At 47.5% G+C, this 72,089-nt stretch overlaps 1 protein-coding gene and 1 non-coding gene across 2 annotated transcripts; one reads left to right on the forward strand and one right to left on the reverse strand.

Moving 5' to 3' along the window:
• Positions 1-26,771: 26,771 nt before the first annotated feature.
• On the forward strand, positions 26,772-32,342 carry LOC120846136. Its single transcript, XR_006076865.1, has 4 exons — positions 26,772-27,518; positions 28,913-29,069; positions 31,564-32,052; positions 32,325-32,342. It is a non-coding gene; the product is annotated as an uncharacterized LOC120846136 (transcript).
• A 2,071-nt stretch (positions 32,343-34,413) lies between these two features.
• Positions 34,414-35,098, reverse strand: LOC121833811 (protein ALP1-like). Its single transcript, XM_042287461.1, has one exon. It carries the CDS (start codon positions 35,032-35,034, stop codon positions 34,414-34,416), a length of 621 nt encoding a protein of 206 aa, XP_042143395.1. The 5' UTR covers positions 35,035-35,098.
• Between the last annotated feature and the right edge of the window lie 36,991 nt (positions 35,099-72,089).

The following is a 72,089-nucleotide window of genomic DNA, read 5'->3' on the forward strand; positions in this document are numbered from 1 at the left end:
AGTTTAAAATATGGCTGTAAGGTTTGTTCTAAGAAATCACTATTGACGACTCAGTATGACGGAGTGGAAACACAAGCTAAAATGGCCACTATTAGGTGATCATAGAAAGCTCCCCCGTCTCAAATTTTTTTCACTATTTTTAACGCAAAACGTGGCGCAGAAGGGGATAAATATATGAAAGTCCCTTTATACATATTCCGTTGAAATGACCATGCCTTTCCTATTTAAGAATGACGTGACGCGATGACTTTTTTTTTTTTTTTGTAGATACCATGCGTGATTGAAATTCCCTTTCATCACGCACGATCACTATAACTTCTAGTTACGCCTATTTTCGGGCGCTAAATATGCAACCTTTTTTGATTATGTGTTTCTTTTGTTTGTATTTTGTGATGCCAGGTGGCGAAGTAGGTACCCGAATAAAGATAAAGAAGATACAATACTGACGGGGTTGGGTACATTTCTGTACCAGCTGTGGCAATTCCCTTCGACCCCGTTTTGACTGTACCACACAGAAAGAGGCTTTATACGTGGGGCGATCGATAGAGCTCTATCAATCCCGTTTACCAATTGAGACTGGCTTACACCCTTGTGGAAATGGGTCCCGTTACCTTTGCTCGCAGTGATGCAGAACGAAATGTGTGACGTTGTACTCAACTATAAAGTTTTGGTTTTTATCCAGTGTGTCTCCCCTTTTACTTTCCGAGGTACTTTAGGTCTCCTAATATGGGTCTTTCGTCTCCCCACACTACTCAGCACTCCCTGAACGGTGAATAAATATTATTACTATTATTGACTCTGCCGATTTTGCGTCGAAATATTTGACATTGCATCTGCTTTTGTGCTCATATGTTTGAATTCTGAACATTTGAAATAAATCTATCCGCTTGACTTTAGAATGCCAAAAGTTGAATAATAAACGCGGTTCAATGCACTATTAGATTTCTACAACTTGCAAAACTATGTAAGGAATTGCTTTCTAAAAAATCTGCGCAATTTGGCACCTTCGTTTCACCGCCCGCTTCGAATTTTCGGCGGTCCGAAGCCAAAACTAGTAGGGCTTCATGAGCGAAACGAATGGCTAGACTCTTTACAAAACCAAAGTAGCTAAGTCTAAACATCTCCCCACTCTACAACCCATTACACCTCTACCACATTCTTTCGCTGGAGGATCTGAATCACGAGCGAGTTTTCAGGATAAGCTTTAAATAATATTTTCTATCTGTCTATCTTTCCAGATGCTTCGCCGTTGCTGTTTCAGTTATTTTCTAGTTCGGCCCTGTACACACAAATTGACGCTCATCGAGCTGAAGTTATTATAAAGCATCTTTCAAAAGTTGTGAAGTGTACTTTCTCAAAAAATCGAAGAAGGAACTGAAAACTCAAACTCGACAGGCGCCGATAGCGATGCAAGCCGTGCCAGCGGCGACGACATTTCCGACATGGCGGTCGTGCCGATGACGATAGCGACGATTGGGTGTTTGAGAGTCGATTTACACCAAGAAGCGAGTATATCGTAGCCATAAACAACAAACTTACGACCCCGGGTGTTTTGCGATGGAAATCGGGTGTATTTCAGTCCCTAAATGACCCAAATACTGCATTTTTGCTAACAGTGTTCCTTTTTGTTTCTTCTGTCTCTGTTTCACTTGAAGTCCAACCGCTGTCGAGGCTACTACCAACACCTGGACAGAAGGCCCCGCACGCGTCATCACAATCAGATCGATCGAGGCGTGAGATTGGGGACGAGTGCTGTGTCTCGGCTGGGGCTGCTGTCCATTCAGGGCGTCGAAGGTCGGACTCGGGCCCAATAGCCGAGTTAGCGCCATCCGACTCCGATGACGTTTCATAGAGGGGAAGGAGACCATGCGGAGGCTTTCTGTCTAGGTAGTTTTGCCACGATCCGCGCCACTCAGTCAAGCAGTGCCCAAAGTATCACTGGGCTCGTTGTTTTTTCCTTTTTTTTTGCCAGAGGTAAAACCCTCTACTCCGAGAAAAAAAAGTTGGGGCTCAAATCCCCGCTGTGAAGGGGGTTGGACAGCGAAGCTGTGCCATCACCTGCCACGATTGCCCACCGCACAATTCACCCTTTTCATGGCAAACGCCACCAGGTGGTGCTCCAGTCTTTTACGTGCCAGAGAACTTCGGGTTTAGAAAAAAAATTGAACAAAGGCACATTAACACCGCTGCTTAAAATGTAGATGAAACGTTTAACCACCAAATCTCCAAATGAACGCCAAAAGAACGAAGGAGTGCGAGATCTGGTAAAATGTTTCGAGTATTCTTAACCAACTTGCGTCCTCCGAGATGTTATATTGTACAGCCTCAGGCCCTCATTAAATCTCCATTTTTGTTGTCCGTGTTGCATCAATGCTGTCTAGCACTGGTGACATAAGAAGGCTCAACAGGCTTGCAAAGACGGTGCGACCGGAAGTTGCTTGGGACGCAAGTGGCAGTTCATGACGTAAACTACAAAAGGGTCTACGCCAAATGATTGACGAAAGAAAAGTAAATTCACTGTAACAAAAGTTTTGATATATAAAAGGCTAGTCACGTCACTCTCCCCTACGCATGCTGTTGTCGCCGCGGTATCTTGCGCAACAGTAATCTTTACCGTGAGACGTATGCGGGGAGCGCTATGTGCTTCGCATTGTTATCAGTAGCGCCTTATCATCAATTATCTGGTTCAAATGCTTGTTTTGTGCTTTTTATTTATTGAAACGAATGCTGCGGTGTATGCTGTATGCGTGACACGCACTTTTCGCTTCAATCGCTGAAAGTTTTTTTTTTTTTTTTTTCGTGAGGACGACGACATGAGGCGATTCCGAAAATCCGTCATGTCGGTCATATATAGCTTCGCTGTAAAAGTGCAGAATCGCGGCGCATTCGCGATTGGTTTAGTCGGTCATTGCAAACGAACAAAGGCAATGAGCGCCGGGATGATACACTTATAGCGCAGTGTCAGTGTAGGGCTGATACAGTAACGTTACTCTCCACTATAGCCAAGCTGGTTGACTCTGATCGGTGACTCGAGAGCATCGCAGTATCAGACAGACTTTTCTGATAACGTAGATTGCACTAACCGATTCGCCGACTGCTTTGCGGGAAAGCAGACGCGGGGATGTCTTTGTAGAGTGCAGTCCACGCTCATCGATGTTGCTTTTTATCTGGCGCAGATGTCTTCGAGCGTCCTCCAGCTTAGAGCCACTTTAGAGTAACGGCCCTTCAGCTATTTTGGTGCTTAAAAGCATGGTGGTCAGTTATCTGAAGCTTATTTGAAATCGCACGAAACGCTTTTCCGTCTTCCAGATGTGTTAAAATAGTTCGCGACAGAGCAAAACAATATCACCTGCGCTTCCGAACACCGCATCTCAAGGTGAAGAAGACGCATTTTTCAATTGTGGCGATACACATTTGCGTCTGCTCTGCATCAAGCACCAAGATGGCGGCGCCCACTAGCAGATCGGGGATGGAGTGTCGATACTCCAAGCGTAACTCATTTAGTGGCTCTGCTCTCGCTCAAGCACGGTGGAAGAAATACATTTGTATTTCTTCCACCGTGGCTCGAGTTAATCGGCGGGCATTTGATACAGTTCAGAATGTGGGCAACTGGAAACATCGCAAGTAGAAAAAGAAAATGCCGAAAGAAATAGGCACCTTAAAAACGTCTGTGAGTTCAATTTTCTGCTGAACACGGAGGCAGGCAGCCACGGCTAAAACAAATATAAAGATTACAGCGAATTCTCTGTGATCCTTCTACTGTTCGCTGTGATTCGTTGTCTCGCGTTCTGCAGGTATGTGAACTCGCATACCCTTTCCTAAACTCTTAAAAAAGAAAAAAAAATCTGGTCGTAAAATAATTCTTACGGGTTCTTCTGGTTCTTCATATTTTGTAACATAAAAATATTTTAGGCACCCCTATAATGTTGAAAAACCTGAAAAACCTATAAGGGGTATTTTTAAGCTCTCTTTTTGGGGATGCTCAAAAGTCCTCCATCGGCCACGTGCTAGGGGGTGATCGTACTTGAGGCGTAACTGTTCTCCACTAGCTGAAAGGGTTCTTCGGGCGTCGAAGAACTTTTTAAAAACAGATTTTGTTTTTTTAGAGTAGAGTGATTGTGCGTCACGCTCTGCAGCAGCTTGGTTCGCTGAGCGCACAGTCAGTAACAGCTGAAGAACCGTGGGGCGTGGCGAGTACGAGCATCTTAATACTGCAGCTAATGATATTGGAGCATCAGCCGAACGCTCAAGGACCAAACACGAAACGTAAACATATGGCCCTGCCTTTCTTAAAGGGACAATGAAACCCCCTAAACATTTTTAAATTTTTTGCCAGGCGATTCAATATGGTGGTAGGGGACTACCCAATCAATACTTTGCTACAGAGGAACGTATATTTTTAATAAAGCCAAAATACTCAACTGCTCGAAACCGAAACATGAGCACGGAAGCTCATGGCCGCGACATATGGACGATGTGTACCGAGGAGGAGGGAGAAATGTGGAGGAGGAGAGAGTGGCCGGAAGTCACGTGCCTACACCCGACCGCGTTTTTTTTCCCTCCGCTTCTCCGGCGTGTGAAGCAGACGACGACGACGAAGTTGCGTGCACCGTTTGACGTGCGTTTGTTTGGCTCTTATTTCCCTTTCGCTGGATGTTCTACACTTGAAGATCGATCGGCCGGTACCACGAACGACAGTTCCGAAGTAGCGGACCCACGTCCTTCACAACGTTGGTCCGTCGCCTGCCGCCATCACATAGTCCAGCCCGCTGTACGTCGCCATATTGAGTATGACGTAGTAGATGTACTTCCTGTGATCTTTGCAACATTTTTTGTTTCGACCAACGTATTTGCTGCTTGGAGGCCACAAATATGAGGTTCATATTATTTTATATTTTTAATATTGAATGTGTGCCTAATAGGCTAATACCCGTGCCACACGGACAACTCGAATGCTATTTACAGCGAATGACATTTGTGTGATCGGCGAATCAGCTCGCAATCTGTCGCGCGTGGAATGCGCTACGCCCGGAGTGTCGCGCGCTGATTGGCCGTCCGCTCAAATGTCATTCGTTGTAAATGGCATTCGAGTTGCCCGTGTGGCACGGGTATTAGATGGCCCAGTACAATGAATACATTTGGTATGCTAGTTTGAAAGCCACGTGACCACGGAAAATAGATAAGATGAATGCTTGGGCACGGCCGGACTGAAAGCGCGCGCTCTCTTTCTCTTCTTGCGGCCTTTGCAATTGGGGCAATCGCCACCTCCCGCCGCAATTCGCGGGGGGCGCTGTCACCTCACCCCTGGGCTACCCTTTGCCGTTTGCACAAAGCGCGTCTGACAGTGTATCTCAGCGCTGTCGCAACTTGCGGCCGTGATTTTTGTAGTCTTTGACACCTGATCCTTACGTTTAGAACCCCAGCCACTATCTAATGCGCTTCTGATGAGCCCAAAACGGTAAATATTTGACGCACATCACCTTGATATTCGGGAGTAAAATGTAGTAAGTAGAGACAGCGAATGCCATTGCGGAAAAACCGCACTCGTCTTTACCTCCATGGCTTCTGTTGCAACTCAAGAACAGGACGAGACGGGCCCCTTCTACGTGGAGGAACTTTAAATGATAAATAATTCGTACACTTTCGTGAAATTTAGGCAGGCCAGATCTATCTATTGCCGCGGTCTGCATCATCATTTCATACGCCGCACATAAAGTAGGTCAGCTGCTCTAGACGAGGGCGTAGTAGTCTACAATCTTCGCACAGTGCATATTACAGCCTAAAGTGCTTCCTCGAGGGCTTGTGCACATATCCAGCTGATTTTTCGTCTCTGCCCGTGACCGTCTTTGCATGGTTAATCAGAAGTATTCTGAGGAACCGTTGCCAAAACAACAACCCACGAAGCTCGAACACCAGCGCAAAGCGGCTCGAAGGGACTCTCCGAGTGCGGTGAAGTGGGGTGAGGTGGTTGCGCCCCTGGCGGCAAGCAAGTGAACCACATACGGAGAAAAAATGCCAATGACTCCCGGGCAATTGCAGAGGCCGTAAGAAGAGAAAGAGAGCGCGCGCTTCCAGTCCGGCCGTGGCTTGGGCGAGTTGGTGAATCATAATCTATAGACCAGTGTCCAGAATCCTAGCACCCAGCGATAAGAATGGGAAATAATAATCTCAAACACAGGCTCTTGTGAAGAGAGGGGCTGCGCATAAAACACTCTTTTTGCTTTTTACAACGCTCTTGGCATCGGTGTTGTTCTTGGAGCTTCGTGACTGTGCATTTCTGACGTTTTCTAACTAGAATATCTGCGAAGTTTTTTAGAAAAACGGAGTCTTGCAAAAAGCGCAGCCCCCCTACTTTGTCATGACGTCAGCGTCGCCCATGAAACGGAGCGAACACTGGTCTATAGTGACAGCGCAGAGAAACAATCACACACCCGATACCCAGAAAGACAAGCACACGTGCTGAACTTACAACCCGTCGTCGCAGTCGAATACACAGGAGTTGCAAGTTCAGCGCGTGTGCTTGTCTTTCTGAGTATCTGGAGCCCTAAACTCGTCGAACACAAAGTTAGAGCCGAAAGTTCGCGGAGCGCGCCGATTGGACGTCGGCGAAAAAACGCGAAGTCATCGTCGTGATAGGCCAATCGGTGCGCTCCGTCAACTTGGGCCCAAACTTTGTGTCTGACGAGTTTAGGGCTTCTGGTGTGTGGTTGTTTCTTTGCGCAGTCACCGTAGAATATAGAAAAGAGAAGGAGCGCGACTGGAACCGGCCAATTCTCTACCGGCTGTTTTAGGGCGGAAAGAAAAGGACTTTCGAACCGCTAATTGTGTTCTATATAAGTAGTTGGACTCTGATAGGTCACGTTCAAATAAAAATCTCGGCGAATATAAATACCCTGCCAGTGTCCCTTTAAAAGAAAGATAAAGAGGTTCTTGAAAAAAAAGACGAGTTAGACATTAAATCCTGCGTATTTATGTCCTGTTAATTTGTACATCACAAGAATTTGACCAGAACGTATCTATAGACGCGAGACAAACCGAAAAAAAACAACCACTGTTTGTGACGTCATACACAGAGGTTTCAACTGCCTTGCGCGCGCCGTTCGTCAGTGTACTCGTATAGGGTAATGTTTGCGGAAAGCGCGGAAATGTTGACATCTTGGTATAATTACGTCACAATTCCCTCCTACCACCGAAGGCACCGGGAAGAAAGGGCTTAAGCGCTATTTTCAAAAGAGCTAATTGTGGCTTATAGGCTTATCAATATCTGAAATATAGTTTTGATATTCATAATCCTGGAATCCAAATAAAGACGATTTAAGTGTTTTTTTCTCAAATAAAGAACTCCTTCCGTTTCCCCTTAAGTTGGCAGTGGCTAGAATCAGATCCGCGTACAATTTCGAGAAGGCCCCTGCTGAACCCCAGCGCGCTGCCTCCCAAACTCCATTTTATTTTATGACTCGCATGCAATGGGGTGTTTCATTGTTCTTTGTCGCTCACCACATGTTCGGATTTTGAGCAGGTGGCCCCGGCGTGGCGGGCGGACCCGGCGCTTGCGCCACACTCGATCATCCGTCGGAAAACGCTGGGCGGGCCCCGAAGGCAACAATTCCGCCGCGCAGCTACGAAACGCTGGCGGGCTGCGCGCTCGCGTGCCGTCATTGCCACTTGTCAAAAAGCGGTAGAAATCACAAACAAACAAAAAATCCCGGAAATACAAAAAAAAAAAAGACACAAGCGGAAGTTTAAAAAAAAAAAAAAATCAGATTTCGGTTTGACTGTTTGCAGTTAAATTCGCTTCATGGTCTTACTTAAACAGTTTGCGCAATTTTTTAAAATTTTTATAATCCCAGTTTGACATCGTAGTTTTCGCTCGGAGCATTCGTTTAGCCTATACGTTCTAAAGAAACGTGGGTGAATTGAGTTCTTTGCAAAACGAGGAGACAATTCAGAAAAAAAGCTCAGAATGCCATTCAATCTTATGGTGAATTCCTGTCGTAGATCCGGAGCGCTTTCCGAAATTCGCGAGGGAGGCGAAATTCCGCTCTGTGGGACCCACTCCGAATCGACGAGGGGAAGATAAACTTGCATTTTTGGAGCGACCTCCCACACACCGCTTCCCCCTCCGCCGTTCAAAATAGCCGCTGCTCGAACTTGACAAGCCCACCAACGCCTCAGCCCACTGATCTGTTCGACGACCAGTGACGACTGTCACTGCTTAGCTTCAGAAATAACACGCGACACAGGCCGTGCGAAATTATACGTACCACGGCGCCCATGTCACAAATAACGAAGACGCCCCCCGTTCGGCACCGTCATATACCTTTCGGCCGCCTCGAAGCGGTGGGGCACGGACAGCGATTGCCAGCGGTGGAGTTCAGATTTCTGGTACGATTTTAATAAACACAGAGGTAACAAACCATCACTTGCACGGTCGTTGCCTAATCTCGTCTTGCTTTATTGCACGGGAAAACGCCGGCGGAATGCCGTGCAAAAAGGTAAACAATCATTGGCTGCAGAATGAACAGGCCTAAACTTGCGTCTGCCTCCGGCATTTCTGTCGTTCTTTTTCTCGTTCTTCCTCTCACGATCACAGGTGTCAGCGCTTACGATTTTCCACGCTTCAGTCCAGGCTTTGTATCCCTGATCTACGCGAGGTAGAAGCGTTCGAGCCGTCACAATCCCGCGTAAACAACCGACGCACCCGAACAGATGCAGCTCGACGACCCGACCGTGGCCCGACGGCCCGACCGGCCCGCCGACCTCTCCAACCTCACCGCGCATGCGCACTGCCGATTTAGAAGGAAATCACGTGGGCCGCTCTGTCAACTTCCGGAAAGATATGTGAAATCCAGCAGAGCAAGTTCGGCGGGGTTTGAGGCACTCCGTGGAGCGGGCGTTGCCAGAGATCTACGAGCGGAAGATGACCAGCTCGAGCCACATCTGCGAGCAGAACATGCGCGCTCCAAATGGAGCGCTTTTGGAGCGCTCGAGATCTGCGAGTGGAATTCACCATTAACTGCGATGCGTACAGGGACAACGACCGCGTGAAACGTCATGCTCACTATCCATGCGCACTTTTTTGTCACATTCCGAGCAGCTTAATCATTCGCTGGGCCCATTTCGTTATTCGCAGGCTTTCTCGGTGTTGTGCACGATAGTGAACTCGCAGCCGTTGCCAATTTGGGAAAGACAGGGCATGGAGAGTGCATCTCAATGGGCGACGTGCGCGACCGAAAGCGTCGCTGTGGTCGGCCTTCCACGATTGGCCGAACGCTGACTATGACGTAAGAACAGGATTTATCATCGACGGAAATAAGAGGGATGAAAGAACTTTAATTTTGACGGTGTTGGCAGTGTTCCTTTAAAAGCGCAATGATTTCAAGCTTCCACCATGCTATTTACAAACACCATCGAACTTGTTGTTTGCAAGGCAATGACGTCACAAGGGGGAACCGTAGGAGGGTGCCACCAAAACATCTCGCCGCTAATAGCGAGTCGTTTTTGGAGCACATAGTTCCGAAACGATGAACGGTGCAGCTTGTCCGTTCCGTGAAACCATAAGTGAAATTTAACATATTTTAGCGAATCCTAAAACTTGCGCAAACGCGTAAACGATGATGATGATTGCGTTTCACTGCAGTGCCATCTTTTAATAAACACGAAAAACATTCTGCGGCGTGCAAATCCGTGGTGGCTCGCATTTCCGGCGCACGACGGATGTAAACAAGACGGCTGCCCTAACATTTACCGGTCGGAATTTCAAGACCGGTAAAGCTAGATATAGTAAAAAAAAAAAAAAAAGAAAAAAATGTTTGAACGATCGCGAAGGTAGGTGATCTGTCTCTGCACCTTGAACTTGAACGATCGTTCACGGTGTGTGTCGTCAAACCAAATCATTTTGTCTGCTCGCGGTCGCCACGGCAGCTATAGTCAGCCCGTAGATCGTAAACAAATTAGTAGCATTCGTAGTTTCCAGCATTCACGATCGCTTACCGTTGTGAGCAGTCCTCGAAATGATTTGGTTCAACCTCTCAAATGAAGTGGATGCAAAATCGCTTCCCACTGTCACAGCACGGCACGTGAAACGTCGCGCTGAAGCGCCGCAGCGCAGGTTTAGTCACTACACGAGTTCGAGAATAGCGTATACGGGAAAAGCTTTCCGTACGCAAAGAAATCGCGTGCGTCGTCTCCGTTGGGCATACGCCCAAACCGCGTTTTAAATTGGCGTGACGACGCTATTTCTTTGCAAAGCTTTTGCGTACGCTTTGATAATCCTCGCTACCGGGAGCTGGAGAAACTTAGGGCGTTCTCGTTCCGTTCTTCGGTTCTCTACCGATGCTGCGCACTTACTGGCTGCGGAGTGAAAACGCCTTCGCGTGATTTTGCCCTCGAGATCCTGTTATACACTTGTTCGTCGATCCGGAATCACTGAACGCGTACGTGCTCCACGGAAAGGCACACGCGCACAAGCCATATTTACTCGAAAAGAAAAGTGCAAATCATTAGAATCCACGAAATGAAATATCAAACCGAAAATACAATAGTGTGTGTGCATTTGCGCGCGTGTGCCGCTTTTTCTGGCTTTTACACCCCTTCGGACTTCGAGCTTTCGAACGCGAACAGAGCGCTAAGTACTCGAGTAAATCCGGTACCTCCCTCATTATCCCCCAGCACTTACTTTAGTGGCGCTTGCTCCGACAGCAGCGCCCAATTGTTTTCTTCTTGTCGGTTTATTGTCCTCGAGCACACACGTACGCGCGGCCGTGTGTCGGTGGAGACGGCGAAATTTCGGAATCCCTCGGGGCGGTCCGCGTTCCGCGGAGGGGCTTTGGCGGCAGCGAGAACGCGGTGCGGATGCGTGTCAAGGCCTCGGCGCCAGGCGGGCGGCCGTTCTTCGGCGAACAATCAAAACAGACTGGAGGCCCGTCGTGTAATTTGCATGGCCTTCCCTCCCGCGTCCCCTGTCACATCCGCAACGTCGTCCCTCCCGAGCGTCGCCCGGTGCCTCGCCGTTCGTTCGGTGCCGGAGCTGAAGAGCGCCGAACCCCCTCGGCCATTCCGGGTGCGGCGGAGACAACCCTGGGCACCGCCATCTTCCTTTGAACGAAGGAGCGCATTGGTACAATGGACTCAACGTTGAGTGCACTAGAATGCGGGGTAGTGTTGGGACCTAAGCGGCTCGCATGGCGTGCGTGGTGTAGATTGCGACAGGTGCCGACACCGGCGCATCGCGAGGATGGCAATTGTGCGCGTGTGCCGCGAGATTATAGTACACTAGAGGATAGGCGCGTCGGCGCGTTGCGAACACTTGATTCAATATTCGCCAAACTTGGCGGGCTGCAGAGACTTTCTACTATCTTGACGACATCAGCGCCACGATTTTCTACAAGCGCAGCCTCACGAGTTCCCATTGCTGAGCTGCACCGGACCAAACACTACCCCGTATTCTAGTACACTGTAGCCTTCGCCCGAACCCGACTTTTAAATGCGCATTTCTTTTAGCAGCACCCCCGAAAAATTCTGCTCTGCTACACGAAACGAATGCGCGGGAGATTGATGCGCATAAATTGAGAAGACAGAAGAAAACCCCCAAGGCCCCCGAGGGGGAATCGATCCCGGGACCTCAAGATTGTTAGCCCGACGCTCAACCACTGCCCCAACGGAAAAGTTTTTTTTTTTTTCCAGACCTTTATTTACAGCATGTTTAAAACTATAATTTACATTATACTATACAAGTAATGCGTTGCACTATATAGATGTAGAGCTATACATTTCCGTTTGATTATAGACAAGAAATACGTTACATGATATACATGCAATGCGTTACCTTTTCGTTACATGCAAGCAGTGCGTTTCATTCTTGTTACATTATACGATAAAAATTTGCAAAACCACAACGCTCATCTCAGAAAGTAAGGTGTCAATGATACTTTCTAGGTCGACTGGTGCTGACGTCGATTATATCATATCAGGGGAACGACTGAGATTTTTTACGACGTCTTTCCATTCATCATTTTCATCACAGCGTGCCAATATGCCCTCACCTGCTTGTATGGCAATATTTTAGAAATTTACCCAGGATCACTTTGCGACACCTGCTTCATTATCCACTTTACGCGTTTTCCACAAACTATAAAGACCTAGAACTACTAAAATGTCTTGAATGGTATCGAGGTGTTCGGCGAAATGCAAGTAACGAAGGTTTGTCTCTTCCACTTCAAAGTCTTTTTTCAATGTCCGTTTGAAAACACCCAGAAGAATACAGCGTCTAAACAAATAATAAAAGCATGGGTGAACGTTTCGGTAACTTTACAAAGTCTACAATCAGTGCTTCGAGCCACTCTTTTACAGTTGTGGTACGAGAGTGAAATCGGTAAAAAAAGTTTTACACTTCGGGTGGTATCGGCATTAGTTTAACCCTTTTTAAAACATCCGGGTTGCAATTTAGTGGAGGCCCATAGGGGAAAACACGAAATACAGGATCTGGGAACAACGAAACTAGCAGATGTATGGTTAGCTTCTTTTTAGTGCACGAGGCCAAAAAGGCTTGGTCAAACTTTGTTCTTAAAAATTCCAATGTGTCCGCTACTTCCTTGTAAAATCCTCTTAATGTTATTAGAACACATGGGGTTGTTGAATCTTCACCTGGTGTTGCCATATATTTTGCTAAGAAGAAATGCTTGCACAATTCTAAAAAAGGATGCTGTTCCTGCGAAAAAACTTTTCCATCTGGCAATTAGTTGCCTAACAAAAATATGGCCTAAAGCAAGTCCTCCATCGTGAATTCTTCAAAACAAGTTTGGTCTCCTCATTAGCTCGTATGGTGACCTCCAAATAAACGTAGCCAATACTCTGTTCAACAGATTGACCGTCGTCCTTGAGCAATGTATAACTTGCAGAAGATACATTAGCTTTGACAAGAGGAAAATGTTGTATACAGCAACTCTTCCAAAAGTAGATAGATATTTTAAACTCCACATATTGGCAGCTGTTTTAACGTTTTTTGTTACTGTGTTCCAGATAGGCTTGGGATTGTCCATTGCGCTTAACGGACCACGAGCCACAACTTTTGTCCTTGTTTACTGACGCACCAGACTCGGCACAGTAGTTAGAAACGCAAATCATCGCGTTTTTTATGCTGGGCTTGTTGGAACATACCAGCACAAGGTCGTCAGCGTAGGCAAGAAGCTTGATTTTACAGCTGTGAAGGCAAAAACCTTGAACCTTGCTATTGTTTATGATGTATCTGCAGAGGGGATCAAGATAAAGGTCAAAAAGAAGTGGTGACAAAGGACATCCTTGCCTAACCGAGCGTTGTTCTTGTATGGATTTTGTAAGAGCTTCGTTAACAATCAATTTCGTTGAGATTCCAGTATAGCAAAGTTTGATTCCACGTATGACGTTTTCTCCTACTTGCATATGTGCGAGTACATCGAAAAGAAAGGAGTGTTGAACTTGATCGAAGGCGTTAGCCAGATCAAGTTGTAGAATAGCCACTGATTGTTGTGTTCGTTGGCATATCTCTATTATGGACCGGACGATATGGAGGTTCGTTTGTATATTCCACCCTTTTATGGAACACGTCTGATGGTCTCCAACCAAAAACATTATCACGCTTTGTAAACGTCCGGCGAGTACCCTTGCAAAAATTTTATAGTCGCCGCTTAGTAAGCTTATTCCGTCTACTCGTTGACTCTTGTCCAGATCTTTAGACTTCGGAATCAGTGCTGTGTGTGCCTTCCGAAACGATGGAGGAAAGCATTCGTGTCACTATGATTCCTCAAAAACGTTTAAGAGTATCGGTGATAGTATCTTGCTCCATCTTTTGTAAAAACTGGCTGGTAAACCGTCTAGTCCTGGGGCCTTTCCAGACTTCATTTCTTTTATATCCAGTTCGACTTCAGCCACGTCAATAAGAGTATTTAGAATCTTAGTCATATCTGGTTCAAGTTTTGGTAGCTCTAATAAGAGGGAGTCCTTCATTTGGGTTGGTACAGAATGTGCTCTTGCAGCAAATAAATTTTCGTAGTGCGAAACAAAGGCATCTTCTATTTCCTTTTTGTCGTTCAGTACGCGACTATTTTCGTTTAACGTCATTACCCGTTTCTTCTTGATATATTCTCTCTCCACGTTAAGGCATATTTTTGTTGGTTGTTCTCCTTCTATTAATTGCGAAGTACGCGTTCTTACACCAGTACCTTCATAGCGTATTTTATGTTGTTCTTTAATTTGTGTTCTTATATTCTTTACTTCATCCTTGTATTTTCCGGGCTCTTGGCACTCCAAACGGTACAGGTAAAATATGTCATTGTTCAGACGCCTTTCTCTCATTTTTTCATGATACGCAACAATTGATGATATTTTTATTGCAATTTTTCTTATCTCCAATTTAAAAGATTCAAATTTTTGACACCAGCCTTCTTTGGTGCATTCAAGTATCTCTAGTGCTGATTCGACACATTTTATAAAGTCGTCATTCTCAAGGAGCCTTTCCGTTCAGTTTCCAAAGAGGCCAAGAGGTTGTTTGCTATTTTCTCCTGGGGTGTTTTTATACCTACACGCACTTGCACCATGCAGTGATCAGAGAAGAATGCAGGGATCATGTTGTAGTTAACTAGTGCAGTATTAACTGACCTAGATATATAAATTCTATCTAAACGTGCATGGGAAGACCCTTGAAAGTGTGTAAAACAGAGTGCGTGATTTGTTGCTGAATCTATCAGGTCGCAGTCTTGAACCAATACTTTTAAGGCTTCAGCGCTTGGATCTACGAGGTTTAGAGATGGAACTCTATCTTTCTTATGTATTACACAATTGAAGTCCCCAAGTAGAATCACGTTAAAACTTGTGTTGGCATGAACTCTAGCCTGACAGAAAAGGCTTTCCCTTTGCGCTGCGTTATTGTATGCATACACAACAATTGTGCGCCAGGGCTGATCTTGCAAAATAATGTTAGCTACCATTAGACGACCACTGTCAGCCCCTTCGAGAATACTACACATTTTGTACTTTAAATTTTTCTTAAACAGAATTGCACACCCTGCAGAGTAGTCAACAGCAGGGCAGTGAAACAGATCGTAGGAATTCTTCCACAAGCTTCATCCCGAAAATAAGGCGTTTTGTTCGGATACTTTTGTTTCTTGCAGGGTCACAATGTCGCTGTCATTATTTTGTACAAAACGAAAAAGTTGGTACTGTTTTTTTCTCGAATTTATCCCTCGCACATTTATGGTGGAAATTCTGAAGGGACTTATCTGGGTGGTCGTGAGGGGATTCCTATACATGCTTTGGGTCGAGTTCGGAAGCTGCCGGGGAGGTTGTTTTTCGATCTTTGAATTTGGGTTTCACCCGCTGCTCTTTGGGTTCCAGCCGTATTTGCGGCTCGATGGAGTCCAGCAGAATATTCATGGCTTCCGGTTCGCCCGTCAAATTCTCACTGGTGTCGACCTTGGCTCTTTTGCAATGGTGTTCTTCCTTCTTGGTCTCGGCCACATTCTTGGTTTGCTGGGATTGCTTTCTCAGCCCTTTCCCTTTGCTTGCAGTAGCTTCTCCTGGTTCTGGGTGCGGCGTTGGGGAGGTGCTTTCGTTGCACCTTCGTTCCTCCGATGGGCTTACGTTGAGGCTGCAAGGAGCGTCGTTGTTCTGGATTGCTGGTCATCGCCCGTTTGCGTCCGTTCGACTTCCTCATTGACCATTTCCTCCACGTCCATGGTATGTTCGCTATGATCAGCGTCCGGTGTTGCGTACCCCTGGAGCTTTGAGGCGTACGTCACCCCACGTTCGTCATTTCTGTGACCGAATGTCCAGCACTGCGTGCAGCGAGGAGTGCAACATTGCCGGCGGATGTGCCTGATTCCTTTGCACCTCAGGCATAGCGGTGGTCTTCCAGGGATGACGACGAGCGTATTGGACCTGTACACGTTCAGGAGGTGTGGGATCTTGTCCACCGTGAGGTCCTGCTTCAGGACGAGGGTCACTTCTCGGGTTGTTGTTTCGAGATCACCGAGTCCTGAAAATCTCCACGTTTCTCTTCTCATGTCCTTGACTGTCCCGAACAGCTGTAGAAGCTTCCTCACTTCGGGGTCTGGCATAGGAATGGGCAGCCATAAAAGCTTCATCTTGATCTTTTCTTTGCATGGATCGATTACCATGCACTTTTTTCCTTTGATAATGAACTCTTCGTAAGCTTTGATTTTGAGCTTTGCTGCAGCATTTCCGAAGGTCACCATCCATACGTGGCTCATTTGATACTGGCCTAAGCTTAGGACGTCCTTCCGATCAACGATAGAAAATATTGCGTCCTTAAAGTCGCTTGCCTTGTACGGCCTTCCGGTGATGTCAGCATGTAAGAATAGTGAGTTGGTGACGAGCATACCTTGCGGTAGTCTTGGAAGTATAACCTTGTGGTGGGAAGATTCCGATGTCGTCTTGTAAATCCGGCCATCAATTGCCGTCGTACTGCTCCCGATGAAGCTCATCTTTCCACTCGTAGGTGACTTGGCCACCTTACCGCGCCGTTTAGGCGAACCGAACAGGGTAACCCGGGAGAGCCCCGGGACCCTGTTATTGAAATAAATCGCAGGCAGGAAGAAAAGGGCTTCTACTCACAGTCACTTCTTCCTCCACACCGCCTCAACGGGAAGGCTTGTGTAGAGGTAGTTACCCAATGCGATACTATTGTGTTCGCCAACCGACACAGCGGGACGCGCAAGTGGAGCCAGCGGGTAGCTCCGACTTTGGCTTCCGCTGTACGACGGCTCGTGCTGCCGAGTTACAGTGTAGCCGATTCGCAATCGAATGCGTGGCACCCGAGCTTGTGTCCGCCATCGTGCACGGATAACACAGCTTCCAACAGAGGGCACCATTTTAGACAGGGGTCATGGTGTTTAGCACTCGTCGCACACATCCAAAATATATTTCACGAAGCAACTAGGATATGCGGAAAAGAAGGAGACATCTTGGGCCGGAGTGTTAGTATAGTGACTATTCTGGAGTAATAGTGTTTCCGAAAAGAAGGAACCCCTGAAAACACAAGACGCTAAAATAGACCACGTAGAAGTCCACAAATATTTGGAGGTACGACTCGATGAATGAAGGAAATATCTAGAGGAACAGAAGGAATTATAATTAGGAGAGAGAAAATAAAATGAGAGGCGAGGTACTGCGGAATTATAATAGGTAAGAAGTGGTCAGAGGTGCATGGAAAGAAATGCTTGTGTCTGAACTATATTTTGGCAATGGCGTACTGTGCATGGGGTCAGAAATTTAATCAGGATTGAAAATTAGACGTGGGCAGATTGGCACTGGGGCTACACCAAACGAGGGGGTACGGGGCTAAATGAGATGGTCGTCTTTTGTGAGCAGAGGCGCAATTAGTAAATTAAAATTTATACTAAGGTTATCCGAAATGGAGGATACGCGCTACATATGGAAAGGATACGAGCAATTATGCATGAACAATTTAAACACAAAATAAATGATCCGCACCCGAAAGCTGGCATTTAAATACCTACGCACTAGTGATGGGACTCAGTGGACTAGTTCAGTGGAAAAAAGAGAGGGAAAATGCAGAAATAAAGGTGGGGAGGAAAGAATGCAAGAGAAATTAGCTTTTGAATTTCCGGGTCACAAAATCAGGACATAAGATAGGAACAAGTGTGTGATAATTCACGGGGGAGCATGTTGCTGTTTGAGGCGAGAGCGGGAGCGCTAATGGTAAATACATATACGCCTAAATTTCAAGAGATTGACATGTATTTGCCGTATGCCATACAGACAGCAAGACGCTTTAACATGCGGTTTTTGAAGTGCACGGGGCTTCGTCCTGTTCTTCCTGAAGGGGTAACGGACTTGGGAAAGCGCAGGGTTTTGCTGGCGAGGATGGAAGAACGGAGCAGTAAAGGGTTGCAATAAAAAATCAGGAGCTTTGAAGATTGGTGGAGAACGTCTGGAGAAGCGTGACAATGTACAAAATTGGTGGGGATACAAAATATTTAGCAAACTTTAAAGTGAAAGGGTGCAAATATGTTTCCAAGCGCAAGGTACAGCCCGCTACAAAAGGTATTGCCAATGTCATACATATATTCATTTTTGATAGAAGACATACGCTTGCTGGAAGTGCTCTGGTTCTCTTTACAATGCCTCTAAAAAAACAAAGCAAAAAAGAAAGCGGACTGAAGTCGACTTTGCTGAACGGAAGCGTCGGCACGCTGAGGCTCATCGTGATTGTCGGTCAATGAGACGACGGAAAAAAGAGAACATAGTTTAGGCTGGATTCCTATGGTGCGATTTTGCTTGCGATTTCAGAACTGTGGCGTTGAGGCCGGTAGCTTTCGCCAGGCTTTTCCTTCCGCACGAGCGGCGCAGCAACGGCGAAATGGCAAGCAAAATCGCACCATGGGAATCAGGCTTTCCGGACTAGGAAAAACGAAGCAAGGTGCGATCGTTCAGCTGCGACCAAGGCCTGCGTTGAAGAACGCGGGTCGTCTCAATTGGATCACCAGAATATTGCCTTCATGAAAGAAACGTCGAAGTAGTCTGCACCGAAGCACCTCAGAAACAGCCCATTTTTCCTGTGTTTCTTCTTCGGCGAATTTTTTAAATCAAACTGAGCTGGCGCCCGCGCACCGGCCTCGCTGTCGTGGTGGTGCTTATCCAGCGCTCGGATTTAGTTTCCAGTAGGCCGAGGCCACAAACGCGTCCTAAGCGCGTGACCGGCGTCTTACAAAAAATTCCCCATCCCATACGTACTAAAGTGGCTTTAATACGTACAAGAGGCAATTTGAGAGATGCAACGAGTGGTCTGTCGCGATACTTTCCTTATCACACGTCGGCTCGGGAGATAGCGCCATCACCCGAGAGGAACGGCAAGGAACGGGTCGCGAAAAGGCTGTCGCAATAACCTGCAGAGGGAGAAGACCGACAAGGACTTCACTCGAAGAAATCTGGAGCGCCTACTTTCCCTCAAAAGACTTAGGAGAGCCGATTGCTGCAGTCTACGGAGAGTTGGGCGAATGACGAGGCCCAAAATATTTTTATACATAAAAAAAGAATCTGCGCTGTGACTAACTGTGTGTTTTTTTAGCCAGCGCGAGCTTCCTACATTCATTAAACACGTCGACGTGTGGTGAACTTCGCGCAACGGAAAGCAATGAGCGCGTGCTATACTTCGTCCCATTTTAGCATGGACTAACTGTGAAGGCTGGGCAAGCGAGAGCGGATAGCCTTGGTTGCCTTGACCGGTGCACTTGCCACACGAGCGCTCATGCAGTCACCAAGGCTTCATCGAAGGCAACTAGCTCGCGCATTTAGCCTGCTCGGCTAACAGTAGTTCATGCATGAGGTGAGAAGAAGTACAGAGGCTGGAAACCCCAAAGGGACGCGCTGGGGCAATACCACTTCGAATAATTAAAGCATGACCAAGACCGATCTCAACAGCCAGTTTGACTACTCCACCGCTGCCGCAATGCGTCGAGGGAACTTTAGTCTTTCTGCACGTGCGACAGCCTCGCTAGAGCTTTGCGCGTGTGGAGCACAAGACGGCACGAGCCCTCGCACGCACGGCCGTCTGTCTCCTGCGAACTAAAGTTATGGCGGCGTCACGCATGCGCCGAACGCTTAGTGAGATCGGTCTATTGTGGCGTCATAGCAGTAAAATTGAGCGAATACACTTATTGGACACTGCTTCAGCGTTCTGCCTCATGTCCAGTCAACGCGTCGAATGACACTTGGAGTCAACTTTCCGAGGGAGGGTAGAGGGGGCCGGTCAGGATGGTGACGACCGATAATGGTGTTCAATCGATGCAAGTCCCTCGGGAAGTCGAATAAGAAAAAAAAAAAAAAAAAAAATAAAGTTGTTCGATCCCGCTGGACACATTACGACGTTGGTTGGTTTATAATGGCCAGTGTGGCCACGTTTATTTTAAAACAAAACGACAAGTCAACAGTGTCGTAGCTGCGTGTGTATGATAACAGCATGCCATGAAGTATGCACTTTTATGTATGACGTCAGAGTGCTGTGCGCCTGCGTCCGGTGTATCTTATCTGTATATATTGAGCCCCGATTTGATGTACCACTAGTTGTTGGTCCCGAGGCTGCCTGTGTTGCACTTCGCAATAAAGTGCTTTGCCAGACTTGCATCCCGGCCCCTAAATGTAACAATTGGCGACGAAGATGGCTGAAGAAGCCAAGGAACGGAAGATGACCGCAACTATCGGGAAGCCACCGGAGTTCCAGGCGGACAGCGGAAACTTCGAGATTTATCTGGAACGCTTCGAGCTGTTCGTCGCAGCCAATGACATCGCAGAAGAAACGAAACTGCAAGTCTTCTTGACGGCTATCGGTGAAAAAGCTTACACCGTCCTCCGGAGCCTGCTTCTGCCGAAGACGCCGAACAAGGTATCGTACCAGGAAGCTGTCAGCATCCTTCAAAAACACTACGCACCTAGACGTTCATTGGTCACAGAGCGCTTCCGTTTCAATCGACGAAACCAAGGGCCTCACGAGACCGTGACTGACTTCGCCGTCGAACTGAAGAAGCTCGCAGCGACATGTGAGTTCGGCGCTTTCCTCGAGGAAGCTCTACGCGACAGACTCATCGCGGGTCTGCACGCCGACACCATACGCTGTCGTCTTCTCGCAATGCCCGACACAGAACTCACCTGGGACCGTGCATGCAGCATAGCTACGGCCATGGAAGCGGCGGCTCAAGACACAAAGGAAATGCTGACGTCAAGCAACGCGGGACAATCTTCGAACGCCGCGGACGTCAACTGGCAACAAGCACCGGCACCTCCGCGTCGGACAGCGACGACGAACGCGCCGACCAAATCAAGGGGGCACGGAAAAAAAACAACGAAAGCTGTGGACCAAAGGACTAAAAAACCGTGTCACCGGTGTGGAGAACAACACTTACCTGTAAGTTGTCCTTTTCTGAACAGCGCTTGTTATAAGTGTGCTAAAAAGGGACATGTTGCAAAGATGTGTAAAACAAAAGTTGTGCAACACGTAGCCGAGGGCGAGTGTGACAGCGAATTGCTCTCTTTGTGTCACACGAACCAGAGTTCGGGCACGCCTGCCATTGTAATTACAGTCTTGTTAAATGGTAAGAAAGTTCCGATGGAACTAGATACGGGTGCCGCAGTGTCGGTAATGTCCGAAACGGAGTGCACAAAGCACCTTCCTCGTGCAAGCTTTAGGAAAGCGGACGTCAAACTCGTGACATACAATGGCACGCCTGTCGCGATAAAAGGAATTGTGGACGTGGAAGTTCGATACCATGATCAATGCTTTCAATTGCCACTGGTTATCGCAAAAGAAACTGAAGGCGCAAGAATGCCTACGTTATTTGGCCGAGACTGGCTCAGCAAAATAAAAATCAGATGGCATGAAGTCGTGCAAGTGAAGGCCTTGACCGCGGAAACGATACCGTTGACTGAAAAGTATCGCCACGTGTTTCAGCCAGGGTACGGAGAGATAAAGGGTTTTAAGGCTAGCATTTGTATGAAAGAAAACTCCGGCCCGGTGTTCTGTAAGGCGCGTCCAGTGCCATACGCTTTGCGCGAGCAGGTCGAGCAGGAATTGGCAAAATTAGAAAAAGCTGGAGTCGTGTACCGGGTAAGGCACAGTGAATGGGCTACGCCCCTCGTAATCGTGCCGAAAAAGAACAGCAAAGAGCTTAGGATCTGCGGTGATTATCGAGTCACTGTTAACCCTTGCATGGAAGTTGACCAGTACCCTTTGCCGCTGCCCGAGGACATTTTTGCCACCCTACGTGGTGGAACCGTGTTTTCGGTCCTTGACCTCTCGAAGGCGTATTTACAGCTCGAACTAGACGAGCGAGCACAAGAACTGCTTACTGTCAACACTCATTTGGGCCTATTTAGGTTCAAGCGCTTGCCATATGGCGTAGCGTGTGCGCCGGCACTTTTTCAAGCCGTCATGGATCAAGTCCTGCACGGTCTGCCGGGAACCGCCTGCTATTTAGATGACGTTGTCATCGCAGGAGAGACACGTAAACAGTGTCATGACAGACTTGAGCAAGTGCTCATACGCCTAAGTCAGCACGGCATAAAGGTCAACGCTGAAAAATGCAAGCTATTTCAACAAAGAGTGAAGTATCTGGGGCACGAAATTGACAAAGATGGGTTGCACCCCACGGCAGAGAAAGTAGAAGCCATAAAAAACGCGCCAAAACCGGCTAACGTGACTCAGCTGAAAGCTTTTTTGGGCTTGGTAAATTTCTATGCGAAATTTTTACCTAGTCTAGCTACAGTGCTAGAACCGCTGCATGATCTGCTGTGCAGGGAGACGAAATGGCACTGGTCACGTCAGTGTGACAACGCGTTTAAAACTTGTAAAGAAATGCTGACTGATGAAAGTGTTCTCCAGCTGTATGACGTCACGAAAGATATTCAGCTAACGTGTGACGCGTCAGAATATGGCCTTGGGGTTGTCTTGGCACATATGGTGAACGGTGAAGAGAAACCAATAGCATTTGCGTCGCGATCACTTTCAACATCTGAGCGCAATTACAGCCAGATAGAAAAAGAAGCCCTGAGCATTGTGTTCGGCATAAAGAAGTTTCATAAGTACCTGTACGGGCGAAGTTTCAACGTGATGACAGATCACCAACCGCTGACGATATTGTTTGACCCTAAGAGACAGGGAAGCGCTGTTTCCACGGCAAGAGTGCACCGATGGCTGACCTTTTTGGCCGATTACCGTTACAAAGTAACGCACAAACCCGGAACGTCTATCGGCCACGCTGATGCTTTGTCGCGACTGCCACTTGCAGACACTGAGGAACACGCGGAAGATATTTTTTATTTTTCTTCGGTCAGTGATCTGCCACTCACTGCAAAAGACATCGAGCGTGAAACAGCCCGCGACGACCAATTAAGGGTTGTTCGCAACATGATATGGTCTGGATGGCCTAAAAGTGTGCCTGACGAACTGCAGCCATTTTGGACACGACGTCTGGAACTCTACATTGACGACGGTTGTATTATCTGGACAAACAGAATTGTCGTTCCAAAATCCCTGCAGAATGTTGTTCTAGGTTTACTGCATGAACAACATCTCGGAATAACAAAAATGAAAGCTGTGGCAAGGTCAATGGTCTGGTGGCCTGGTATAGACGAAACACTCGAGCAAACTGTACGGAAGTGTAAAATTTGTCAAAGTGTCCTGCCCGCAGCACAGCCTGCACCGTTGTCACCATGGAAGCTCTGTGAAAATCCATGGGAAAGAGTACACTTGGATTTTGCCGAGAAAGAAGGAAAGACTTTTCTTGTGGCGATTGATACTTTCTCCAAGTGGTTGGAAGTCAAGATAATGCACTCGACGACCGCATACAATACAGTTGAAACTGTCCGTTCTTTATTTGCATCGCATGGGCTGCCGATGGAAGTAGTGACTGATAACGGTCCGCAGTTCCGAGCCTCAGAATTTCGAGACTTTTTGAAAGCTAACGGTGTCAAGCACACGCTCACGCCGCCTTATCACCCGCAATCGAACGGGGCGGCAGAGCGTGCTGTACAAACAACAAAGAAAGCACTGCTGAAACAGTTGCTCGATGACAAAGAAAAAGGAAATACTAGGTCACTACAACATAGAATTGACAATTTTGTGTTTTCATATCGCACAACGCCGCACACGTTCACGGGAAAGACACCCGCAGAACTGTTCCTTAGACGGAAACTGCGAACTCGCTTATCGTTGCTACGGCCAAATATAAAAAGTGCAATGATTGAGAAAACTGAAAAAGTAAAAATGTGTGCCGATAAGCGTAGATCTAAGCCGAGATCTTTTGGGGTGGGCGACCGTGTACTTGTACGTTCTTTGCGTGGTGATGTGGTCAAATGGTTTCCCGGTAAAGTGGTTAACGTGAAGTCGCCATCCACATACTTGGTTGTCGTCGGAAACAAAGTAAGGTTTGTGCACGCTGATCATTTGCGACGATCGTCCATTGAAAGTTCGGAGCAGCCGGAAGGTAGCCCCGAGTTAGACATGCCGCATGCCGCAGACATAGTCGCTACACCTGCTGCTAGTAACCACAGCGGTGATCTGCCTGCACAGCCTGCACGTCACCCTAGTGTTATGCCTACCAGTAAGGAACCTCCTTGTGTCATACGGAGGAGCACGAGAGACAGGCGACCTCCTGATCGCTTCCGGTTTGATAATTTTCAATAGGAGTGTTTTGAATAATAGTTGGGGAGGGAGTGTCGTAGCTGCGTGTGTATGATAACAGCATGCCATGAAGTATGCACTTTTATGTATGACGTCAGAGGGCTGTGCGCCTGCGTCCGGTGTATCTTATCTGTATATATTGAGCCCCGATTTGATGTACCACTAGTTGTTGGTCCCGAGGCTGCCTGTGTTGCACTTCGCAATAAAGTGCTTTGCCAGACTTGCATCCCGGCCCCTAAATGTAACAAACAGTAATTTACATGACAAAACTCCCAAAATTAAAACCTATATTTTAGTCCCCCAGTCTCAAGAGCCTAATCTGCCTGATCTCAAAAGCCGAATCCCCGAGAATCCTGTCGGCAGCCCTTTTCTAGACTCGTAAGGGCCCCCTTTCCCTCCAGAGACGGGCCAATCACTTCAAATTTGCCCGTTGTCACGTGGTACACTCTTACCCAATGATCAGCGAGCTGTCAACGTGACCTCCCTCCGACACTTCAACGGTCAAACCCAAATTCTTTGTAGAGTCACCACATGCTTTCTTCACCGTCTGGCTGGCGCCACCAAGTTAAGTTATTGCGTCGACTAAAAGCGAAGTTTCTACACTAAGCGGCGAAATAAGCCGGACACAAGCACACTCGCCTAAAAGCCACAAGTGCGGACAGAAGCCCAAGACAGCGGTGTTCCGGCGCCCCAAACTGAAACCCAATCCGTTTCTTAACGACCGGGGTCCGACTCTTCCCCACCGAGCCCCGCGGCTGCTCGAAGCCCCCCGCGCTTGAGAGAACAACACGACTCCCCGTTTACGCTCTCACCCCCTGCCGCGGCTCTGTGAGCAAACGCCCAAAAATGTGGACCCAAACATAGGCAGATAAAAAACAAACACAAAAACAATGCCGACGCAACTGTAGAAAGATAGACTTTTCTAAAACAAATCTTACTTATTTCTAACAAAATCCTTCGTTACTTAACACTTGGCATTGGGTTCAGGCAATACCACCTAGAAGACAAGGCCTGCGCACTGATATGATGTTATGACCACGACATACAGCTGACCTGCCCACGGAACAGTGTACTAGCGCGCACCTTGTAGTACAGGCCGCAGCCGCAGCGCTTCGTCACGCTATGAGTTCGCGGCGCTGCACGGTCTTTTTGTTTCCTAGGGTACAGTGTACCTAGGGTATCCGCACATCAATAGACTAGGGTGCCTCAATGTTCTTCTGTTTAGGGTGATGCCACCCTTTGTAGTACCAGATGCCGACAGCACGCGCTCACGGGCAAAATACAAAGAAATCGACGAAAACAAAATGTCGCCATAGCACAGTCAGCGCCACACGCGCGTGCAGGAACACTCTCTTTCACGCGCTTCTCAACAAAAAATAAAAATAAACGTGTGTGACAAAATGGCGAGATGCCACCACCCTAAGCAAAGCGCGCATGAAGGCACCCTACAATAGACAATTTGCTATATTACCCAAGCATCAAGCGGAATGCAGAGATTGGTGTTCCACGCCCCCACACGCGCACGCCTTCCCCGTATAAAAGATTCGAAGTAAATACCCAAAATAAAGCGTTGACAAACGCGTGTGCAAGATGCCATTTGTTTTAGGTATTTGCTTTAGAATAGTTGCTACTGGCTGAGGCCAGCACGTGCTGCGCGTGGAACACCAATCCCTGCATTCTCCTTGATGCTTGGGTAATATAGCAATAGGTCTATTGAAGGCGCGCAAGGTGCGGCGGCCTTATCTGGTACTGAACTGCTCTCCTCGCGGGCCTCGCAGGATCTCGTTAATCAATGGGCGCGTGACAGATTCGCCACTAGAGGTGCCGGCTGCTAGCACAGTGGCTATCTATCGGTGTTCCGAGAACGTGCCTTATTTCGACGGTGGCGCAAGAGCAGTCGGTGCTAGTGCCACTAAATAAGCTACGCTTGAGAGTAACGACACTTGGCCATATTTTGTCTTAAAATCATGGTTGTCAGTTATCTGAAGATTTATCTGAAATTACAGGAAACGTTTTTCCACCCCTCAACAAATGATTGAACAGTTTGCTAGAGAGAAAATAAATATTACATGAGCTTCCTAACACCGAATCTAATGCTGAGGAAGTCGCACCTTTGAATCATGACGATCGGCAGTTGCGTCTGCTCTGCAAAATCCCCAAAATGGCGGCGCCCACAGCAATGTCGTAGAACGGAGTGCCGATACTCTAAGCGCAGCTCATTTAGTGGCTCTTGTCGGGGCTAAAAAAAAAATTGCAGTGGCTTAGCTCGGCTATGCCAGGATATACGTAGCGTGAGCTGAGGTTCAGCTGGTTATTCTTAGCTTTCCTGGTTGTCTAGGGTTAGCTTGATTATCATGCTTACTGCTGCTTCAATGACACACAGACGGTATGCCGGTATACGCATTATGTGATTACTTCGGATCCAATGAGTTAAGCTTCTCCGCTGTTCTTATTGCGGAGGAGGAGCCGTGTAACCGACCTTTCGGTTGCTCGTCAAAAGATCCCCAGGTGGTCGAAATGAATCCTCAATCCTCCGCTGGGGGGAGCCAGATGCCCGTCGTTGGTTTGGCATGTAATACCCCTGTCAGACGGGCATCTTGAAGGCCTTTAGGGTAAAGGTCCTTTAACTCAAATGTCATTTAGGCGGTGTCAGACGCGCAAGTCAAATGTCATTCGGGCTAAATGACATTTACGTTCAACGGAGTTACAACAACTCCGTTAACTCCCCAACTGCCTACTCTCGTCGACAGCGATCACGGATGACGACGAAAATAATAAAAAATAGATAGTCTCACTTAGGAATTCATCAGTTAGAATAAATTTTAAAACAATTTACGAAGCTGTCTGCTTACTTTAAAAAGACTTTAGCGCGACCACAGCAATCATGTTCTCTGCTCCTTCCTGTTCGTCGTAACTCGACTCGCCATTGTGCTCGCCGCTCTCCTTATCTCTTCGCTTTTGATCTTGTTTTTGTGTTCTTCCTTCTCCTTCGCTTCTGCTTTCGTTGTATTACTTAACTTTCATTTTGCAGTGTTCTTTTGTATTCCTAAATAGAAAGTTTTAATTTTTCCTTTTTCATAGTTTGTATTTAGTTTGTATTTTGTCGAACGATGACGGAGCCGTCGCAGAAGGGCCCGCGAGTCCAGTGGTCCGTCTCTGAGATTTGGGCCTTGATCGGCCTTTGGGAGGATAGGTTGTGCGACCTCCGGCGCCAAAAAAGGAATGGGGGGATTTACGCCGAAATGTCAGAGGCGATGAAGTTAATTGGGCATAACAAGTCCAAGGATCAAGTGCACAACAAGATCGAAAACCTCACGAGCGTCTACCGGTAAGCAATATTCATGAACCCTGTTTCCTTCGATATTATGGTGCACCAAGACCCGAAATCGGGTGTAAGAACTTTGGGAGAAATATTATAGTAAATATGTAGCTTTAATATTTGCCTCTGGCTCTAGGGTCGGATTTGGTCAACGATGAGAGCAAGATCTCGGCCACTATTGATTTTTAACTCAGCCGGCTCGCATTCACGGAACTAAAATATCGTAGCAGAATATCGTCTGCTGACGTGAGGGAAAAGGGGGAGTTCGTCTGCTATGAGTAATTAAAATAAAACATCTGCTAACACGGGAGAAAAAAAAAAAAAAAAGTGGGTCGTCTGCTCCGAGTTCGGCCCCGTGGGCGGTGAGATCGAAAACAAACTTGAATTGGGATTGTCTGCCATTTACCGAAGTACGGAACCGACGACCGTGCTTTGTTTGGAAATGACACAAGCGATTGCTGAGGAACAAAAATGCTTTGTTTGGAAATGGCATAAGCGATTGCTGGGGAACAAAATAATAATTATTACTCGAAACATCAGGATAAGAAGTTACCTGAAACGATCACTATAAACGTTTGCTTTCCTTTCTGAACACGTGAAATAATTCAAAATATGTATCGCAGAGATTGTGTCATGGGTGGTATTGAGAACCATATGGGGCACCAATTTTTAACAGGGCTCAGCAAACACAGGCTGAGTGGATGACTGCACCCCAAAAAGGATTTCTTGGCAACATGAGTCTTTAAATGCTGTGATCATGTGGCTAGCGAGAAAAGATTTGCTTGTTCCACCGCAAGATTCTGAACCACATCTGAAGTAGTCGTGCTCAAAACTCAGCGGAGTGGCTTGTAAAGCTTCCAGAAGTTGAATCCTCCAGTTCCTGAAGTACACAAACTAGTTGAGACTCGTGGCAATAACACGCAAAGCACTATTTAAGAAAAGACAATGGAGGGGGACTCATTACGCTTGGGTGTTTCCACCACCGAGTTTGATATGCAGTCCTTAGTCACTGCTCAGAACCTCAAAAATCTTGTATTCTCGTTCCTAAGCAAGCTCTTAAGTATTTTAAATGTTGCCCTCTTGTCTGTTTGAATGTCTTGCTTGTTTGCTGCCCTTTTTGCATCAGATGGAAACTGTTGGAGTAGCAGATCCTCAGCACCTAGAACCAATTAATGAATGCTGCCTTTTGGGTGGTTACAAGATCCAGCTCATGACAGGATAGCAATGCTTATGACTTTAAATCACAAGTGACAAAAGACACTTTTGCTTATGCATTCCCAAAAACTTGGCAGACTTTGGAGTGGTCACTAGCTTTGTAAAATGGCCCAGCCTTGCACTGGAGGTTGCCTTTGCAAACATATTTGCATACATTATAAATTTTATTGAGCTTGCTATATTATTAGGAAGCACCTGCGGACGGCCAGCACAACCGGAGCAGGAGGAGTGAACTGGCCGTTCTACTGGGAGATTCACCGTTTCCTGGGATCCCTGCCCGCAAACGACAACACTCTCGTGGACGAGAGCTTGTGTGCAGATGATGTGACACCAGCTGTGTTGGAGGTAGGCAGTACATGTTGCACTAACGTTTCACCCACAGAGTACTAACAACATTCCTAATCTCCAAATTTGTGCATGCATTCGTAATCTCCTTTACAGAAAATCTCTCAGTAACAAAGTACAAACTTTAGTGCAGATGTTGTAAGCTAAAACACTTTTCATGAATCTGTCCGCCCGTAATTTCGTCTTCAATGAGGACTAAACAACCTTTAATCGAAACAGCCAATGATGCAGTGGTGAGAGAGTAAATAAAGTTCTTCACGCCCACCATCAACCAAACTGCTGAGATTAGTTTTTCGTTCCCGCTCTGGTATGTTTCGCAAATCGTGACAAAACTATGTCGCGGTTCTTCGGAGCCTTACAAGAATTGTAAATTAGGGATGATTTATTGGGCGTGTTCAGTAGCGGCTCCCTCAGCTCCGAACGGAGTCACTCGAGTCGGAATCCTCAGAGCGCCTACTGAACGGCCAAAAAAACCGCGGCTCCAAACCTGCTTCTACGCTATTTCCGCTTCCTCCCCTGTGCCAGACGGTCTCCGAATAAACTGGAAGCAGACGATAGCGAGCACGATCGCTTTTATTTGACACCGGTATTCATAAAGTCTTGACAAGGTCGTTAAATAAAAAGCGAGTCACTGTACACATCAGCGCTGCTGTTCGAAGCGATCCAACGCGATCAAGCACTTCACTTGGCGGTGCAAAGGCAGCTACTGTTATAAAAACCGACAAAATGTCGTCAGCGGACGCAAAATATGGAGCTCGGCAAATCTACGCCGCCGGTTGCGATACTTTTATATGGCCATACGTCTGTTCTGCCCTTCGCAACAAACTTCCTATAAAATGTACTCGTATACACACCGGGAAGTTCGGCTGCGCTCGGCGATCTAGGTTTTGTCGGCCAAGGCGAGCGTCGGCCAACGTGCACCCCGATTTAGCTATGCAAACAAAACCTTAATCGGGATCATGCTCTGTGTGAGTGTCCAACTGGCTACCGAATTCGCATTCATAGCCTGCCTTGCTCTGTTCAGCACGGACAGGATTTTCGTCGATATTCACCGAGTTTCAGAGCAACGGCGATCAAGACATGCCGTCCAGTGAACGTTTACATTGTTTATTAGCATATTCAAACCCAACAAAATACGGTCCAATGCATTTTCCGAAAAAGCCTTACCTGAAAAGAAATTCAAAGAAAATGTGTGAATGAGTCAGCGCCTAAGAAGGAGCGCTGACTCTTGACTCCTGGAGCCGCTACTGAACGCGCCCATTGAGATGATGTGCAGTCTACTTGGTTTAAAAAACATCCCATCCACCAGTGGAGTCAGTGCCTCATTCACACAATCATCAAGCTATAAGTGAATCTTTGTGCATGCCTAATTGGGCATTTGGGATTTACAGACACACATCACATGCTGCAATGAAGTTGTCTCCTGCTAAGTCATGTTTGGACATAAACAGGGGACTTGTCTGGACAATGATCATAGTGCAGGAAGGACTATCTGCAACTCGAGCTGGGCATATGGCACCAAGTGTTCTAAATTCTAACCAACCCAGTGACAGTCTTGCGCCAATTTTTTTTTTTTTGCTTCAAGATTCCTGGTTGCTTGGCGAATAAAGCCTAAAGTTGTCAAATGAGGGCTGGAGGGCATGTGCTTGGAGATGAGAATAGGCCAATTTAATAAAACTGTTTCGCTTCTGGTTCGTAATTTTCAAACGGATTGGTACACACTTAACGTTCGGGCATGTAGGTTTTGAGCAGATTGGTGTACACTTTCTGCCGTTTGTCATATTGTTTTACGCGAAAGCGAATCTTTGCTAGTGTCTATTTTTGTTCTGGTGAGCCTCAGAATCACGGCCCCAAGTGGCTTCTTCAACGACGGAACTCTGGAAGCACGATCAGGGATATCTCTCGAGTCATGTAAACCTTCATTTACTCTGTTTTTATCCCTATCGTAGAAGCTTTGGGCACGTCTACCGGAGCCATCTTGGTCATCTGCTAACTTGCTAGCATGTATTAACTCTGAATGAAGGATGAAGGCTGGTAATATTTAAAATTGGGTGCTGGCCTTTGCTTCTTTATGTTGCTGAGAAATACGGCAAGTGCAGTTGATCAAAATGCTAAAGTAGAGCAAGGAGAAAACATATGGCCTTCATTGCCTCTGCCCATTGAAAAAGCATAGAACGGCTGCGCACCAAGATGGATGTCGGCCGGATTTTGAATTGAAATGGTACACGTGAAACCACCCTATACACAGAGTAGGTAGAAAGCCAAACTAGTTTCAGAGGGAGACTGTGTACAAATGACACTTGCCATGCACCTACCAGAAGGAATAACGAGTTTGAGGGTTGGGCTAATTGGTAGTTGTTAAACATAATGAGATAAAACGGCGCAAAAAGTCATAAAAGGAAGCGACGGACAGGACAGAGCGCTGACTTGCTGCAGTGTTCAAGGTACGAGAGATTACTGTGTTTCTAGTTTCTAACAAAATTTATCCTATCAGCTGCTTTCAGAAACACAGGCAGAGGATGTCCCGTCAGACGACATGAGGGACGACACATCCGACGAGACGTCCCAGGAGCTGCCTGGTGCGAGTACCAGCGAACTGCCTGGTGCAAGTACCGGCGAGCTGCCTGGTGCGAGCACCAGCAAATCTAGGAGCGGCCACAATGCTGGCAGCAGCAACCCTGCTGGCCGTGGAAAGAAGGCCGGTGGTGCCAGTAATGGCACAACTATCATGTTGCCGCAGGTGCCAGAGTCAGGAAAAAGGAAAAGACCCCCGCACCCCTCTGCCACCCTCGCAAAGGCGGTAATTGAGGAGCAAAAGTTGCTCCGTTTAAGTTTGGAAACGGCTCGGGGCCGTGAGTTCACTCTGCGGGAGCAGGAGCTCAAAATTCAAGAAAAAGCACTGGCCGTGCAAGAAAAGCTTGCGAATGCCATGATGGCCTTTTTCAATAAAACAGGCTAGAGCGGAAGCTGTAGCTTCAAAAAAGTGGTGCTGCTTTTTTTTTTTGTTTGTTTTTCTTTGCTGACAAATTATTTTGGGCTTACCAGGGAAGTAACATCATCTTAAAACCACAAATAACAAGTTTAGAACAGATAGTGCTTGCATGACATTACAACAGTGACAGCAACAATGGGTATTTATTCACCACAGCTGGGATCCAAAGATACACAGGTCCACATTCCGAAGGTGGACAGTAAATAAGAGTGTGGCAACCATCGGCAAAATAGTAATCATACAATGTGAAATACAATGAACAGGCATGCTGCATAAACTAGATAGAGAAAAATTAAAAAAGAGCAAGCCACACACAAGCCTGTTAAGGCATGTTCCATCCAATTGTTGAAAACATCTTTCCAAGCCTGCAGCTGAAATGTTCCGAGACATAGCAAAAGAATTGATTACATCATCACATCAAAGCATTTAAAAGTTTACTACAACGCTTAAATCAAGTACACTCTGGAAAAGCTTTTTTTTTTTCTCTCCTATACTTCTTTTTACCTTTGGAACCGCAACAAAAAAAAGTCTGACTCCTTGCAGACATTTACAAATTTTCACCCTTTATATGGTGCATCAAGATACTTTATGGGAGTTTGTGGTTAGTCATTGTTACAATATCAAAACATGTTTCAAGCACAAACAAATTTGAAAAGAGTACATGACGGCGGACGATGCAGTGTGTAGGCTTCAGAGTGCAGCGGATGCCAGGAGCTGATGGCGCCAATCACGGCATGCAAAAGAGCAACGTTAAGGCTCTCCTCTTTCCTAGAGGGCATTCTTAGGGGCTAATCCAATCAAATGCAGCAGGAGAGAAGAGGGCGATGATGTTACGATTCTAATTCTGGGATTTTAGTAAGAACTACTTAGTGCACCTTATGAACATTGTAAAAAAAAGAACTTGGTGTTTTCTTTACATGGGAACGATAATAGAATAACTATATCAAGCAACATCCACAAGTATGAACATATGTGCCAAGGGTCTGGAAGGATTGTTTCCCTCGACAACACTGTTGTGCCACCATTGACCCTGTGCTTGAACTGAAGCAAAAGCCCGAGATATATGTCGATAAACTGAAAGTGCAAGTTTTAACTATCGTGTTCATAATTGTTTGAAACAAAGCAACTTCTTTCTTCAGCAGGGAGAATAATAAAAATAAATTGCAGGGTTTTCTCTTTAGGTTAAAAGCACTAACAAAAAAAAATTGGGGTGTCTGAATGCTTATACAGCCTAGCACTTTGTCTGCCTCAATGGGCAATTTGTCTCCCAGCTGTAGATGAGAAATTTAGCTAGTGCAGTACAACCGCTAGCCTGGGGTCTTTAAAATTCATCACGCAGTAGTGATACATGACCGCACGCCAGTACAATGCGCTCATCCACATCGAAACAGGCAGGGGTGGGGATTGAACCCAGGATCCCCCAATTCTGCAGCGTGAGCTTTTGCTCCACGTGCTCCAAGCTCGTGTGTGCTAGCCTACTCAGCCACCAATCCTCCTAAAGCTCTAACATACCAAAAAAAACATCCCTGAAAAAAGAAAATACAAAAGAGTATTTTTCAGTGCTATATTGTTCAATAGATGTCAATTGATGAATATTTCCACAACCAGAGTACAAAACCGCTCACGAGTCTCAGTATGGGAGAAATGCATGCGGATATAATCTCTTGCGGTCTAGGTCTTCGCTATCAATAAGAGCACTCAATATGCGGAGCTCTGATTAATATTGTCATTAATTTTGAAAAGAGTCTGATTCGCATTTAATTGATAATCACTATGTTGGTCAGCCACACGCAATAGCTTGCCCTTTATCGACCGTTTCACTGTTCTGAAATATCTCAAATAAAAGTGTGTGTTACGTTTTTGGATCAAGCTTTTAATATGAAAATAGAATGTGCATGATTGCAATTATTGAATTTTTGGGACGCTTCAAGCTCATAAATTAAGTTACTGCCACAGAAAGTCAATGTCAGAAAAATCATTAGATATGCAAGTTCCTTGAAACAGTCGTACTAAGTGGAGAAGCTATTACAAAAAAAAGTTTCCATTAAGAGTCTTGTTCTCCAAATATGTTGGGTAGCTGAATTACTGTATGTATGAGCAAAGTATGAAATTTGGACATAGTAATGCTGCACATACATACCGGTAAACAGACCAGCACATATGCAGGTGGCAGGGAGGGATTGACGATAAACCATGCAACTTCCGAACAAACAGTAAGGCCAGCTAGCTTCACCAAGAGGTGTGGGCATGCACAGGGCTAGTGCAGTAAGTTGGCTTCACATTTCGTTTGGAAGTTGGATGATCTTCCATCGAGTCCTTCCTGCCACTTGTACATGTGATGTCATCACTAGATTACGTTGAGTGTTGCTGCGTGTTCCGCCTATGGAGGTAGGCTGCTATGGCTGCCCTCACGTCCTGTCCATTTCCAGCGGCAACATCCGTTCTACAGAGAGGTTGCAGGAACATGCGGTCGTAGAGCTGCACCTCGGTGACCCACTGTGGCTCAACCCCATCATTGAAGTGCTCGCAGATGTTGTTGAGCACACAGCAGGCTCGGATGATGACCCTGGCATTGTCTACATGGCACTCCATTCTTTTCATTATGCAGCGAAAGCGTGCCTTCACTCTGCCAAAGGCGTTCTCTACTATCCTTCGTGCTCCCGAGAGCTGCTTGTTGAAGCTAGCTTCCGGAGAACTATCCTTTAAGCCCTTGCGCGGATAGGGCTTGAGGAGGTTTGATGTGAGAGGGAAGGCCTGATCGCACAAGATCAGTGGTGGCACAACAGCTCCATTCACAGTGACAAGCGGAGCTCGAAACAACGGTCCTTCCAAGACCTTTGCAAGCTCCGACCTGCGGAAGACGTGTGCGTCGTGGCATCGCCCTGGTGCTCCCACGTTGACATAGCGGAACCTGTAGCGGTGGTCCACCAGAGCCAGCAGAATGATGCTATACCTGAAAAAGAAGCATTGCATGCAGGCAGATTTAATTATGAAAATCCCAACACTTTGAAATGCTTCGTTTGGCTGTTTGGCACGGAGATCTTCTAATTGTTGATATCCCAAATGTTAAATGGATACAGAAACCAAAGTCTGGAGCTCATCTCTTTGCTTATGGAACTTCACCAACACCAATATTTCGTAGGATAATGCAAGAAAACATAATTTGAACTGAATACAATGATAACCAAGAACCATCTCGTGGATGTCTTGAAAGCTTCAATGGAATGTCGTGCCAATAACATGCAAGTAAAGGCCTGTTCACACCTGCAACTGAGTAGGACGGAGAGAGACAAGACCCTCTTGGCGATGGCCTAGGACAATTTACAAACCCCGCTAGAACCAGACAAGAAAACGACTGAGCCCGGAGTATAGCTGTCCGACGGCAGAAACTGTACTTCAAGCCATCATTACCGAGTGCCCCAATTATGACAGGAACAGGGACAATGTGTACACCAGACTCGCTGTCAAGAGGCAAGTTTCTACGGATAATATTGTTTCTGGTGCTATTAAAAAGATGCGAAACATCTGTCAATGCACCCTTGAATTTTTTTTGTGGTAAAGGACTCTTGCAGAATACACCAAAACAACAGAGACCCGGGGTGAGGGGGGGGGGGAGGGGAGGGAAGGGAAGGGAAGGGAAGGGAGGGAGGGAGGGAGGGAAGGGAGGGAGGGAGGAGGAGGAGGGAGGGAGGGAGGGAGGGAGGGATCAGTGGCCGAGAGGGCTAGCGCACAACAGCTCGGAGCATGTGGAGCGAAAGCTCGCGCTGCAGAACCCAGGGATCCTGGGATCCCCATCACTGCTTGTTTCGATCTGGATGAGCATCGTACTGGCGTGTGGTCATGTACTGCTACTGCGTGGTGCTTGTTAAAGACCCCAGATTAGCGATTGTACCGCACTGGCTAAATTGCTCATCTACAGCTGAGACACCAGACGCCCACTGAGGCAGGCTAACTTCCGGCTGTGTAAACAGACGACAATTTGCATACAGAGACGTATGGTTCAAGAGAGCTCTCGGGCTAAACCCTTAACTAGCCAATGACAGCACCAGCGCTAGATGCTGGCGTAACCTAGGGAAAGTTAAACACAAACAGGCCACCACCACTACATACCAGCCCTTGTAGTTGTGGTAGTCGCTTGCATTTTCTTGGGGTGGTGACACCGGGAAGTGGCACCCATCCAGCGCTCCAACTCCTTGCGGAAACTCCAACGCAGCTTGGAACTCTCGGATATGTTCCGGCAGCTCCTTTGGGGTCATCAGTTTGACCCATTCGGGCTCGAGGACAGCCACAATCGTCTCGCAAAACTCCCGGTACAGTTCATTGACTGTCGATCGGCCGATACCGAACAGGGTGGCCACCGTCCTGTCCTCGGCCGTGGAGCATAGTTTGAAGAGGGCCACTCCCACCCGCTTCTCCATTGCGATCGTCTCCCGCATGCAGGTGACTTGTCGCTCCATGTAAGGCCGGCACACATCAACAAGGTAGCGAAATGTAGCTGGCCTTACACGGAACGCCTGTTTGAAAAAGTACTCCGGCATGTTGGGCAGGGTGTCTTCGAACCATCGCTCGTGCCTCGCGAAGGACTGCACCTGCCGATGCACTGTGAGGCAGTCCACCGCTGTTGTTGCGAGCACGAAGTTATTTGCCAGCATTTGGTCCTCCAAGCGATCGGCCTCACTTTTTGCCGATGACACGGCAGCTCGGACGGCAGCCAGAGAGCTTTGCTGCTGCGCGTGCATGCATAAAAGTAGAGCGACCTGAGTCTCTGGCGGCTCTGAATGTTCCATTGTTGACACTCTCAGAAGCAAACAAATCGAGCAGACGAGGAACCGTCCTGACCGAGCAGACGAGGAATCACGGCAGCGCGAGGAACGATGGCGAGCTCAGTCGCTCAAAAGCTCAGTTGGCTCAGTTTTCGAGCGGGAACATCATTGTTGCCTTTAGAGCGGGTCATACCAGCCAGTACCACCCAAAAGTCGCTTCGCTAGCAAAAACACTGCGTGTATTTGTTGAAAAAACACTATATAAACACAATCCATAATATTTTTTACACAAATAAATGGCAATACATCAGTAATTTTGTTTTATTGAGCCATTTATTTTGATAAATGAGTGACTGCTGTCTCTAACAAATCGAAAAATACAATTGCAATAAACATCTCCTAAATGGCATTCGAGATGTTCTCCGACACGTCTGACACCCGAAAGCTTGAATGACCTTTGAGAATCTCGAAGGCCTTTGGCCTAAATGGCATTTGAGTTGACCGTCTGACAGGGGTATAAAACCCCTAAATTTGACTTTTTTTGCGCCAGCTGTGCACCGTGTTGTTCTGTATCAAGCAACCAAGCTGCCGCCCAGAACAACCGGACAGCGCGAGCCATGATCGCGAGCGGGTGCATGCGCGCGGCTCGTGCATCGGGGACTGACCTAGGCGCCATACCAGTCCTGCCTAGTCCTGCCCGTTCCGTCACTGCTCCTCGCGCATGCGCAGCACGGCTCTCCAGGAGCCACGCGAAACTGCTCAACCTCTGCCAGTGTAGCTTACGCTACAAAACCGCCCTTGCGCTACCGTGCCTGAGAAACGCGCTCTTTCGATCCAAACGAACATGAGAGCGATGCCGGCGATGCGTTCTGCTCAACAAGGCAGAGGGCCTTAGAGCGATAAACTGGCAGCTGAAAGTGATCCCCAATTGGCCATTGCCATATTGCACATTTTTGACATTTTAGTTTAACGTCTAGATTTGAACGAAGTACCGACGGACAAATAATCGCTTATTGATCTTTAATAACAGTACAGACGAGATAAGTTACGTTTCGTTTGTTTTAAGTCCGAAATGAGCTTTTACGACAAAAACCCGGGAAGGTTCCCGGGTTTTTGTCGTAACCGCGGCTGGCGCAATCCGTCAGCCGCGGTGCTGTATTTTGGGTTTTTATCGGAGCTAGACAGTGATCTCTGGGGCTAACAGTATTGAAAAAAATAGTTTTTCATGTTTTTTACAACGATCGCAATTCCAATCTCGGCTCAATTTTGCGTAAAATCCTCAGGGATTGGTACGGTCACGTGTCTAGTGGTCAACATTGTACCATATAGCGGCAGCCAAGTGGGGGTAACTTTTGCCTGGGGAACGGGATACCTGTTTATCGCTCTAAGCCCCTCTACTTCGCTGGTCCTGCTGCAGTGTGTTACTCCATGTGTGCTACTGCAGCCTGCTGGCACCACGCTGAGGCAGGTACTCTCGAAAAACGGTAATTATACTCCGTTTCACCTTATGTTGTACCGCAGCGAAGGCTAGACGCGCGAGATCATAGCTTTGGCAGCTGCCTTTAATGCACGAGAGCTTGTGCCACCGAGATGTGCCCCAGAGCAAGCAGCTCGCGCTTGTAGCCTTTCCTGCGGTACATCATAAGGTGAAACAGAGTATAGATATCTCCAGCCGCACACCCTGCGAGTCGTGCGCTAGAGGCGCTAGGGAGGCAGAGTGTGAATCAAGTTTAAGTCACAAAAAAGCTAGAGTTCCTGTATAGGCTCCCTACGGGAGCCAAAGTTGCGCATCTGTTTTCCACGTGCCGCCGCGCCGCTATTCGCCGAGATCCGACCACGTGAGGAGCCGGATCAAGTGCCGTGCAGGAAAGTAGACGTTGCACGCGCCCGGCGTACGTTCCCCTGCTTTTGAGCGCGCCGCGTGCCTCGAACACGCGGCGCCACTATTCGCCGAATTCAGTCACGTGACGAGCGGGATCAACATGCCGTGCAGGAAAGACGGCGCTACGTAGATGAACGCGCAACCCTGGCGCCCGTAGGGAGCCTATACATGAGCTCTAAAGAAAGCCTTTGCTGAGTGCCCCCAACGGCAAAACGAGGCACTCCGTTGACGACAGCGTCTCCCATAGGGAGCCATTCTGTGGGAAGATGAGGATTACAATAGGTCGTGGTTATGATGCTCTCAGCAACGTTAGCTCTCAGATCTTAGAAGAAGAGGACTTCCGGTTAGCACGCTGGCTTCGCGCGCGCCATTGCCTTTGGGACTTAGGACGAACTGACATGGGTGCCGTTTTGATCTCATTTATTACTTATTGAACAGTTTGTATAAACAATCCTTCTGACCTCAGCTAGCAACATAGCCAGGTGTCAGAAGTAAACAAGTAACTCAACGTCCATATCTATCAATGAACAAGCAACAGTAACAATATGGCAACTACTTTGCGACAACCACCGGCTTCGTTCCAACCTAGTAACTACCCATTAGAAGCATGAGAGGAGTGGGATCCTCGTACCGCATCTTCGAGGCAGCCTATGAGTACGCATCTAAGCCTATCGCAACTCGGAAAGTTTTTCAGCTCCACTGGCTTGGACCTTAGGCAGACCAATTGCGCAAACCTTTCCTCCATTATCAACGGGAGCTGGTGAAAGTGTGCAACGTGAAAATGCAGTAGATCACATACTGCATGAATTTGATAAACTGTAAGTAACTTACAAAGGCGTCACTCAAGGTAGATCCATTTTTACACAATGAGCCAAAAGCCAGACAAACCATTGACGAATTTGTAACTGAGGTGAAACTCCAGCATCAGAAATTCGAGTACGGTGCTAAAGAAACCAGGTTCATTAATAATCGTTTCATCATTGGGATGCGAGACACAGCTTTACGCGAACGATTGTTCCGTGAAACACGCCAAAATATGCAGACCGAAGACGAACTTAGAGTTGGCGAACTCTCTCGTCAGCCAGCTAGTTCAGAGCAGCGGAACAAAGGTATCAAACACCCGAACCTCAAAAAGATCAATCCAGCAACCGACAACAAGGTTCATGCTCGAGATGTGGCATACTTCCCATCAGCCCCGCAACTGCCAAGCTTATGGAAAGAAGTGCCTCTCCTGCGGAAAATCAGGGCTTTTGTTCCGAATGTGCAACCAGACAAAGCAAAACAAAAGCTACGAATATCGACGTGTTTCCGCAGTAGACTTCCAACTCACCCAGAAAAAATGAGCCCAGCGGAACAATTCATTTAGGGGGCATTGTGATTGGCTCGATTGGATCAACAAAAGAAACAACGTGGTACGAAAGCGTGTTTATTAATGTATATGAAATTCTCTTTAAGCTTGACACAGGTGCAGATTCCAACGTTTTCTCTAGCTCTCTGCTGCGCAAATGCAGACGTCAAGTGACGCACGTGCCCACAAAAGTTGAAGTGTTGACTTTCAGTGGAGAAAACCTTGGAGTTTCTGGGAGATGCATCATTGACTACATCCTGCAGAGGATAAGTTATGCATTGTAGTTTTATCTACTGGACATTGAAGTTCAACCAGCCCTTGGTATACGGACGTGAGGCGTGTGAAGTATATTACGGTTGCAAGTTCAGCAACGTCGGTGTGTCCCTCCAACTTGACAGCCATTCTGTCAGAATATTCAGATGTATTCGAAGGTATTGGTCGTGTTTCTGTGACGTGCAAGGTTACATTGAAGAAAGACGCGGTTGCCAGCATAGCAGCAGCACCCTGAAATACCTTTGGCACTTGAATCTCGGGTGAAACAAGAATGGGAAACGATGAAACACAACAATACCATCGTCAAAGTGGCAGAGCCTACTGACTGGGTACATCCGATAGTGATTATTCTGAAGGACTGAAGCATACGGATCTGTCTGGATCCTCGCCAGTGAAACAAGGTGATCAGACAGGAACATTACAGAATCCCAACACTAGAAAAACATGTTCAGCATATGATGGTAGGTGAGTCCGGCTCGTTCATATGCACGTTTGCCTCACCATGGGGCCGCTACAAGTTTCTCCGACTGCCGTTTGGTATCTCAACTATTCCACAACTTTTTCAGCGAGCCATGGAAGATATCTTCTGTGAACACGATGGTATTCGGCCTTAGTTTGATAGCATTCTACTCGCAGCGAAGGGTTCTCATCATCGTGAAAAACAACTACATCAAGTCCTCACTCTGACAAGAGGGTACAACCTTAAACCCAATGCCATAAAAAATCACAAGGTGTCTCACGTTATCCCTAAGACGACTTGAAGGCAAAAGCTCAAGTGCTGATGCATTAAGGACGGAAAGATGATTTACTTAATTCACTTTGTTTCCTCTTAACCCGCTTTGTCATCTTTTTTTAATTTCATTGCATCTAATTCGCCTGAGTGGCCACCTAAACGTGATACCAAGCCTCCGAAGACAACGCGCTCTCTGACGACGCACTTTTGGCGCAGTTTCATTGGCTTACTCAGATCTTGGCGTCGGCTGTGGTCCCGGTGAAAGCGGAATCTGCGCACGTGACTGGATAATCTCAAACTCTTTAGTCATTATTTCAGATAACACGAAAGCAATATGTTTTCGATAAAAAATACAGTGTTTTCATCTACTCAAGGGCTCTCTCTTCAAGGACAAAATATTGACTCGGTACAAAATGTTAAGGTTGTGAGTGTGATATTTAATTAGTACATGAGCTGGGATGCCGAAGTACAATGTTTATATGACCGACTTTCAAAAGTTCCTTAGGGGCTAGCCATTTCCGTATCCGCGCCCGCCGTCGGGTGCACGTGCTGCTGCTCGTGAGCTCACGCGCTCACGTGCTCGTGTAGGGGAAAAAAAAACCGCATCTCCACGTGGTGAATGATGTTGATTGGGGCGAAGCTCTGGTGGTGCTTGTCTGCGTAGACGGTGAGCCGCAGCATGCCGAGCCTTTCGTTCGTTTGCATCCATGTCAGAAAGAGAATGTGTGGTGTGGAACGTGGTTATATACGCATTTGAGCATTTGACCGCAGCGTAACATGGATGAAAACGAACGAAAGGCTCGGCGTGCTGCGGCTCAGCGTCTACGCAGACAAGCACCACCAGAGCTTCGCCCCAATCAACATTATTCACCACGTGGAGATGCGGTTGTTTTTTTAAATTGCCGACATATATTGCCCCTTTCGGTCTTAGTCCTTCTTCATAACTCTTTCTTTTACTCTTGCTATATTTACTGCTTCCTTATTTGGGGCAGCACAACGCTACAGATATGCATAACTTGCATGTCCTCCAGAAGATAATCATCCGACTTATGTGCAATGCAGAGTTCAACTCTCACTCATTACAGCTTTCCAAAAACCTTCACATAGTTGCAATTGCAGATCATTACAATTATAAACTTCATCTAACATATCAAACGTCTGCAAGGCAAAATCAACTTATTTTTCTATCAATCGCCGATACGAAGCGGAAGTGCCTGCATATGCAAGCCGTTGTGTTCAAACCTAGTCAAGGCCTCGCTCAAGAACAGACTACGGCCTCCAGATGATGCAGTTCTCGTTGCCTAATGTTATAAATAGCAGACTGATGTGGTACGGATTTGAAGAGTTTGAGCAGAAATGATATGCGTTCTTTGTCTCACTAGCTTTATCTGTGCCTATTTTTGATGGGACCTTCGCCCTGTAAGAAATGTTCGTAATCATCTCAGATTTTTATTTTAATGTTATCTGTTTAGCTTTTATGTAAACTTTGTTGTATGGATCACTAGTATGTAAAATAGTTTCCCTTGTTGCTGGTGGGGAGGAGAAACTCTGTTAAGCCACATCAGTCTGCTTTTTTTCCCTCCCCCTCTCCCCTGAAGAGAAACGATAAAGATGAAAGTTGAAAGAATATCTGCGAAACAAAAATCGAATAAGTGCTACTGACATATCTTGATTTACCGATGTTGCAAAGCTGTTCATGTTTCTGCTGTTCTCGATTGTATTTCTTTTAAATGCAACGTAAGGTGTGGGTGGAAGCGTGGGGGCTCTGACGGATAGCCCGTGCTACGTTTTCTGCATCTGGGGCCACCGCGTCGGCCACCTCGTCAGCAAGGTCATACAGCCCCTGAAGGCCCTAACGAACTCTATAACCACTCCTGCGGGTGTTGTGTGCGGGCACGGAGCTCGTCCTGCATCCGTATTTTTAATCTGATAGTAGAAACTCCGCACTGAATCACGAAACCCCAATCTGCCATACTCGGGAAACTTTGTCTCTTCGTCCAAAGCGCTGCGCTACGGAACGCTGAACCGCTTTGTGCAACAAAATCTACTTTTTTGAAAGAAATGGCTCAACTGCGCAGCGTTTACGCAGCACAATCTGTACAACCTGCTGGTTTGCATTGTTATAAGCATGTATAGACCTGCCTGATTGTTTAGCGTTTGTGTGCCTATTATCAACTTCTACATCAGTTGGATAAATTGCTCTATCAGTTTAAATCATCAGCTTTAATTTGAAGGTTATGTAATTTTAAGTTTCTGATTTTCATGTTTGTCTATGTGTCAATACTTAATCAGAATACCAAATGTGAAAGATACTAACACTTTACTGCCGAATAAATGTGCTTTATGTATAGACTCTTCTTTTGGTTGTCTATTAGTATGCCAGTAGGAACAAATTCGTAGATTGATGCTCTCTTTTGTCTAATAACTTTCATGTAAAGAAGATATAAAACAAGCGCCACGATAGGTCAGTTGACTGTAGAGGTAAATATTGCGTTCATCCATGACCATGAGTGCTCCAGTGCCGCGCGATTGACAGAAGTGTTTGTTTCTTATAAATTAAGCGGCAGCGGCGGCTGGGAGCGATCATGGAATTGATGACGTCACCTGGAGTTTTCGGGAAGAAGGCCTATGCCGTTTCCCGGGGAGGCCTCTACTAACAGCTGTCGTTATAAAACTGACTGCAGACATGTCCTAAGCATGTATGAAGCAAACATGTTTTAAACACGCTTGAGGCATGTTTACAAATAATTGTGTCATCATGCCTGCAGGGAACACCGTGTCCTTTGCATGATGTATGATCATTAAGACTCTTCCTGTAACATGTTTAGGCTGTTAGCTCTGGAGGAGCTGATTTACATGCTTGAGGGTGTTAACCATTTTAGTGTGTACGCCGTGCATGAGTTAGCTCTGTGCTATTTATTTTTACCATGTGAACGCGTCCAAAAATCTACGGCCGTGGGGCTCTCACTGTGTTGTCTTCGAGTGTACATATAATTCTGTCCAGCGAAAGTGCAATCGCCGACGAGAACAAGAAGCTGCAGCTTGCGTATCCCCATGGATTCCAGTTTGCGACGTCCTTGAAATCCGAGCGTCCATTGCGAGAGCTTCGTGCCAGACTTGTCGGCCATGGGTGTCTCACAACACTTCGCCGACGGCAAGTGGGCCGAATCCACTCAGCGCCGATGCTCCGAATGGGTTCTTGCCGCGAATTATGCTGTCATTTTATGGTGCGTTAAGGCGGCTTAAAAGAGTCTACGTACCACCACTCAAGGCGCAGGTACCAAATGCCGAGAGCTTACGTGGACACATATCAAGCCACATGAAACTGCTGCAACGTTTCTTCTTTCTAGAAAGTCAACCAAAACTCCGCCTTCGTCCTGGTTCCTCTGAGGAGTCAAGGTGATTGCCTGCCATAAGCGAGCTCGCGGTTTGCCGTCAGTCAATTCTAGGATAGCTTGTAAAATAAACAAATACTGGCTGAAAACGCGAATGATAAGAAAAACTTCCAGGAGGACAGTTAAGAATGCTTACGTGTAGGAAGGCGAAAGGGCATTATAGTCCCACGGGAGAAATGTTTCCGACTAACCTTTCTACGCATATTAAAATTTAAGACAACGTACAGGACACGTCGAGGACGACGTCCTAGAGATTGAAGCCAAGTACGGTGTCTCGGACGGCCTCTAGGACGACGCCAAGGAGGACGTGAAGGACGACGCCGAGGACGACCTCTCGGACGGCCTCAGGGACGACTTATAGAATGACCACTAGGACGACCCTAAGGATGACGTCTAGGACGATCTCGAGAACGACACGTAGAGGACGACGTCTAAGACGACGCCGAGAACGACGCCTAAAGGGCGACATCTAGGACGACCTGAAGGACGACGCAAAGAATGACGTCTATGACGACGCCGAGAACGGCACCTAGAGGACGACGTCTAGGACGACGCCGAGAACGACGCCTAAAGGGCGACATCTAGGACGACCTGAAGGACGACGCAAAGAATGACGTCTATGACGACGCCGAGAACGGCACCTAGAGGACGACGTCTAGGACGACGCCGAGAACGACGCCTAAAAGGCGACATCTAGGACGACCTGAAGGACGACGCCAAGGACGGCGTCCTCCTTGAGCATACGATTGAGCGGCGCGTGCTTGATGTCGTATTTTTATGGCCATCTTATGGGCACAACGCCGCCGCACGCGTAATGGGACAAGTAAGGCTTTCGCCTTAATGTCACCCTCGCTTTTATATCGCCGACTTTGTGCTTGCTATACGTGTGGTAACTTTAGCGCATCCCCGCGCTTCCCACGTGCTTCATTCAAGTAGTCCTTAAATACACTGATTTAGGGGTTTTCGATGGCACTAAACAAGTTTTTAACTGAAATCATTTTTCGTTTTATTAATTAAAAAGTTTATTAGTACATTTTAGGCAATTGTTTCACTAATTAGTATGTTGCGCAATCTCTAACGTCCACCGTGGCTTAAAATTGTTTTCCGAAAATATTTTATTTTTTTCTCAACTACCCTAGTTTTAGGTGTTTTTGAAAATCTTCGCAGAAACACGCGGTACGAAACCTTAATAGGCGGGATTGGACTAACCTACGAATTAATCGATGAATGTTTTAATCGTGATAAATATTTTTAATTGGTTAATCGGTAAAATTTCGACGAATCAAAAGAAAGTAAAAATGCTCTTACACCCTACAAAAGGCAGTCTGCAAACACGAGTCACTGCAATATCCGTGGTTCGAATGCCGCGTGCCAAGTTTTCCCTTTGAGCTCATTGCCATGTGGCATTCGAAGCGCGGATATTGCGGTGACTCGCGCTCGAATTTGTGTGCAGACTGTGTTTTGTATGATGTATAACCAGTTTTACCCCAGCTTAATACAAATTACAGTGTTGTAGGCGTCACCGAAAAAAAGTAACGAAATACGTTATTGGTGACTTGCAAAATAAGCAAAAAACGCGTTACCGACCTAAGCAACCTTAAAATAAAAATAACGCTTTACCGCTATTGTTAAAAAAGAAACGCACGTTACTTTTGCGTTACTTTTTAAAGCTTTGAATTAACACGTTTTTGCCATTTGACGTCACAGGTATGCATAAGCGCCACATTTCAGAAAACATCATGTACATCCAGAAACTGAACACAATTATGCTATTTTTTTTACGGTTCTATCTATATGTTTACGAAAAAACAAAACACAAACAAAAACGCAATAAAAATATGGCTTGGCGCCTTAAAGGGCCCCTGAAAAGAAAGAAAAACGTTTTGTAAACAGTCTGGTTGGGACAAGTGTGTAAAAAAAATTAATTTTACGCGAAACAACCCCCCCCCCCCCCCCCCCCCCCAAAAAAAAAAAACCCCAAAAAACCACACCTTTAAGAGCAGTATTGACGTTGCCAGACATGATTTAGTCGGCAGTCACCTCCTTTCCAATTGTTTTTCTCTCTCGGTATTTCAGGGGCGTGGAGGAGAGGTGGATCGGCTTCGCCTTCACGTTGAGGTGGAAAGAGTGAATGACCATCTCGTTGAGCAAATAACCATTCCGTGACGTCATGGACTTCGCGCAGAATTTCAAATAAATCTCTGGCCATCAATATTGCTCCAAATGCTTTTTTCGCGTTAAATTTATTTATCGACAAGTCTGTCCCAACCAGACTGTTTAAAAATATTAAAGTAAAAACATAATTTTTTCCAGGGCCTTTTAAAACGCGAAAAAAATGAAAATGTAATTTTTTTTTGTCTTGGGAAGAATATGTAACGAGTAACGTAACTTCGTTACACGTTACTCGAAAAAGGTAATGTAAGTACATTAAGCGTTACTCTTCTGAAAATGTAACGAGTACGTTACAACGTTGACGGGAAAAGTAACGCGTTACCGGTAACGCCGTTCTTCTGTAGTGCGTTACCGCCAAGACTAAAAAATTGTATAATGCCGCGTGCATGATCAAGAAGGAAGGCTTCTCCGTTCAACTAGAAGATTCGTGTATACGCTTCTCCGTTATTAAAAGATAAGAAGACCGGAAGGACCTTGCCTCGTCAGTCTCGCCCTTGCTCACTCCCGAACATTCTAAGTCGAATCTTCGAGAAGCCGAGTGTAGCAGATAAAGCGCTGACCGCGGCTTTGCCAAGTCACTCAGATTCTCCCGACGACGAGGCATTTTCACTCTCGCGCACTCCAGCTGTCACGCCGCCGATGCTTAATGCTGCTCACTCGGCGTTTGTCCTCCCTTTTTAATGCGAGAGCATTCTTTAGCTACTTCACCCGGTTTTCGCGATCGTCTCTCTGGCCTCGAATGCGCCATGCGTAAGCGCGGCATGCGTACGCGGAGGCGTTGTGCAGCGGCGCGGCGCTTCCGTATACGCAGGACGTCCACATGGGCCCGATGTCCGCATACGCAGGCGCCGCGCGTATGCGAACGCTGTCCTCGACGTCGTCCTAGACGTCGTCCTTGACGTCGTCCTTGACGTCGTATTAAATGTCGTCCTAGAGTCGTCCTTGAGACAGCCCTAGAGGTTGTTCTAGACGTCATCTTTGACGCCGTCGTCGTCTTTGAGGCCGTCCTAGGGGTCGTCCTTGAAGTCGCTCCAGATGTCGTCTTTGACGTCGTCCTCTCGGACTTCGTCCTCGACATCGTTCTAGACGGCGTTCTTGAGGCCGTCCTTGAGATCGCCCTAGAGTTCTCCCTAGATGTCGTCCTAGACGTCGTCCTCGACGTTGTCCTAGCAAGCAGATAAACCCGCGCTGCGCATACACGGAGCGGCCAGTACGTGTACATACACATTCACATTTCCGTCCAAGCTACGAAGCAATCACTCTCATGGCTGCGGCGCAAGCAGATAAACCCCGCACCGCGCATACACGGAGAGGCAGTACGCACACATTCACTTTTCCGCCCAAGCTACGCAGGAATTATCGGCTTAAATTGAACTAGTTGGTACTTACGTGGTCAATGATGGTGGTGAAACAGCTTGAACATTAAATTATTACACGGAGACAGGACAAAACACACACGAAGCTACAATGATGGCGTGAAAACAGCGTGAACTTTAAACGATTACACAGAGACAGAAGATTAAACGATTACGCAGAGACGAATCAATCACTCAATTTCCAAGTGGCGCGCTGCAGTCGCTCTGACGTCAATGATTGCGCCGTAAACCATTCATAAAATGAAGTGTTTACTCAAAATTTGCGTCGTCTTATTCACAGTGATCTGCGTCGTGACATTCATGACGAATGCTATCGCAAACTTCATAGACAGCCAACAATAGTGGTTTCTGCAACCAATTTTCTGTTTCTGGCACATGTTCGCCGATTAAACCTTTATTTTCCGTTCATTATTCATCCCCTCTTTGCCTTCATCCGTAAAGTTCCTGGTGGAGTTGTCGGGGTAGTATAACTTGAACACCTTCGAAATCCCGCAAGACCAAGAATACAATGAGCACCCAGCCGCCGCAAAACCAGGCGAGCCCATCCGTTGTCGCTCTGCTCGTCGCACCCCGTACTCCGGCGTCCTTCCACGGCGACGCTCACGATGACATCGACGACTGGACGCAGCAGTACAAGCGAGTGGCCCGTCACAATTGGTGGACCCCGCAGCAATGCCTGCAAAACATCTATTTTTCTGTCGAGGGAGCGGCACGTACCTGGTACGAAAACCACGAGGCGACGATCACCACCTGGCGGGCATGCACGAGACCCAGCACTGACGAGAGCGCGCTGAGGAGGTACTTCAGGCAAGGGTTCAAGGGCCCAACAAGAGCATCCTCAGCTTCGTCGAGGACGTGCTTCGACTCAGCAACCGAGCGGATCCCGAAGCTTTTGACGTGAAGAAACTGATGATCCTCATGCGGGGGGGGGGGGGGGGGGGGGGGGGGGGGGGTCAAAGAAAACATATTTGGGGGTCTTGCGCGCAGTCTACCTGTGACCGTCAAACAATTCGTGACGGAGGCCACGAATATCGAACGTGCCATCCAGACACGAGTCTCGCACTACCAGCGACTACCTGGCGTCGCTGTATCCACGTCGTTAAGCTGCTACGTTGGCCCCAGTACGTCGGACATCCGCGAGATCATCCGGGACGTCGTCCGAGAGGTGCTCCGAAACCTGATCCCCACTTCTGACCACCCGGCCTTGCTTTCAGACGCTGAGATCGTACGCGGCGAGGGCCAACGGGCCTTGCAGGCGGTAGCTCCCGTCAACGTGGCCGCCCCGGAGGCGCCGACGCTGACTTACGGCGCCATGGCTCCACGACCGCTGTCAGTTGTCTGCCAGTACCCGGCGCCCTCTCGACGCGACACTCATGCACCCCAGTACGCTCAACGCCAGGAGGAACGACCCCTGTACGTCCGCCAAGAACAGTCGGCGCCAAGGAAGACGGACTCTGGAGAACGGCTGACGGACGCCCGCTATGCCACCACTGCTGGGAAGCCGACCACATTTATCGGCGATGCCCCTACCGGCAACTTGGGCTGCGCGGGTTCCACCCGAAACGACTTGCGCTTACTGTGCGGTGAACGCCCACGAAACATCGACGAGTCACTTCGAGGTCCACCGTCTCCTGCGTCCGCCTAGCCCCGAGGAGTTCGCTCGCCTTCACCGCGACGCCTTGCATCGCCTCTTCGTAGGTTCAGCCGGGAAGGTCTGTCACCCCTGCCTCGCCTGGAAAACTAAGTGCTACAATACCGGGAGGTGGTAGTGCCGAGGACGGACGACGCTAATATCGTCCGCAAACGTCGGAGGGCTCCCACACTAGCGACGACACGCATCGGAACGACGCTTCTGCGACGGTGTCGAATAACCTCGACGTTATCATCGACGGCCACGACGCAACGGCGCTCATCGACACCAGAGCTGACTATTCCGTTTTAGGTGGGAAGCTCTTTCGCCACCTTCGAGAGGTGATGACGCCGTGGGATGGCCCTGCAAAGTTATTCGCAGTCTTGGGGGCGTGAACTACAAGGTGCTCGCCGACGGAACCCTACCATGAGGACGCCGACAGCCGCGACCCAATGTAGTGCCCGTCGTTCGCCGCATACTCGATAGGACTGAGGGCTATTAATGGTTCAGACGACCCCGCAGCTTACTTTTTGCTTTGATTTGGTATAGCTCTGTGTTAATTTATTTAAGGTTGCATCGGGGCGATGCACTTCTAAAAGGGGGAGGAACGCCGCGTGCTTGATCGAGAAGAAACGCTTCTCCGTCCATCTATAGTGGGGGCGGTAACTTGTTTGGTTTTACGTCCCCTAGGTTGGCCTTGCAATTTGTGCTGGCGTTCGCAGGGGACGAGCTCTAAAAAGGGCTATTTGTAGGTCATCCCCTTGGAGCTGTTTGTCTCCAGGTCTGTTCACCTTGCTCTTGTCTAGCGTCGCGCCGCGAGTCCCGTATTGCGAAGAAACTGTAGGAGCACCTTAAAAACCTCCCGGCATCCTCTTTTCGCGCCTTGCGGAAACAGCAGCCCTTCCGTCGTTCTTTTGCTTCCGATGGCCAGCTTCCCATACATTATTTCGTGGCTTCTGTCATATGTGGGACACTCTGTTATGACGTGCTGCACTGTTTCAACGACGGGGCAGTTGTGGCCATTCCGAGCTACGCCGTCTTTCCATCTTCTGCAGGTAGTTAGTTGTTTGTGAAGGCTGTTCTCGTACGCAGGCGCGCAGCAGGGTAGTTACTGTCCGTGTCAGTCCTGTAAGCGCCCCTTTTGGTATCGCCCGGTTCATCTTCTTCTTCTAGAAAATGCAATCGCACACACTGTGCTGCCTGTCCCGGATCTGGTGGCGTTGGAATCGTTGGAGGCTCCTCCTTAGCCTTCGTTCCCAGTTTGTCAGCCTTTTCATTTCCTGTTATTCCAGCGTGACCTGGAATCCATTGCAACCATGTCTCAGTTCCGTGTTTTTCCAAGTCCCCGAGTGCTGTCCTAGCTGCTGTGGTGGCTGGATCTTCTTGTGCTATGTTCATTGTCCTCTGCAGCGCCCCTTTGAAGTCTGGGATGACTACCATTCGCCGTGGCGACAACTTCCACGGCGATACGTAATGCTCTTTCAATTGCAACCATCTTCGTTGTAATGGACGACGGTGGTACCGAGAGCCTTCGGTTCTACTCTAGACCGATATTAGAAATGTATACGGCTACTGTACTTGATGTTCTTGCCCTGTTGACACTTCCGTCTGTATACAACTGCAGCTTATCTGAGTGGTTTTCTTCCAAGTGATTCTCAACGACGGCCCTAGCCGGGAGTATCGTCCCGTCATTTTTTGACCTCAGGCATTTGATCTTTGTGTCGCAGTCCACTCTGACGATGTCCCATGGTGCTACACTTGCATGACTTGTCACATCGGGTAGTGGCAAAGTTAATTTTGTAAATTCTACTGCCATGCTGTTCCATGAGGTCTTTTTTTCGATTCTGAATCCGTTCTAGAAACCACCTTCCTGAGGTTGTGGTTGCTAGTCTCGCCAGCTGGAGGAGTCATCGTCTGCCAGCTTGTTTTATAAGAGGAATCGCCGCCACCTCGCTGAGGACTGCTTCGTTCCCCGCGATTCCTAGGACTCCCAGTGCCGTCTGCAGTACCCTCCTGTGCATGGCTTTCTGCTTTTAAACGTCCGACTGCGATGGTGTCATGTAGGTCAGCCTGTATAGCGCCCTTGATGTCACCAGGGCTGTGTTCACCGTGAGGATGGTTTTCTCCGAGCTTCCTCAGGACGTTCCAGCCAGCCTGCGGATTTCATTTGCTGCGGCCCGACAGACCCAAGCACCCTTTTGTGGCTTGGGCCCACTGGAGCCAGTTCTGAAAGTAATTCCTAGGAACCTTTGCTTTGGGACTCGCTTGATGCGCCTTCCCGCCAGTATTACGTCATCTGGGCGGAGTCGCCTTTCATTTCCGCGTACTGCCATCGACAGTGCTTTTTCCGTGGATACTGGGAGACCGGACTCCACGAGATAGTCCTCCATCGCGTCGATTGGCTTCTTGGATGCTGCGGGTGATCTGGCTTGTGTAGATTTCGGCTGTCCACAGGCAAAAGGTCGTCTGCAGAAATCGATACCTGCACCGACAGTGTTGTTTTTGTAATCGCACATGGGTGCCGAGCCATTACAATGCTGAACAATACGGGGCTAAGTACGCTCCGGTAGCCCTTTGTGTAGGGTATTTGGGGTAGGCGTGATGTCGCCGGCCTTTACTTGGATGACTCGGCCCGACAGAAAGCTGTCCAGGAAACCCTGAATCCTGCCTGTGAGTCCGATTTCTTTAAGCCTCTTCAAAACGAACTATATCTGGACACAGTTGCACGCTTTTTCCACGTCCAAAAACGTCACCATCGTGTTCCGCCTACTGTTCTTTCTCTCTTCGATCCCATCATACACGTACCCCGGACGTGATGCTTTTCCAGATACCAGCTCATTCTCGCCTGGACCAGCCTATCAAAGAGCTTGTTTACACTTGGTGTAAGTGCTACAGTCCGATATGACGTAGTCTTTGTTGGGGTTTTCCTACCTTTAGAATTGGTACGAAGTTTGCGGCCTTCGAAGTCTCCGGAACCTCCCCTGTTCCCAGATGCTCTTGAACCTGTTCACCAGTGGTTACAGTGAGTCCTTTCCTATACACGAACTCCTCTCTGTTACGTCACGGCGCGGTGGTGGCGCGTCAGGCGCACTTTCGGTCTGGGGCTGTGGGCGGAAGACCCCATGTGAGACGTGTATTCCTGCGTTGTTTTGGCAGAAACCTGACAAAAACCTGCCTTCTCGTCAAAACGCCGCGACTGGGGCTGTACCAAAAGAGTCGAGAAAGGTTTGAAGAACATTTTCATGTGCTCGGTTCGTCCGAGGACGTGGATATGTTCCGTGAAAATGGAAAACCAGACGCCGTCGGACCACGATTGCTTGGGCGGGAAGCGCTTTGGGTTCAATTCACGGATACTTGTGGTCATCGGAATTATTTGTTTTGTTCCAACATGAACGCCAGAAAATTGTCAAGTTGTACGGACCACCCGGGGACTACGTTCAGTGCGTATTCAAGTTCGAACAGCCGCCTGATCGTTCGAACTGTCGTCTGCTCTTTTAAACGCTTCTGCTTGTCGTCTGCTCTTTTATACAACATCGGTCCGTACACCAAATGTTGGCCCGGCACTTGTGATAATAAGTAAGTGCAGGCCTCAAAAGACTTAAGTTTGAAGGTTGGTAAGCAGGCTCGATGTAAACAGTAGATACAAGGAGATGTTGATCATTGTTACCAGTGGCTATCACCTACTTGTTATGCCTGATTCACCCTGTCCGATTCTGCTCGCGATTTTCAGTATCGACGTCAACCATCTCAGCTACGGTTCACGCGTTTGTAGCCGGAGCGACGTCGCGACTGAAAATTGCGAGCGAAATCTCATCATGCCAATCAGGCTTTGGCGTGTATTCTGCGGCGTCCACGCAAAATGAATCGCCGCATGTCACATTATTCACGCGAAGTTTTGCGGTGTAACGAGCCTCGGTAATTTCGCTGAGGCCGCTCAAGTACTCAGGCATTGCCCAGGAAGACGTAGAATCAACAATTCAAACGCAAAAAAGGACAGGGGGACTCACATCGACGCCGACAACATCGCATTTCAATGTTTTTTTTATGGGCGACGGCGAGCTTCTTGCCCACACACCATCGCGCAAGCGCGGCGCCGGTGGCGTCCCCTACGGGCGTTCCGGTTTGTTTGTAAACATGAGTTGGTGTATATTCATCAGTGCCTGATATGTTATCCCGTCGGACCCCGCCGCACTCTTTTTCCGGCATTTTCTTAGAGGTTTTTGCAGCTCCACCTCAATAAAAACTGCATCCAGGGGTCCCTTGGTCATATCCAGTACTCCCGGTCGTTTGGGGGCTTTTCTGCCGCGCAAACAGTCTACACAACTCGTGGGCCACTTCTTTCGTTGTCTTTTTTAACGCCAGTACTATTGTCTGGAGAGGGTGTCTCGACCTTGCGTTCCCCGTCATTGAGTTTAATGCCAGCTAGATCTTCGCCAAAGAGGTGTGCTCGTTAGAATTCTGACACATCAAAGCCCAATATTGTCAAACGAGCGCCTTTGCACCTTCTCATCACCGCGGACAACCCGTTAAAGGTGGTCTTTTGTTTGCCCTGTTCGTTGGTGCTTCCGCTGAGCTCTGTTCCTTACTGCTTACATTCTTAGCAGCGTCAGGTCTAGCGTCGGGAAAGATTCTGGTAGCGTGATACATGTCGTCGCCTCTGCCAAGGCTTGCTTGATCGCCTCCTTTATGTTTCCTTATGTCAAGGTAAGAGCGTGGCGGAAGTTGTTCCAGTTTGTGCATGGCCTCTTAACTTTATTGACCTTTGGCAACTCTTGATGGCGATGTTAATCGGAAGGTGGCCGCTTCCTCTGTTGTTTGTGGCCATTTCCTACCTCAGGTATGGACGGTGTGTGTGCCGTGACAGCACTGGCACTGCAGCTGTTTGTGGGCCTTATAAAAGTAGGGCCTCCATCGTTAGCTATTACTAGATCGAAGTTCTCAAAAGCTGCTCTGAGCGCTTCCCCTCTTCTGTCTGTTCTGGTACCTCCCCATATCGTGTTAGGGGAGTTAAAATCTCCGCAGATGATCAATTCACCTTTATACTCCTCTCTCCAGTCTCGAATTTCATCTGCTTGCATTGGCGTGCCGTCCGGTCGTACGTACCCCAGAAGTATGACTATACTTCGTTTCAGCTTCGGTCCGAGCGCGGCCGATGTTATGAGCCGAAGGGCCAATCAAACAGCGCAAAAAGCGCAGCGTCATAGTGTGCTCTCTACGCTTGATAGGACTAGTCGGCAGAGGAACGCGCACAGAGAGACGGCGAATACCGGCTGGTCCTATCAACTGCAGAGAGCACCCCATGACGTTGTGCCTCTTTCGCTGTTTGATTGGCCCTTCGGCTCATAACATCGGCCGCGCTCGGACCGAAGCTGAAACGAAGTATAGTGTTCGACCCCCGACACATACTCGAGGCGCAACAAGTTCTGCTGACAGGGTGCACAGTCCGCTTGTTTTCAGCTGCACGTGAGGAAACTCCTTGCATGTAAAAAGCGCCGCACTACCATGTGGGAAGCTTGCAATGGACTGTATAGTTAGTTTGATGTAACCCGGATGCCACGGTTTTCCCGGAAGGCCCGTCTCTGTCAACGCCAGTACCGGATATGGATTGCTCTTCAAGTGAATGCTGACTTCGGCGTGTTTTGCGGCCAGTCCCCGACAGTTCCATCACAACACCGCTGGTAGGTCCCTCCTGTCGCCCACACTCTGTAGTTGCCGCTGGCTCTCCAGAAACCTCTGTTGTGCAGTCATCTTGCTTGCCTACGGCTTTCCTAGCGGAGGTTAAGAAAATACAAATAGGAGGATCATTCCTTCTGCCTTGTTTATGACGTACACAATCTGTTTGGCCCATTTGTGCGGCAGTTGATTTAGAAAGTCTCAGACTCCTTTCACTACCATTAGCATGAAATGCGGTATCAATGGTGCTTGTGAGCTTGGTACTCTTTTCCGAGACTCCCATCGTCCCTGCGTTACCCTGCTGTATTCGCGTTTCCCTCCAGGCATTCCTTGCGTTCCGCTGCTATTTAGCTCTGGGCTCCCTCTGTCCGTATTCCGCTGCTCCGGAGGAGTCCCCTTCCCTGCTCCCCCTGCCTCACGGCTGCCCAGTTAAACCTGCTTCTCCATCGATTTTTCATTTCCCTCACGATCCCCTTGCGCCTTTTTTCTGCCCTCGTGCACCTGTTTTGCGGCTTCCTGGAAGGTTAGGTTTTGGCTCGTCTTCACGCTGCAGATCTTCTTTTCATTTTGAAGTTTTGGGCATTCCGTTGCCGTCGCGGTGTATGGTTCCTTGCAGTTGACGTATCTTGGGGGTCCGTCGCACATCCCTTCTACGTGGTTTTCCGAGCACTGCCCGCATGCGGCTTCCTTTATGCATGTTGCCGCAACGTGCCCAATCCGGACACATTTTCTGCACTGGAGTGGCCTCGGTACAAACGGCCTTACGCTGTACCTCACTAGTCCAATTTTTATCTGCGCCGGGAGTGTGTCGCCCTCGAAGACAACTTTTACGCTTCTTGACATGCCAAACCGTCTCGCCTGCATGACATGCACTCCGCAGTCGAACCACTCGACTCTCTTCTCCATCGTAACCGTCGTGTCCACATCTCCGATGACTCCCGCCCTTGTGTGCTTTGCCCGAGGGAGAAAAACATGTCTTGTTCGTGATTAAGAGCTCCAACACATGCTACTTCCGTTCATGATTCAATTGCGATTATGTTCTTCTTTAAGTTGACCCAAATTTCCTTTATAAGCTTCAGCGCCATCGTCTCCAGTTCATCTGACAGGCGTTGCCAGTTGAGCTTCCTTAGGTTCATCTCCGCCTGGGTCGGGACGACCAGTACCGTTCGTGAAGATTCGGAAAGGTGCACTTTACCTTGGCTGTGTTGTGAGCTGCACTTCATTTTTTTCTTCCTCATGTCGACCGTTTCGAAGTCGTCGTCGTTGTCTTCCGTGAGGCCCACGCTTGCGTTTTCGTTGCCAGCCTCGTCCTCAGACAGGTTACTGTAGCTTCCACTGAGCTGCCTCTTGGCCGGGATGGCCGATGCACCCTCCGTCGCCGTTACCTCAGTAGCCCCCACTGCTCGTAATTTCTGCCCGCCGCCCCCCCCCCCCCCCCCTTCCCCCACGAGGGCGTTATAGCTAGCCTTTGACTCTTCGCGTCGCGACCGTTCCGTTAGAGCCCAAAGCAGCACTATCAACACGGCCACCCGCTCATGGGTCTGCCCCATCACCATCACCCCCACCGCCTTTGAAACCAAAACAGCCGTGCGTTACGCCGAACATAACTTATCACGACCGATGCAACACACCGACCATCTAGAAGATTCGCGTATGCTCTTACCCCGAGTGTAAAATATTAGAAGGCCAGAAGGACCTTGCCAAGTCAGTCTCGCCCTAGCTTGCTCCCAAACATTCTAGGCCTAATCGTCGAGAAGCCGAGAGTAGTAGATAAGGAGCTGACCGTGGCTTTGCCGAGTCACTCAGATTCTTCCGACGATGATGCATTTTCACTCCCGCGCTAGCCAGCTGTTACGCCGACGCACCGTCGCTCGCTGCTGCTGCCGCCGTCGACGCTCGCTGCTGCTTACTCGATGTTTGTTCGTCCTCTTTTTTTGTTTCTGACATAAGTTCGCCGATTAAACCTTTATTTTCAGTTTACTTTTCATCGTCTCTTCGCCTTGATTCGTGGCAATATTGCGCTGTTTATCACACATTCAGCAAATGAAAAAAAAAGTTATTTTAGAACTTATTAATGGAAATGATCGCGAACGATTCATTGATTAATCAATCGATTAAAGGGTGAAGATTAATCGGGTTAATATTTTTAATCGACGCTCAGCCCTACTTAAAATGAAGAATAATGCGGTGTGTGCATGTGAGGTACGATCAGTGGGACATAATATAGAGAGCTAATCGTCACAAATAGTCTGATAATTAACTAAAATTTGTTTAACATTCTAGTTAGTTAAAATAAACCTATTCTTTCAGCTAAGAACTTGCTGAGCGTCATATAAAACCACTAAATTCGCCAAGATTCGAAAGATTTGAAGCACGTGGTAAGCGCGGGAGAGGGCTAAAGCTTACGCTCGTGCAACAGGCGTACGCCTTAGCCCACTCCCGCGCTTGCCACGTGCTTGGAATCTTTCGAAACTTGACAGATTTAGAGGTTTTAGGTGACGCTCAGCAAGTTCTTAGTTGAAATAATAGGTTTATTTTCACTAATTAGGAAGTTAACAAACAAATCTTAGTTAATTATAAGACTATTTGTAACTATTAGCCCTCTATATTATGTCCCCCTGGATGTATAACTCACCTGCACAGAACGCATCATTCTACTTTTTAGGACCTTTTTTTTAAATAAGTCAGTTCGAATTAAAATTAAACAGCCTATATACTGAAAACTTCAGATCATGATGAGGTTAAAAGAAATTTACTGAGAAATCTAAGTATGAGACGGAACATTGGGCGTGCACGTGCCACACGCTCACGACGCGCTGTGTGTGGCACTACAGACTTCATTTGTTCAGTTCAAAAGAAATGTTTCCGGCTAGGTCGTCAGCCCTTTCCTCTTTGCACTTATTTGCCTTCCGACAGTGGAGATGAAAAGAAAATATGCCTGGGCATTTGTTTCTTTAATGTAGCAGAAACAATCAGCGCTGGGTCATGACCACTCAATCGCTCAAGCTTCGTTTCGCCTCTGCGGATCACCGGGAAGAGTATGCTAAGGTAGTTATCCTCGTCGGTACATCACTGGAGGTGCGGCTTAGCAATAACAAGGGTCAGGTGACGAGAAGCAAAAAAAGTCGATTGCCGTTTGATGTTTGGAGCGTGAGGCTAATCTGTAAGTTTTTTGCGACATTGCCACACACTGTATAGATGAGCATTTTTACCGGTGCAGTACTATCGCTAGTCAGGAAAGTTTAACGTGTATCGCGCGGTAGCGGTACACAACCTCATGCCGATATATGGTGAACAGCCAGAATGAAACGGGCAGGGGTGGAGATTGGACCCTGGATTCTGCGGCACAAGCTTTCACTCCTCGTGCCCCGATCTGTGGTGTGTTAACACAATCGGTCACCAATCGCTCGCACGACAGGCACCGTCGGAGGTTGCGTAGCTATTCAGATACTTCTTGATACATAAAAAAATATGAAAAAATCTTGGAGGACGTTTAAACTTCGCATATGAGAGTAGAACACGATAGCGTTATCGGGTACCGTTTACATCGCCTTCTCATTCGGCGTGCAAGCGTGCCTTGCGTGGCCTAATCAGTAGCATGTCTATTTCGCATACGAAGGATAGTGGGTTCGAATTCCGCATAAAATTCTTCAATTTTTCTTTAAGGCAATTCAATTACTTTATAGAGTGAAATCCTTTGAGACACGCGGCGACCTTTAATTCGCATTACCTGTCATGTTTTAATCACTTTCATTCCACGCGTGACGTCACGTTTCACGTGAGCGTTGTGGGCTGTTTAAAATTAACGCGCAAGGTCATGTGGCTCTGACGTCATGACCCTATCGACCAATCAGGATTTTTTTCCCGTCACGCCACCGACGCCGGCGTTTTTAGCGACACAAGCTCCTTCACGCTGTCGCGTTAAAACAAATATGTCACGAAGTGAGCAGAATGTGTAAAATTGACTCCCTCGGCGGTAGTAATCAGCAGTCCTTCTTCAAATTGATTCAGCCTGAACTGACTAAAGTCGCTGAGAGCCTAAAACCACACACACGTACTAATAAGCCAAGCCCTGCGTTTCTTAGGCTGTCAGTGACTGCAGTCGCTTTAAACTTGTGGTTCTAGGTTGTTTCACCGTAAAATTGATCCAAAACTATTTCTTTCAGCCCGCTGTCATTATCCCATCTCCGCGTTGTTCATTTTGCGGCTACGTCCATTAAAATGTCGGTACAAATATTTTTCTCATGTAATTTGCGCAAGCACAGCTTGGAATGAATCCCTGACCACCGGAAAGAGTTGAGTACGTTTGTAAAACATATTTAGGAGAAACCAGCTGAACAAACCAACCGTACAAATGAGAGGAGAACGTGAGAGACCCCTGGACTACCAACTATAAACGAGGAGGATGCCCAAGTTTAAAAATGAGAAAAAAAAAAAGGAAAAAGTGAAGCAAGCTATATTTTGAATGATCTTAGCCAGTCAATGAAGATGAGGCATATCATTAAACGCAGTTGGTAGTCCGGCGGTTGAATGCGTCTCTCACGTTCTTCTCTCATTTGTATGGTTGGTTTGTTCAGCCGGTTTCTCCTAAAGAACGAATCCCTGACGTTTATAACTTATGAAACTCGCGTTTGTTTTTCTCGCCTCGCAATGTTAGTTGCACAAAATAATTAAAGAATTAATAAATAAATATGTTTCATACAGAAAGTTGCATCGAGCCCTTTTGAATTGAGTCATCTAGGTGGTGGGATGGTAGGATGCTGTAGGGCAGGGAGTCTGGTTTATATGACGGGGGGCGAGGTGTGCCGACTTGATCAAGTCGGGCAGGGAGTCGAGGATTTCCTTGTGGTGCTACACGTCCCCGGTTGGTGTGATCCATTCTGACCATATTGTTGATCTTCACGCACTGGGGATTTTGTTTAAATATTCTCGACTATACCGGAGACGTTTAGAGCATTCCAAGAATATCGGGTGCATGCCTGTTGTGACTTGGCGTTGAACAATAGGCTAGTTCAAAAATCGTTCAACCTTTCCACTGTCGTGAAGAAGGAAGACCAGCGGAGCTGTACTCGATACACTGTGTACTTCTTCGTCGTCGTCTGTTTTTCGCGCTGTTTTCTACGATGAATTCCCACCAACGCGCCCAACTATCCATTTTTCTATTATAGCTGAAAAGGTTGCCGCCATCTAGGAGCGACGGCGGAAGCCATACTGGTTGTGTGCTTGCCGCCGTCGCTTATAGATGGCGATAGCTGTCCAGGTAGGGTTGTGTCGACATACACGGACACGATCCTGGGGAACCTAGCACTTAACAGCTCCGCTGTAAAAATCCCGGCATGCAACACTGCGCCGGTTGCATTGTGGGACCTCTTTGACCACGGAGAGGAGTGGCATGATTTCGATTTGGACTGTCCCGTGGACGAAGTAGTGGATATCAGCACTGCATAAAAATGAAGTCAGCGCTCGCTCGCATTGCACCCATTCATCTTCGTGAGAGCCGCCGTTAAAACACGGACCTCCAATAGCCGTAAAGACCTGCCTATACAAGAGTATGAGTACTACCGGCCGAGTCCCACACCTTTCTGACGGCCTGGATATCACTCCAGAGTGCAGCAATGCTTTACCGTGTCACGGGTCATTTAAGAAGACTTGGACATTGAGACATTGGAACAGGGAATTCGGCGCCCTATACCTTCGAACGCAGAGAGGCAAGACCCTCCTTGCTCACCCCATGTCACACAAACGAGAGCTGGCCCACGTCGAACACGCACTTCTCATTCAGCTTGAATCCAGCTTCTGCAATTCGCATCAGGACCTCCGGCAAGTTCTCCTGGTGCTCACTGGCCGTCTTTACTCCAGACAATGACATCGTAGATGTAACAGAGGACTCCTCTGCATTCCTGAAGAATCACCGACATCACTAAAAAAAAGTGGCTGGTGCTGAAGCAAATCCGAAATAAACACGCCCGAATCTAAACAAGCCATCATGGGTGACCAACGTTGTAAACTCACGGCTGTCGGGCGTCAGCTCCACCTGATGGTATGCCTTTGTCAAATCGAGCTTTCACGCCGGCTGGTACAGTAGCTCTTCAGTGTGCGGCAGTAGGAACCCATCCACGACGATTGCCTTGTTGGGCAATCGTCGTGGATGACATCGGCAGGTGGACACACAACCGTATTGTGCGGTCTTTCTTCCGGACGACGACAATTGGCGATGTCAGCTCCGCTCCGCTGCGTGGCCTCCAGCCTTTCGACTTGACGCAACTCGGCCGATACTTGCTCGCGGAACATCATGGGTCTGCGCAGTTTCGCGGTGAGTGGCTTGACCGACGCACGAACCTTGATGATGAATGACGCACTTGACCAGTCCGAGTTCGCTTGAAGGCCCGTTCAAACTCTTGCGACCGAGTAAGACCGAGAGAAACCAGAGCGGTTTTTAAGCCTCTTGCGATCTCTTAGGACCAGCTCCGCTGCATCGCATCCGGTCCTAAGAAGTCGCAAAAGGCTTAAAAACCGGTCTGGTCTCTCTCGGTCGTACTCGGTCGCAAGAGTGTGGACGGCGCTTGAGAAGAGAGCCGAAAACACATCCCGTGGGTTAACTGGCATGCAGCTCCGACGACTGCACGTCGGTCTGTAGACAACTCAGAGTGTCGCCATGAATGATGAGCTGTAGGTTCTGTATGGCATCCAGACCGAGAAGAGACGTGCCATGTTCCACAACGTGAAACAAAATACACGTGCTGGTGTGCCTGTAGACGACGTCAGCAAGAAAACAGCCTTTGACTTGGGTGCGCTTCTCTGACTAATCCTGAAAGGCCACTCTGGCCTCGGTCAGCGGGCGGCCGGCAAATGCTTCCGAGACAATTATTCGCTGAGAAGCGAGTCACGCAAGCCGCTATCAACGAGAAACCGCACTGTCACGCCGTTCAAACCGATATCGACATAGATAACCTCGCCTTGCACATAGTCGGGGTCAAGGTGCAGAATGTTACCAGCATTCGTGCAATCCGACGATTCTTTAACTCCGTTGTCGGCCCGAGGATTATCTTGCTTGCGGCTCCACCTAGACACAAAAGCGAAATGTCCCAGCTTGTTGCACTTGCGATACCTTTGGTTCTTGAACCAAACGTGTCGTACGCACTTGAACCGCAGTGGCAGCACAATGTACTCGACGTCTTACCGGTGTTTCCACCCGGAGGCCTGTCGACAACTCGCTGAACGGCAGAATGTCCACCGTTGCCTCCGTTCGATTTGTAGGCCGGGGTCGACCGCACGAGAGTGAGTAAGACTCGTAACTTCGAAGATCAAGCGGTCGAGAGTCTGTTGAGACGCTGACCCCTCAAACAGCTGTCACGTACAGCGTTATCAGCTGCTTCGCCGAAATTGGAAACCGAGGAGAGTTCGCGCGGAGCGGCGGCGTAGAAGCCTACAAAGCCTCACGTGGCATCTGTCGACGCTGACGAAAACGATGTCACTTCATCAGCTCGTTCGTTGCCGTCGAGAACTGCTTGTCGAGCACCGTGAGTGATTCTTCGAAAGCTTTCCCGTCGCCCTTCTTGGCCCTCTTGAGTCTTCTTGTTGCTTGGCTGCGCAGTGGTTGCCGGTGCCATGCTGTAGTATGTCCGTCGTCCCTAGAGTCCCAGTGCGTTGCGCGAAATAGCCTTTCTGCATTTCGGAGTGAGGTCGTCACCACCTACCGCTTCTAAAAAGTTGAGAAACGCGGGCTTCCACTGGCCGCCACGGCACTTAGGCTGGTCCCGGCGTAGCGAGGATGGGGGGCGGTGACGGACTGTAGTTAAAAATGGCGGCCACCCACCGGGCACAGTTGAGACGAAAGGCGTAGAACTTTCTTACTCTTCGTCGCCATTTATGTGGTGTCTTGAGTACACGAAGGAAGGAAACGACTGCCTCATTCCAACAGTGAACGAAGTGTGCTTTAATTTTCATGAACCACAAAAGAAATCACGTCTACGACACAGTTGCCAGAAGAGATGAAGGATAAGAACAATGTACACAACATAACAAGAACACGACATTTGTGTCTTGTTTTCTTGCTCTATTTCGGTGTACTAGGCCAACTGGTACGAACCTCCGGCCAGAGCATCCTATATAAGCTTCTTTGGCTGTCAATCGACAGCCCCTGGACGACAACCGCTGCTTCTCCGCACAACTGTTTCGGAAATGCCATCCCGCGGCTGTCGTAGCTACAAAATGTTTGCTCACGAACGCTAGCGCGAACGTTCGGCTCTCGCTCGTCCGCATAAAATCAAATAAACATTCGTGTCTCCCAAATATAAAAATTGTTCTCAAATATTCTGAGCATCGTTTTCAGTCGATTTCCGCGTTGAACTTTATTCAGCGGAAGACGGAGCGTCCCCTCCAGCGCAATCGAGGATAGTTTTGTGGCCCCTCTCCTCATATTTGAAAACAAAGAAAGACGTGAAAAGACAAAAATACAAGGCGCGCACAGATCCGCTACACGTCAGCTCGTGTGCACCTTGCCCCTTTTTCTTTTTTTAGATATAAACATTTGGACTTTGGGAGTCTGAGTAACGTTTTTTCCACTGCGAGTCCGGTTCGTTATGTTAGTGTGCCCCTCTCTTCGCTGGGAGCGAGCAAGCTGAACAGTTATAAATCATAAACCACCAAACTACACAAAAACAAAAGAAAAAAGATTTGAGTTGAGTTTTAGGTGATGTGAATAAAGGCTTTGAGCATATGTAGAATGCCAGGTGACAGTCTGATCCCGGTAGGGCCTGCCCTTACGATATATATATATATATATATATTTGTTTTCTTGAGGTTTAATATTCCCGGTTTTTTCCTCCGCGGATGAAAACGAAAATGTAACGGATTACACACGAAAAAATTGTCAAGGTGCGGGCGAGCTGATGTATGTTCATCACGATGTTACAATCCTGAGACTGGGAAGGAAACTTGAGAGAGAAAGGTAAGGAGACACAGACAAAAGGGGACAGGGCAAACGTCTCAATGTTTCAGCTAACAAATATTAATCCGTCCAAAGCTTTTAGAGCCACCTCCCAAGGTCACTGCCAACTCACAACGATACGCTTCTCCATTTCCACAAAAACCTTTTACATCCCACGAGTTCATTATTATACTCTGTAAAGACGTTCTGAACAAAAGACAAAAGAACAACAAACGTCCAAAACCCAATCTAGGACCGCACGCTTCATACTATGTCTGACTCTTGAAAAAAAAAATGTATAAAAGACATTCCAAACAAAACACACAAAAGAAAAAAAAAACAAAAACAAAAACAAAAAAAACAGCAGGGATAACAAACAGCTTTATTGCTTTCAAGTTCCCATTAGATGAAAGATGAGACCGTTGCATACTTTCCTGTCCCCTTTTTCCTGTGTCTTCTTAAACTTTTTCTTTTCAAGTTTCCTTCCACAGTCTCAGGATTTTAACATCATGATCAAGATTACGCACATTCCCTTACGTAAATAAGTAAGGAAATGACTGTATAATTAACTTCTAAAACATGTAATTATTCCTTTATAAATTTCCTGATGGGATGTAAGGATTCTAAGGGATTTCGTAACTTGTAACGGATTACGTCCTAGTCTGCAGTCCTCTCAACGCATCCCTCTGTGGCCGGAGGGAGAGCGCAAGGCCCCCAAACAGCATGTCGGGTGTCGGCATGCCCGCTGCGCCTGGGTTCTTCTGAGAATTCCGTCCGGTGGACGTGTTGCTGGAAAGGAACGCAGCCGCCGCTGCGGTGGTCGGCCGCAACAGAACAGAATACTTGCCTACGCGTTTCTGAAAAGCGAACTCACTCTTAAGAATTCCATATTTTACGATTGGTAAAATTGGAAAAGTTGGTATTTGCTTCAGCCGTCCGTGTATAGGTATCAATGAAAGAACTCCTTATATTTGCCAAGGTTAGGGCTGTGCTTTTTTTTATCTATACTTGACAAACGGTTACTTGTGGCACACGCCACCAATAAAAGGGTATCTCTGATCGTCGTTTACGGGGAAACACCACGCAGATGCCGCATCACTCCAAAGTCAACTGCCATGAGAGCAGGTATATGTCAGTAGAGCAAAGAAGAATACTCTTATCAAATGGTGATAGGGAAAGAGCGAGGTGGCCCAAGCGATGCAGCAACTCCAGTCCTATCTCATTCGGCTGACGTACGTCGTCGGCAGAAGTGACCATATTCGGTACTGTACAACGTTTCGCCGTTCGCGAAGCAGAGGTCTGAAGCCCCTAAACTCACAGCTCGCGGTGTATACGCAAAAACGAGAAGTTGAAAACGCCTAAATGACTGCGCGCAACTGCGTGCATAGAGACAGCGCTATTATTTCCGCGCGTGGTCGTTGTGTGCCACAATCGTGTATACGCGTTTCTCTCCGGCACTTCTGGACAGTATTTTTATCGTATTATTCATATTTATTTCTATATATCGCAACGTAAGAAATGTTGTGCCGACTTGCTAAGAAAGAAAATAATGCTCCTTAGCAAGTCAGCCTAAGTAATGATTCTAGATACAACTCATCGTAATTTTCCGATGCACCATTATGCAGGTTTTAAGCGAGTTTTATCGCAGCAGTGCTACCTGTGTTATATGAATCTCACTGTTTACGTAGAGCGAGTAACGAGTCTTCTGTGTACAGCTGCGCCCGCTACAGCTGGCCGGAAACCCCCTGGAGCAGACAATTTCCGCGCTGTCCCACGTGATGAATCTCAGCACATATGCCATCAGTCTATAGTCTCTTTCGCATCAAGTCCGACCGCAGTCTACCCTATGATTCGATAGAGCCAGTCAGGAGGCGCCAAAAGTATATCGCCACGGCACTCGTCGTCGTTGTGCTCACTATCACTGTCTAAACCAATATCGTGCAGCGAAATGCGCCGTGCCGCCCTTTCTTCTCTGCGTGCTTCATTGAGCCGGTGATAGAAAATGCACGAAGACGACGAGTACCGTTACGATCACTTCTGCTGCTGCCTGATTGGCTCTCTCAGATCCCAGCGTCGGCTGCTGACTGTCTTCGTGTGGAAAAGGGTAGGCGCCCAGGAACCGAGGGAGACGAGGAGGCGGAGAGCGGCGAGAGCTCGCAGGGACCTCAGAAAGCCCAGCCGTTTTCGGAACGATTAGTGGGTAGAGCTAAAGCTAGCAGCCTTCGTCTCCACTGCACTCCTTGAACGCGTTAGAACGCAAAATGCCGGCGTCCAGCTTTTGCCTTTTGTATTCAAACCCGTTGGACGAGCGCAGTGACGACAAAGGCAGCTACACTCTAAAAAAACGTTTGTGCGTCAACTTTCACGAACAACACTCGAACAGCCATTCACCACAACTTACGAAAGCAGCTCAGCGAATGACAATGCCGAAACATATGTTTAGACCAAAAAACGCCGTCTGAGCTGTGACATTAAGCAATGCAAAACGTCACGCTTGCATTGCTTAATGTCACAACTCAGACTGCGTTTTTTGGTCTAAACATATGTTTCGGTATCGTCATTCGCTGAGCTGCCTCCGTAAGTTGCGGTGATTGGCTCTCCCAGTGTTGTGCGGGAAAGCAGACTCACAGGCTTTATTTAGAGTGTAGCTTTAGGTCTACACTCAAAAAAAAAAAAAGTGCGTCTAATCTCCCGCATAACACTCGGAGAGCCAGTCACTGCAATTTATACGGAGGCAGGTCAGCGAATGACGATGCGAAAGATATGTTTAAGCTAGGAAACGCAGTCTGAGTTGTGACATTAAGCAATGCAAGCGTGTCGTTTTGCATTGCTTAATGTCACAACGCAGACTGCGTTTTTTGGTCTAAACATATGTTTCGGTAACGTCATTTGCTGAGTTGCCTCCTTAAGTTGCGGTGATTGGCTCTCCCAGTGTTGTGCGGGAAAGCAGACTCACGGGCTTTATTTAGAGTGTAGCTTTAGGTCTACACTCCAAAAAAAAAAAAGTGCGTCTAATCTCCCGCATAACACTCGGAGAGCCAGTCACTGCAATTTATACGGAGGCAGGTCAGCGAATGACGATGCGAAAGATATGTTTAAGCTAGGAAACGCAGTCTGAGTTGTGACATTAAGCAATGCAAGCGTGTCGTTTTGCATTGCTTAATGTCACAACGCAGACTGCGTTTTTTGGTCTAAACATATGTTTCGGTAACGTCATTTGCTGAGTTGCCTCCGTAAGTTGCGGTGATTGGTTCTCCCAGTGTTGTGCGGGAAAGCAGACTCACGGGCTTTATTTAGAGTGTAGCTTTAGGTCTACACTCCAAAAAAGAAAAGTGCGTCTAATCTCCCGCATAACACTCGGAGAGCCAGTCACTGCAATTTATACGGAGGCAGGTCAGCGAATGACGATGCGAAAGATATGTTTAAGCTAGGAAACGCAGTCTGAGTTGTGACATTAAGCAATGCAAAACGTCACGCTTGCATTGCTTAATGTCACAACTCAGACTGCGTTTTTTGGTCTAAACATATGTTTCGGTAACGTCATTTGCTGAGTTGCCTCCGTAAGTTGCGGTGATTGGCTCTCCCAGTGTTGTGCGGGAAAGCAGACTCACGGGCTTTATTTAGAGTGTAGCTTTAGGTCTACACTCCAAAAAAAAAAAAAAAAGTGCGTCTACTTTACCGCATAACACTCGGAGAGCCAGTCACTGCAATTTATACGGAGGCAGGTCAGCGAATGACGATGCCGAAAGATATGTTTAAGCTAGAAAACTCAGTCTGAGTTGTGACATTAAGCAATGGAAGCGTGTCGTTTTGCATTGCTTAATGTCACAACGCAGACTGCGTTTTTTGGTCTAAACATATGTTTCGGTAACGTCATTTGCTGAGTTGCCTCCGTAAGTTGCGGTGATTGGCTCTCCCAGTGTTGTGCGGGAAAGCAGACTCACGGGCTTTATTTAGAGTGTAGCTTTAGGTTTACACTCTAAAAAAAAAAACGTGCGTCTACTTTACCGCATAACACTCGGAGAGCCGATCACTGCAACTTATACGGAGGCAGCTCAGCGAATGACGATGCCGAAAGATATGTTTAAGCAAAAAAACGCAGTCTGAGTTGTGACATTAAGCAATGCAAGCGTGTCGTTTTGCATTGCTTAATGTCACAACTCAGACTGCGTTTTTTGGTCCAAAACATATGTTTCGGTATCGTCATTTGCTGAGCTGCCTCTGTAAGTTGCGGTGATTGGCTCTCCCAGTATTGTGCGGGAAAGCAGACTCACGGGCTTTATTTAGTGTGTAACTTTAGGTTTACACTCTGAAAAAAAAAACGTGCGTCTACTTTACCGCATAACACTCGGAGAGCCGATCACTGCAACTTATACGGAGGCAGCTCAGCGAATGACGATGTCGAAAGATATGTTTAAGCAAAAAAACGCAGTCTGAGTTGTGACATTAAGCAATGCAAGCGTGTCGTTTTGCACTGCTTAATGTCACAACTCAGACTGCGTTTTTTGGTCTAAACATATGTTTCGGTATCGTCATTCGCTGAGCTGCCTCCGTAAGTTGCGGTGATTGGCTCTCCCAGTGTTGTGCGGGAAAGCAGACTCACGGGCGTTATTTAGAGTGTAGCTTTAAATCTATACTCCAAAAAAAAAAAAAACGTGCGTCTACTCTCTCGCATAACACTCGGAGAGCCAATCACTGCAACTTATACGGAGGCAGCTCAGCGAATGACGGTTCCGAAAGATACGTTTAAGCAAAAAAACGCAGTCTGAGTTGTGACATTAAGCAATGGAAGCGTGTCGTTTTGCATTGCTTAATGTCACAACGCAGACTGCGTTTTTTGGTCTAAACATATGTTTCGGTATCGTCATTTGCTGAGTTGCCTCCGTAAGTTGCGGTGATTGGCTCTCCCAGTGTTGTGCGGGAAAGCAGACTCACGGGCTTTACTTAGAGTGTAGCTTTAGGTCTACACTCCAAAAAAAAAGTGCTTCTAATCTCCCGCATAACACTCGGAGAGCCAGTCACTGCAATTTATACGGAGGCAGGTCAGCGAATGACGATGCCGAAAGATATGTTTAAGCTAGAAAACGCAGTCTGAGTTGTGACATTAAGCAATGCAAGCGTGTCGTTTTGCATTGCTTAATGTCACAACTCAGACGGCGTTTTTTGGTCTAAACATATGTTTCGGTATCGTCATTCGCTGAGCTGCCTCCGTAAGTTGCGGTGATTGCGGGAAAGCAGACTCACGGGCTTTATTTAGTGTGTAGCTTTAGGTTTACACTCTGAAAAAAAAAAACGTGCGTCTACTTTACCGCATAACACTCGGAGAGCCGATCACTGCAACTTATACGGAGGCAGCTCAGCGAATGACGATGCCGAAAGATATGTTTAAGCAAAAAAAACGCAGTCTGAGTTGTGACATTAAGCAATGCAAGCGTGTCGTTTTGCACTGCTTAATGTCACAACTCAGACTGCGTTTTTTGGTCTAAACATATGTTTCGGTATCGTCATTCGCTGAGCTGCCTCCGTAAGTTGCGGTGATTGGCTCTCCCAGTGTTGTGCGGGAAAGCAGACTCACGGGCTTTATTTAGAGTGTAGCTTTGAATCTATACTCCAAAAGAAAAAAAACGTGCGTCTACTCTCTCGCATAACACTCGGAGAGCCAATCACTGCAACTTATACGGATGCAGCTCAGCGAATGACGATGCCGAAAGATATGTTTAAGCAAAAAAACGCAGTCTGAGTTGTGACATTAAGCAGTGCAAGCGTGTCGTTTTGCATTGCTTAATGTGACAACTCAGACTGCGGTTTTTGGTATAAACATATGTTTCGGTATCGTCATTCGCTGAGCTGCCTCCGTAAGTTGCGGTGATTGGCTCTCCCAGTGTTGTGCGGGAAAGCGGACTCACGGGCTTTATTTAGAGTTTAGCTTAAGGTTTACGCTCTAAAAAAAAAAACGTGCGTCTACTTTACCGCATAACACTCGGAGAGCCGATCACTGCAACTTATACGGAGGCAGCTCAGCGAATGACGATGCCGAAAAATATGTTTAAGCAAAAAAAACGCAGTCTGAGTTGTGTCATTAAGCAGTGCAAGAGTCGATTTGCATTGCTTAATGTCACAACGACTGCGTTTTTTGGTCTAAACATATGTTTCGGTATCGTCATTTGCTGAGCTGCCTCCATAAATTGCGGTGATTGGCTCTCCCAGTGTTGTGCGGGAAAGCAGACTCACGGGCTTTATTTAGAGTGTAGCTTTAGGTCTACACTCAAAAAAAAAATCTCCCGCATAACACTCGGAGAGCCAATCACGGCAACTTATACGGAGGCAGCTCAGCGAATGACGATGCCGAAAGAAATGTTTAAGCAAAAAAACGCGGTCTGAGTTGTGACATTAAGCAATGCAAGCGTGTCGTTTTGCATTGCTTAATGTGGCAACTCAGACTGCGTTTTTTGGTCTAAACATATGTTTCGGTATCGTCATTCGCTGAGATGCCTCCGTAATTTTCGGTGATTGGCTCTCCCAGTGTTGTGCGGGAAAGCAGGCTCACGGGCTTTATTTTGAGTGTAGCTTTAGGTTTACACTCTAAAAAAAAAAACCAAAAACGTGCGTCTACTTTACCGCATAACACTCGGAGAGCCGATCACAGCAACTTATACGGAGGCAGCTCAGCGAATGACGATGCCGAAAGAAATGTTTAAGCAAAAAAACACAGTCTGAGTTGTGACATTAAGCAATGCAAGCGTGTCGTTTTGCATTGCTTAATGTCACAACTCAGACTGCGTTTTTTGGTCTAAACATATGTTTCGGCATCGTCATTCGCTGAGCTGCCTCCGTAAGTTGCGGTGATTGGCTCTCCCAGTGTTGTGCGGGAAAGCAGACTCACGGGCTTTTTTTAGAGTGTAGATTTAAGTCTACACTAAAAAAAAAAACAAAAAAAAACGTTCGTCTACTCTCCCGCATAACACTCGGGGAGCTAATCACTGCAACTTATACGGAGGCAGCTCAGCGAATGACGATGCCGAAAGATATGTTTAAGCAAAAAAACGCAGTCCGAGTTGTGACATTAAGCAATGGAAGCGTGACATTTTGCATTGCTTAATGTCACAACTCAGACTGCGTTTTTTGGTCTAAACTAATGTTTCGGTATCGTCATTTGCTGAGCTGCCTCCGTAAGTTGCGGTGATTGGCTCTCCCAGTGTTGTGCGGGAAAGCAGACTCACGGGCTTTTTTTAGCGTGTAGCTTTAGGTTTACACTCTAAAAAAAAGTGCGTCTACTTTCCCGCATAACACTTGGAGAGCCAATCACTGCAACTTATACGTAGGCAGCTCAGCGAATGACGATGCCGAAAGGTATGTTTAAGCAAAAAAAAACGCTGTCTGAGTTGTGACATTAAGCAATGCAAGCGTGTCGTTTTGCATTGCTTAATGTCACAACTCAGACTGCGTTTTTTGGTCTAAACATATGTTTCGGTATCGTCATTCGCTAAGCTGCCTCTGTAAGTTGCGGTGATTGGCTCTCCAAGTGTTGCGAGGGAAAGCAGACTCACGGTTTTTTTTTAGAGTGTAGCTTTAGGTTTACACTCTAAAAAAAAAACGTGCGTCTACTTTCCCGCATAACACTCGGAGAGCCAATCACTGCAACTTATACGGAGGCAGCTCAGCGAATGACGATGCCGAAAGTTATGTTTAAGCAAAAGAAACGCAGTCTGAGTTGTGACAATAAGCAATGCAAGCGTGTCGTTTTGCATTGCTTAATGTCACAACTCAGACTGCGTTTTTTGGTCTAAACATATGTTTCGGTATCGTCATTCGCTAAGCTGCCTTTGTAAGTTTCGGTGATTGGCTCTCCAAGTG

The sequence above is a fragment of the Ixodes scapularis genome, unplaced genomic scaffold (genome assembly GCF_016920785.2).
Source record: "Ixodes scapularis isolate PalLabHiFi unplaced genomic scaffold, ASM1692078v2 PGA_scaffold9__187_contigs__length_104089568, whole genome shotgun sequence".
Classification (NCBI taxonomy): domain Eukaryota; kingdom Metazoa; phylum Arthropoda; class Arachnida; order Ixodida; family Ixodidae; genus Ixodes; species Ixodes scapularis.

Bases quoted from the DNA above. Each gene is read 5' to 3' on its own strand.
- LOC121833811 (XM_042287461.1), bottom strand. From the start codon at position 35,034: ATGCAATGCTTCTTTTTCAGGTATAGCATCATTCTGCTGGCTCTGGTG.